General features: G+C 35.9%; 1 protein-coding gene across 1 annotated transcript in view; it reads right to left on the bottom strand.

The window, feature by feature from the left end:
- LOC113316893 (60S ribosomal protein L34-1-like) overlaps window positions 1-1,815 on the bottom strand; it is a 1,950-nt gene extending 135 nt beyond the window's left edge. The window contains exons 1-4 of the mRNA XM_026565051.1: window positions 1,665-1,815; window positions 1,449-1,528; window positions 349-458; window positions 1-222 (exon numbers count right to left, since the gene is read on the bottom strand). The exon at window positions 1-222 is cut by the window's left edge and continues 135 nt beyond it. Of these exons, the coding sequence (XP_026420836.1) occupies window positions 129-222; window positions 349-458; window positions 1,449-1,528; window positions 1,665-1,743 (363 nt within the window). The 5' untranslated portion in view covers window positions 1,744-1,815 and the 3' untranslated portion in view covers window positions 1-128. The remainder of the gene's footprint in view (window positions 223-348; window positions 459-1,448; window positions 1,529-1,664) is intronic.
- Between the last annotated feature and the right edge of the window lie 70,274 nt (window positions 1,816-72,089).

Genomic DNA, 72,089 nt, shown 5'->3' with positions numbered 1-72,089 from the left:
ACTCAAAGACGAGACTTTCCAAATTCGGAGACAGACTAAAAATACTTGTTCACCATAAGAAGTTTTCACAAAATCAAAATTTCTTCTGAGCCTACTCATCCAAACCCAAAAGCTTTGCTTCTCTTAATCTAGGCTTTTGTGGAGGTCTTCTCCTTGGCCTTCTGGATTTTCAGTACCTTCTTCACAATTTTCTGCTCTTCAACCAAGAAAGCACGGATGATCCTACAAACAAAAAGAAGCCAACACTCCAGTAAATACAACACACGACAGAACAACTAACACCCAGAGAAAAATCACAGAGCAACTCAAAATGGCTGTCATCAATCACATATGAAATCATGGATGTACCTCTCTCTGACAGCACTTCCAGATAATACTCCACCATAGGCACGGTTCACAGTTCTCCTGTTTCTAGATAATCTAGACCTCTTGTATTCAGCCGGTCTTAGATGAGGAATCTGCGCCAAAGGAAAACTTGATCAGCATACACCATAATAGCTACAAGGATCAAGTAAGGAATGAACCACTACAGAAATATTGTACTATAGGAATTCAACGCTGATCAGAAGACTTGTAAGAGGAAAAACTGGACCTAAGAGCTCAAAATTGAAAGAAACAGGTAGATATCACACATTAACTACCAGATCATGAACTGCACTAGATAAAAGCTGTCTCAATAAGGCTGTATAATTAACGCCGATTATCTAAAGCTGCAATACCAGGCTAGTAGGTACTGAAAGATGATCCCTGCTGCATTTCTAAGAGATTACCAACTAGGCAATTTAACACAGATTTAAATGCACTTATCTAATACATTTTAACTACGTGAAGGATGTCATAATAATATGAACACATTACAGAGGTAATGTCCACATTGGCAAAATAAAAGAAGAATATACTGTGGACTAAGATAGAAGAACAACACGTAAGCTATTTCTGTTAGAAAGCTAAAGCATCATATATCATATATATGTCATAATAGTATGATAAAATTACATTTATCTGAGAAATCCATTTCAGAGGCAATGTACGCAAGTCCAGAACACAAGAATAATATACTGCAAACTAAGATATAAGGACAACACAGAAGAGAAGAGGAAAAAGTAGATTGTAAACAATGAGATACAATTTGAAAACTATAGCAGTTATCTGCTTCCTAATCTCACATATTAAGTGTTTGATTACTACTTTATCACTAAGATTTCAAAATTAATTAAACCAGTAACAACTAGAATCAAAACACACAGACACCGGGCTTTTCAATTAGATACTGTAGACAAGCTACTTGCCTAAAACCTAACCTATCCATACATAAAGATAAAACCCTAGAAATATACATACCCTAACGCAGAATATAAGGGTAAAAACAAGATACAGAAATAAACCAACTAAAATCAAGGTAAAATAAGCAGATCAGATACACTATGTTGATAGTGAGAGAGGCTTACCCCTTGAATCCTCTTTCCAGTAACAGGGCAAACAGGTCCTTTAGCCTTCTTCTTGGTCCTCTGGAGTATGTTCTTTCCACCTTTAATACCAAAAAAACAAACACATATAAGTAAATACAGATACAAAGAATTGAAACCCAGAAAATAAACACTAGGGTTTGCATAGGATAAAAAGATGATGAAGATTTGACCAAAAGAAGAAGAAGATGAATATACCAGGGAGTTTGACAACCCTGTTCTGGTTGGACTTGGTGGCATAACTATGCCTGGAGCGGTAAATTAATCTTTGCACCATTTTCTCCCACCGCTGTTTCTTTCGCAGACTGGAAAACTCTTCTCCTTCTGTTTATACAACAAAAATAGGAGGAGGAAATAAACTTGTGAAGAGGCTAAAGGATTAGCTAGTATTAAAAACCCTAGCCATCCTACGGTTATTACTTACTCGGGTAATCTTAACGGCTTAGATAAGCCATAGGTTGAAAAAGGTTTATTTGCTTCGAGTGTCTCTAACGGATCTGAAATAAGCCCATTATCCTTGGGGATTTGTCGGTATGGGCTGTCTCTCGAACTAACATGTTATTTATTTATTTATTGAGCAAGCACCAAGTTGATCTTAGACAGTTGGCCATTCTTGACTACAATTATTTTTTTTTAATAATAAGTAAAGGCCTTCAAAAGGGTTAATGGTCTTCCTCAACAAAAGGCCTAAGCCAAACAGAAAAGACGGACCAGTACATAAACGACTTATTGTTTTTTGCTTAACTAGTTCATGAGCAACAGAATTACAAGTTCTTGGTTGAAAAGAGAAAATACAATCAATAAGAGAAGAAGCAAAAAGTTGAATGTCTTTAAAGATTACATCAATTCTAGGAGTTCTATCAAATCTTCCAGCAGAGAATTGGGAAACCAGGTCTTGAGCGACACTCTACACAATGATATGAGTAAGTTTTAATTCCACAACTTTCTTCAAAACATCCCAGATAGCTCTAGCTTAAGCGTCTTCAGCAGATTCCACATCAAAGAAAATAGAACCACAGAAGGAAGCCTTGCTGGAGAAATCTCTCATCACATAGCCTACACCATTATCCTCAGTAGTGTCATCATAAGCTCCACCAGTGTTACATTTAACCCATCCAAAAGTAGGGGGCATCCATTGGCCACTATAGGAAATGGTATGACAATGAGGGTTTTGAACTCTAATTTTCACAGTGAGGAGCATAGCCTTAGCTCTATGGATGACTGCAATATGATTCTCTTGAAGATTTCGATACACTAAATTGTTTTTACTGGTCCATAAAGACCAACATGCACTGTCTATCCATAGGGATTATAGTAATAGGGTCAACCAACCAAAAGTTTAATCAATCACTCATAGAACTTGAAAAAAAAAAGTATTAACACATAAAGCAGTTAGACTCCAAACATGACTAGCAAAGGGGCACATAACAAGAGCATGCATAATAGATTCACAAGGGTCAGAACATCTATTATAAGTGACAGAGTGCATAGGCATTCTAGTCTGAAGAATAATTTTAGCAGGCAAAACAATTCTAGCAGCTTTCCAAGTAAAAAATTGAATGTAGTGAGGAACATTAATTTTACAAATGCACTTCCAAAGTTTATTACTAGGGGAAGGTCCAGACACTCTACGTCCCACGTAGGCAGATTTAGAAGAAAAATCTACCATTCTTTGAAAGCTCCCAAGCCCTCATATCAGGAGTGCATAACTGGCTTAAGGGAATAGTGATGATATTCTGAACAGAAACATCATCAAAGTGAGTGTTTAATCTGTTTAAATTCCAAGATCTAGTAGTATCATCAATAAAGGTAAGAGACTTTTACACAAGGGTCAGGTGGGAACAAAGGATTAGGGGTAGCATATCCCATAATAGGGATCCATTTATCACACCAGGGATCACCATCACCAACAATCCATGAAATAAAAGGCTTAACCATATTTTTAATAGCGTGTAAGCATCTCCAAGTCCTGGAGCAATCACTAGGACAAGCAGCATTAAGAAAAATAGTCCTGGGGAAATAACGAGCTTTAAGCACCGTCCCCAAGAGGCATTCATGGTTTTCTATAATTTTCCAAGCATTTCTAGCTAGCATAGCCAAGTTATTAAGTTCTGATTTCCTAAAGCCAAGGCCACCTTCAGACTTAGAGGAACACATGGCATCCCATCCCAGAAAATGAAGTTTTATGTCTTTAAGGTCAAGAGTCTCTCCCCACCAGAATTGACAAAGGTGGGAATCCATCTTTCTATAAAGGTGCTTAGGGATAAGAAAAGTACCCATTTGGTATAAAGGAATAGCTTGCCCAACATGTTTAACCAAAGTAGTTCTAGCAGCTTGAGATAAAAGTCTATGGAGCCAAGAGGTAATCCTAACATCTACCGCTTGGAGGATACCCACACTAGTAGAAACACAGGATTATGAAGTCTGCTTGGGCCCTAGGAATAAGTCTTCCCATGGGCTTCCTTATATAACAGACTTTCAAAAGTAGTCCTTTTTACTATTAAAAATGCAAAAAATATAATCTGCTCCTAGTGGAAGATGTTTTATGAGGGGGTAATTTAGTAAATGAAATAGAGCTGTCAGGTGGATTTACATAACGACTGCGAGTGTTTGAGTTTTCTATGGAACAAATATCAAGGCAAGAATTATCACCCTTTCTTTTATGTGGATGAAATAACCCATGCCTTGTTTCTATCGAGTACCATTATCTTTTGGATGTTTCTCTCGCTCCTCATAACCTGCTCTCACTAAACCAAAAATATCTACAAACCCTATACTGAAACCATCAAAGAACAGATATGATTCTCTATTTCGTGATTAAATAACAGCAAATATAAACCCTTGTATCCACTACATCCCAGTAAACCAAATCAATTTATTCTCCTAACAGATCTATTCGAGGTCATCTTATATTTTATCATAGTATTTGATTTATGATTGCCACAACCATCTAATATTTTTAATTTTAATTTTGAGGGTTTTTTAGTGAACAATTTATCTTCAATGTGTCGGGTGGTGATGTTAATATTATTGGAGGTGACCGTAACAATAAAAAATGATTAAAGGTATAAACAGATGATTCTTAATCTGATTACGATTTCTCCAATTAGGTTTTTTTGTAAGGGTTTAGATATTTAGATTTTTTTTTTTTTTTTTATTGTCATTCAATTTTGGTATGGGTTATTCATTTTTTGTCTCGTTTTCAGTTATGGGTTTTATTGAGATAGGTCGGTTAGGATTTAGGGTGAAATAGCATGTTTGATATGACAAAAATTATATCTAAATGCTTTTTTTTTTTTTGGATTGGGTTGTAGATCATGAGTTAAACATCTTTAGAACATAGGAAGGAGTATGGAAGGTTGACGCTTCATTTGTTAAAAAATCTGGATTTATTGGTTGAATCCAACTTTGATTATGAGGTTAATTATTCAAAAAATGGAAGAATGCTATCCCAGATTGACCTTATATTTATAATCTGTGAAGCTTGTCTATTGAGAATATCTTCATGTGCTTAGATTTTTAATAGACTGCTTGTTAATTAATTGATTGGATGATTTTTGAGTGGCTTCTCTTAAGATTGGTTACAACACCATATCTAATCTAATAGCTTTAAAATTTGTACTACTACTTTGAGTTGATCATTGTATCCCATCTACTGTGAGAAGTTGAAACTATGCTAGTATGTTGTGTTGTTTATATTTCAGCAAAAATCTGCTTTGCTCTATTTGACGATGTATAGAGATGAGTCTTCCACATGATGGGCACAAACCTTCCTTCTTCCCTTTCATAAACCCCTTCTTGGTGAGTTTCCCCAAAAGTGTTTACCTTGTTGGGGAGACAAAAAATGAACCATGCCTAAAGGAAGGCTCATATTGAGTTAGTTAATTGATTTCTCAAATTGTTTGTTTTATTTTTTATGTTCCTTCGGATCAATGTTACATTGCTCAATTGTCCAAATTGTAGGTGGTTGATAAGAAGTTTGTTGAGGACTGAGGTAGAGGGAGCTTCAAGTTACAGTAGGAGGCGACGATCAATAACTCGTAATATTTTAAACCTTGGGTTCTTTTATTGTTTCCTTCATACTAATTAGTTTCCTTCATACTAATATTGTTTTTTGTTCTACTCCTACATGTCAATTTACCTTTCAGAGATTGATTGTTAGCTCTAATAAATAGTCACTCCAGCACTTCAAGAAACCCTGGGCTCATGAGCATGAGCCTGTTAAAGATCTTATAGATGTTGTCAAGGTGCCAATATCTTAGCTCACTCGCTCACCTCTCAATTTTCACTGTTTCAAATCACGAAGAATTTTTCATTTATTTTTTTTTGTACATTCTCACTTCTATAGGCAATCAAACCAACGATGTTGATTGGGTCTTTTGGATTAGGACAAACATTTACAAAAAAAAAAAAAAAAAGTTGAGGCTCTGACTTCCTTTAACGAGGTATATCTCTCTCGTACTTGCTCTCCCCATATTTTGTAATTGAGAAAAATGAAAATTTGATTCCAATTGTGCATGTCGAATAGATGCAGAAACCTATAATTCCTGCTCTATCCAACCCGACGTCACAATTCGAATGTATAGCTAAACAAGCTTATACTTGGTCGGGGAAAAAAATAGTGAAACCCATTTAATCAATTAAAATGTGTGTCACAAGGACACGGACACGGTGTCCGGGTTTTGTGTCCAAAATGTTACCTTGACACGGCAAGGTAAAAAACTATTAAATAGGGACACGACGTATACAAAATAGATAATTAGTTTCTCATAGATAGGAAGATACAAGCATACAAAACATATATAGATTAATACAAAAAACAGCATTGCAAAAAATAGACTACGTTGATATTTCTAGTTATGTTCATGCTATGATAGATTAGCATTGTAGGAATTACCTATAGGTACTAATATAGTGGTATTAGTTAGTGGCAGGTCCATCCATTAAATCCCAGTAATCGGAGGTCCACAATTAAAAGAAAACAGAAAAATGGACCAACTTTTTTTTATTGAAAGTCTTGTACACGTGCGGATTTTGGCATGTGAAATATAAAATACCAAAATTAACCTTTTCCTATTTAAGAGATCTATAAGCACGGGAAGAACATTTCACATCTCATATTCGTTTTCTTTTTCTCTTTCCTCTCACTGCTACTGCGATCGAATTTGGTCTTCTTCAATCTTTCTCGTTTCTACCAAATCAGATGAAGATTTCTCTGTTGCAATGTTTATATTAGAGTTTTCACGATCTAATCGTGGTTGTATTTGATTGCGTTCTTGATCTCCGTGTCTAATTTGTTGATTATTTTACTAGATCTAGATGAATAATCACATTGTTTGTTCATTTCGTTATTAGATTTGATTATACCGTTTCCATTTTTGTTGGTTTTAGATTTGTTTCGTTTTGTTTTTGTGTATGAACCAACGGTACGTATATCCCGTACTGACAGAAACCTAGTATACTTTGAAGAAGAAGAAGAAGATGCATCTTTATGATTTACGACGAGAATATTGTTTTGTGTTTCCAGGTATATTTTCTAATCATCTTGTTTGATTATTTTGTTCGGTTTTTCTTCTTTTGATTTGTTTTTTGATTGTATTATGATGTTCAAATCGATTTTCATGACGCTTTTATGTTTTTTAGGTTTATTATAGTTGTTTTTTGTGTATGAATTGACAGTACATATATGACGTACTGATATAAAAATTCTCCTGATTTTGTTTTATTCGAAGTTTTTCCACTTTTTTTTGGTTCGATCCATGAGTATGTATGTATAATACTGAAGTTTTGTCACCCTTTTTTAGTCTTATCCGTCAGTACATATACGAAATACTGTAACATCTGTTTCGATCCTCTTATTTTTCATAGATACGTTACGTATTTTTGTCATGCAGTTGATTTTTAGTTCATGAATCTTCAGTACATATATCGCATAATAATAGGAAGTGCTATTTGGCTGTGGTTTGTCTCCTTTTTTAGTCTTATCCGTCAGTACATATACGAAATACTGTAATATATGTTTCGATCCTCTTATTTTTCATAGATCCGTCATCTATTCTTGTCATGAAATTGAGTCTTGCCACTTTTTTGACATGCAGTTCAGTTTTTAGTTCATGAATCCGCAGTACGTATATGTCAAACTGATATAAACTTCTTCTGATTCTGTTTTATTTAGAGTTTTGCCACTTTTTTTGGTTTGATCCATGAGGGCGTATGTGAAATACTGAAATATGTGCTTTGATTCGGTTATATTCATGGATTCATCACTTCTTAACATGCAATTGAGTTTTTAGTTTATGGATCCGCAGTACGTATATGACGTACTTATAGAAACTTCTTTTGATTCTGTTTTATTCATAGTTTTGCCACCTTTTTTTTTTGGTTTGGTCAATGAGTACGTATGCGAAATGTTGAAATAGATGGTAGCTTTTTTGATGTGTTTTAATATTGTTATATTCTGGTCACATTTACAGGTTCACTATCTCCAACGGATACATACTCTATATGTATGCAGTGCTGCAGATATATACTCAGATTTGTAAGTGGTGTAGCATATATGTACTCAAAATTTTGTAAGTAGTGTAGCACATATGTACTCAAATTCGTAATCAGTGCAACACATATATACTCAAATTTGTAAACAGTGTAGCAGATATGTACTCAAATTTGTGGTCATTTCCATGTTTTAATTAAATTTGGACCTCCAGATAAAATAAAATCCCGATTTGGTATAAACAGTGTAGCAGATATGTACTCAAATTTGTGATCATTTCCATATTTTAATTAAATTTGGACCTCAAGATAAAATAAAATCCTGATTTGGTAGAAGTATGTTATTTCACACTATTTAAACAGTAGAGTATATTAGTCATTTCCATGTTTCAAAGACATATGGACCCTAGGATAAGGATAAAATTCGGCAGGACCCTACTATAAATAATCTTATGGGTTTAGGACCAGACAAGAAATTTTCCATTAGCATTAGTAGTGGGCCTATGTCTCAACTGTCATTACATGGTGGAGGGGTGCAAATAAGTATATTAAGGCCTGCATTAGCTAATTCTTGCTCTGTAGGTGCATCCAATCTAGTTTCATCCATAAGCACATCCCAATACTAAGTAGGCCCTTTGACATATCTATCTTCGTTTCTAGATAACAATTTAATGCTACTATGAATATATACTAGAGTCTCTGACCTCTTAGGATTAAGCTCGTTGCGCTTTGAATTTTGGATATTCAAATAAGTCGACCAATTTCTCTCGGCACTAGAAGCGGATCTTGGTTGGTTCATCAACCTATCTGCCAAGTTAGCTGGCAAAAGAGCAGTTACTCCATAATTATTCCACCATGATGCTGGATCATCTGTGTTTCTATCTCTTTGAGATTCCCAATTTGAGAAGCCTCATTTGCATCAAGAAAATGCACCATATTGTTCTTTTATAGTTGTTCCATCTCCCGGGCTTGTAAACAATCTTTCAAATCAGGCGTTTCTCCCATTTAACAACTCTTCGTTACGATGTGGAGGAACACGATTCAGCCCACCCTCAATCCATTCTTCACTATAAAATTTTGGATTCAAACAATGAGCCAGACAGATTCGTGGATTTTTTCTCTCGTTCCATCGCCACACAAGAACATTATGTACCTCATCATAAAAAAAACATGATCAATCTATCAGATTTGATTCCTCATGTTCAAATATCACCAGCCTCACCTTTTCAATCATACTATCCCACTTTATATACACCAAGTGCAATGCCGAACCTCAATAAATCAACTATTGGTGCAGTGAGATTGATTAAGTAAGCTACAATGTCCCACCAATTATCATAAACAATCATGTTCTTAACTTGTTGTGCCTTAGCAGCATCGTCCCCTTTATAATCTTTCCAATCTTGGTCCACCACCATAACCAACAAAGTAAATTTAACTTCAGTTGGACGAAATAACATGATCAGGTGAGTAGCAAACCTTGTCTCTCCATAACTCAATAACTTTAGAGTAAAATACTTCTTGTAAATTGATAATGCTTTTGAGTGATTGGCAACAAACATCTTAATCAATCTTGCTTGTGCAATCAGGTCTTGCATCCACTTAAACTCTTCAAATCTAGTTTGGTATTTGGCTGTTGGAATGCACTCACAAAGATATCTTAATTCCAAGTTGAGTCTAGGTGCTACACATGGAGTCCAAAAGATATGACTGAAAGTACGCTCCACTTGCATAGCAGCTGCCTTACACACCAAATGCATTGTCGGTAACTAGTTGTACAACATTCTTAACCCCAACTTCTTGAATAATATTCAAAAATAGACTTTCCAAGTAGCTTGCATCCTTATAATCCTCTGAAGTATCAATAGCCTTCAAAAACATATAACCACTACTAGAGGCTCCCATAAAATTTATTCGTGGTCTACTAGTATTGTCAGACCATCCACCACTCACAATTGAAACACCTGTTCTTTTCTATCCACTCTTGATAGGTGCTAACATTTTGTCTACATGATCTTTCTCTTCTTCAAGTAGTTTTGTGCTCAACCTATCTGCACTTAGAGGGACATAACCTGCAATATTGTTATTTGCTGCATATTGAATCATATATCTAAATAACGAAGAACGAATAACATGGAAAGGTATCCCACAACCATTGAAAAACCTTGCAATTGTATGATCCAATACATCCCGATACTTTCCATTGAATAACTGACCAAAAGCACTATCACCTTTTTTTAAAACATTTCTGAAATTGTCAGCACCAGGTAATGGAAGATTAGAAACCATTGATTTTCTAAGTTGGCTTCTCATATCAATATCATTTTGTAATTGCATTAAAGTTTTTAAACTTTCTGGATCAATACTTTCACATGGGCCAATACCTTTACCTTTTTCATAAAGAAGATGAGCTCTTACCCGAGCATATGAACCTTGATAAGTCTATTTATGAACATTATTCAAGAAGTTGGGGTCAAGAATGTTATACATCTAGTTACTAACGATGCACCAGTGTGTAAGGCAGCTGCTATGCAAGTGGAAGTGTACTTTCAGTCATATCTTTTGGACTCCATGTGTAGCACATACACTCAACTTGGCACTAAGAGATCTTTGTGAGTGCAAGCCAACAACCAAGTACCAAACTAGATTTTAAGAGTTTAAGTGGATGCAAGACCTGATTGCACAAGCAAGATTGATTAAGATGTTTGTTTCCAATCACTCAAAAGCATTATCAATTTACAAGAAGTATTTTACTCTAAAGTTATTGAGTTATGGAGATACAAGGTTTTCTACTAATCTGATCATGTTATTTCGTCCAACTGAAGTTAAATCTACTTTGTTGGTTATGGTGGTGGACCAAGATTGGAAAAATTATAAAGGGGACGATGCTGCTAAGGCACAACAAGTTAAGAACATGATTGTTGATGATAATTGGTGGGACATTGTAGCTTAATTAATCAATCTCACTGCACCAATAGTTGATTTATTGAGGTTCACCGATACTAACAAATCGACATTGCACTTGGTGTATATAAAGTGGGATAGTATGATTGAAAAGGTGAGGCTGGTGATATTTGAACATGAGGAATCAAATCTGATAGATTGATCATGTTTTTTTATGATGAAGTACATAATGTTCTTGTGCGGCGATGGAACGAGAGAAACAATCCACGAATCTGTCTGGGTCATTGTTTGAATCCAAAATTTTATAGTGAAGAATGGATTGAGGGTGGGCTGAATCGTGTTCCTCCACATCGTAACGAAGAGTTTTCAAATGGGAGAAACGCCTGCTTTGAAAGATTGTTTACAACCCCGGAAGATATAACAACTATAAAAAAACAATATGGTGCATTTTCTTGATGCAAATGAGGCTTCTCAAATTGGGAATCTCAAAGAGATATAAACACATATGATCCAGCATCATGGTGGAATAATTATGGAGTAGCTGCTCTTTTGCCAGCTAACTTGGCAGATAGGTTGATGAACCAACCAAGCTCCGCTTCTAGTGCCGAGAGAAACTAGTCGACTTATTCGAATATCCAAAATGCAAAGCGCAACAAGCTTCATCCTAAGAGAGCAGAGACTCTAGTCTATGTTCATAGTAGCATTAGATTGTTATCTATAAACGAAGATAGATATGTCAAAAGGCCTACTCAGTATTGGGATGTGCTTATGGATGATACTAGATTGGATGCACCTATAGACCAAGAATTAGTTAATTCAGGCCTTAATATACCTACTTGAACCCCTCCACCATGTAATGACAGTTGATCCATAGGCCTACTACTAATGCTAATCTATCAGACCATGAACATAACTAGAAATATCAATGTAGTATGTTTTTTGCAATGCTGTTTTTTGTATTAATCTATATATGTGTTGTATGTATCTTCCTATCCATAATAAACTAGTTATCTATTTTGTATATTCCGTGTTCCCGTTTTCTAGTTTTTTACCTTGTCGTGTCAAGGTAACGTTTTGGACACAAAACCCGGACACCTTGTCCTTGTCCTTGTAACACAGCTTTTGGGATGATTATTGATAAGTTCTCAAATACATTGATTTAGGTTTAATCTGATCTTACTGTTGCATGTTCTTTTGGAATTCCAAGACAAATTGTTACACCAGATCTGCTCACTTGCTTGCTTCCTTTATTTACGAGCTTATTGAATAACAACATAAGTAGTATTGTTTTGTATACCAGATTTGTATAGGTCATGTAATATATAACGAATGAATTGCACATTGTTTTCTATATCATCTTTGAATTGTCCATCCTTATCATGTTGAAGTTAGTTTGGAAACTAATGCCCAAGCTTATTGTTGCTGCAGGTTGCAATTCTGAGTTGTGCCGTTCAGTTCATCATCAGATAGTTTATCATGTTGTTGGTTTGCACTTATCTTTAAGAAAGCTTAGAACTTGTATTGGTGTTAATTCAGGTATTATTTAAATTTTTTTGGTGATTCTGAACCCAAGTGTCAACTGAAATCAACTATAATCAGTGCGTTGTACATACAATGAGCTCAAATTTTAATTAAATGGAGAATGTTTTCAATTTGAGAATTCAGGTTGAATTTGGATGTAAATTCAATTTTAGTTGGTTGTATGTTTTTGTTATATTTGATTATATTTTGGATTCAGCCGAATATGTTTTGGATTCAGCTGAATTAATTTCATTTTTTTTATAAAATATTATCCCAAAAAAGACTGTGTCTATCTGTATTTATAGTCTGCTGAAGATAGTAGTAATTTAGAAAATTCTAGTGCTCCCAGGCTCAGTCTTATTGGGAAATAAGACTCCAATACTAGGGATCCCGTAAGCAGTCGTTTTCTTCGATTTTGAGTGCATTTTTGGAAGACTTTTTTTTTGCATTTTCCACTAGTGCCATATAGGTCTGGATCTAAAGGCCTGAAAAACTATAGGGGTGCCAAGGTATTTTCCCCCTAAATCTCTGTTATGTATATCCAGAATATTAGATAAATGGTTCATAAGAGGGGTAGGCAATTTTTTATTAAGCAAAATACCAGATTTATCAAAGTTTATTTCTTGTCCAGAGGCAAACCAATACTTTTGGAGATAGTCTTTTATAGTTCTGTAGATGATGGATTTTCGACAAGGGCTAAAATCGTAAAACCATAATTATACATGCTCCTGATCCAGCAATCAGATGAGTATTGAGGCTCATGTCTCCCATCGAAGCATGAAAGCTCATGCCACAAGAATCTCTGACTGAGAATACTGTCTCTCAGAGTATATGTAGATGTGTAGTCTCCCAGCTGAGGCAACGACATATCTCATAAACACTGAGAAATTTCAGTAATTACTTTTATATAGAATCGAAAGATTGGACGGCTCCTAGAAAGCTTGCCTGCTAGTATAGAGCGATAACGTCTTCAGGATGTAACAATGTTTTCCGTGACTATATAAAGAAAATATGACGCTTCAACAAGCTCATATTACTCAATTCTCATATAATTAATACTCCTAGACAACATGCCTGCTAGCATAGAGCCATCAATTAATTATCTCCAATCCTTAAATTCATTAACTGAATATTCAGGAATTCTACATTCTTCATAATATTTCATTACTTCAATTCGTGGTTCTTCCCAGTAGAAATCCAGGGTTAGTGATAAATATTCAACGTACGGGCATTTGAGCTGCTATCGAGTAATCCCCGACCAAAATGGTGCAAGTGTACTTAGCAATAATGCACTAACGAGCACCTGAATGCACGAACGAGCATTCCAAAATACGAAGGAACGATGAACCTATGCAAAATAGGAAGAAAATAATAAATAATAAAATATTAGCTAGGGCACTAGGGGACTGGACCCACCGGCCAGCCGGTCTTGTCGTGGCCAATCCCAATCCCAATCCCAATCCCACTCCCAATTCTATATTTTATCATATTTTTATTATTTTTCTTGATCTCATGAAAATCCCTTCATTTGAACAAATATCCTTCATTTTAAGGAAACTCCTCAGCTTCATGGTGTTTCCTCCGTATCAAAAAAATAATAAAAAATTAGAAAAGGTATCGCGGGACCAAGCCTACTAGCCGGCCGATCATTCCCTAGTTGTGGCCGGTCCCACACCTTGCATTTCTTATTATTTTAATATTATTTCCTTCATCCCATGAAATTCCTTGATTTCATGATATTTCCTTCGCATCAAGGAAAAAATATAAAATTAGGGAAGACTCGCGGGACCGGGCCCTAGCCGACCGACCATGCCCTAGTCGTGGCCGGTCCCACACCCCTTATTTTATTATTATTATTTGCTTCCCTCATCTCATGGTAACTCCTTCACTTCAAGGAAACTCCTTGATTTCATGATATTTCCCTAAAATCATGAAAATAATAATGAATTAGGAAAAGTGCCATAGGACCGTGCTCATTGGCCTGCCGGCCATGCCTTGGCCATAGCCGATCCCACACTTCATGATTCCTTCATTTTATTATTATTATTTCTTTCATCTTATGAAGTTTCCTCAGTTTCATCAAAATCCTTGATTTCTCCATATTTTCTCAAAATGTTGCTCAAACGCACATCAGAAAATATCAAAATTCTCAGGACTGAGACACGAACACTTTGGAGATGTGAGCATGTTACCTTGACCGACCAAGGTTGGCTATTTGGCTTGCAAGGAGCCAGTCCCACGCATTTTCACAATTTGACCTAATTTGCGCAATTGCACGTATTAGGTCCAGAACTCTTCCAAACAGCTTGGAATTTCATCAAATGATCGTCAGTCGATCCCGTGACCAACCAGGTCCAGTTTCATGACCCCTTGGTCGGTCCTTCATCTCTTCATAATTTATTAGGTTTTATCACCTAAGGTTCAGACGAACATTATTTTAATGAAGGATTAAACCAGCATTTAATCATCTTTTCACCAATTGGTCTTCAAGAGACTTTGGTATTTTGCTCACTTGAGCATCTGGGCGTTACATGGTCGAATCATCATCCCATGTATCTGGTCCGTCCTTCATTACGTGGTTGATTTTCAATAAATCATAAATTGGTCAGCAATTAATCAAAATTAGGGTTTCAGATCCAAAGCTCTGCAAAACATAATCCCGAGCAGATTCAAACACCAATAATTTTACGTTGATCCCATGATCAACATTCTAATTAATTATACTCGGTTAAGTTACCAGAATTTTCAATTAATATTTTATTTTGGTCCTGCTACCAATAATTCATCAAACGAGCAATATTTGCTCAGACTAAGGAATATCGGTTCAACTATCAATATTCAACAATACATTGAGCAACATTTGCTCACCTTAACTATCAACAATTTATTCGGCAGTGATACCTCTGTCTCAACATACACGTTCAATTCATGAGTCCCGGAACATTTGTTCGACTCAACAATACAAGAACTCATAGTCCCATGAAGTCGGCAACTGAATAACTAAATACACGTCTGCCTTGCAGACTTCACAATAATGAGATATCAATCGTGTCACGTGGGGGGATATTAACAAGGGTTTTGGTCTGACGGTCTACGGCACGTGTGTTCATACACAGGATGAGAATGTGAGCAGGTCGTGCAATCAGTTGGAGGAGTTATCAAAGTAGTGGACGGAAAATCAACCAAGTCTCCGCACGATGAGAAACTGGTTTTAACACGATTTCCACTTCCTCAATCTTTGACTCCAGCAACTGTCACACTTCATGGGATCAAGGTGTTTACAATTATAGCAATATAAATAAGTATCTGAATCATGATTGAACAGACAACGTCTACAAGCCAATCTCTCGTCAAGAGATTAACAACTCAGCGTCTGAGCAATTACTCTCAACATAGAAAATTCAATCAATCAGAACTTATCTTATTTCTTCACGCAGAATGCACAACACACCTATAATCTTCGATCACCATTGATCTCGCACATTTTTCAGCTTCCCTCCTACAGATCTACCCATCCTCTCTTGTGACCGAATTGACTCTGAAACGGCCATTGTATTGGTTTAGGCTGGAGTCCTACAAATTGATCTCTCGAACTTAAAGCACCCCCTTCTTGCAGTGCATCTGTGTGAGATTAAGCATTTTCCTCGGTTCAAGGAGTCTCCTTCGCACGGTCGTCTCCTCAATTCCTTTAAAACCAGCAAATCGTTTTTCCCCATACACAGATTGGCGACCACAGTGGGAGACCATTCTCTCGGTTGCAACCTTAATTCTAACAAAGATGGTTGATCTTAGGTCAGGTTCAGTTACAAATCCTAACCCAAACAATGATAGCACTAGCAATACTGGTGGTGCTCCATAAACTGCTCCGGCTCCATAACAGGTTCAGTTACAAATCCTACAGAGCTCTACTGGAAAATCTCAGATTCCATACTTTCTTTGAACTTCATGAAGCGGCTAAAAGGTCAGCAACTACTGCACCTGCTTTACTGGAGAGAGTTAAAACTACAGAAGCTGAGGAGCCACGAGAAACTCGAGGTAGCAGACGTTTGATCAACAAACAATACAACCTCCAACCTTCCATAAATGTTGTTGAAGCAGGGAGAAAACGAAAAGCCGAGCCGCAGCGCAAGCATACTTATCCGACCCCTTCGAAAGCACAAAGGAAGGATAATCAAACTCGAGATGTACAAGCTCCTACCCAACACGTAGGGGATGGTCAAGAAGCACCTGATTTCCATTTTCCCATCGAAGAGGTGATTGAATTATTATATGTCTGGGTTCAAGACGGTGCAATCAAGTTCCATATGTCAAGAAAGAACCAACTGAAGAAGACATGGAAAATCCTCGTTACTGCCGTTTTCATAGATTCGTCAATCATCCCACAAAAGACTGCAGAATCTTGAAGCGCATATTCCAAGAAAAATTCGAATCAGGAGAACTCAACTTGGGGACTGAAGGAAGATTTTCTCCCCTCTGCATCTTTCAAGATTTGTAAAGCTGCCTTCTCTATATTCAACTCTTCAGTCAGCCTAGCAATCTTGTCTTCCTTCTCCATCACAGCATCATTGGGAAATGGTATGTTATTCTCGCATGAGTCCTTGATAACATCTATCTTCTTATGAAGTCACTTCACGTTGAATCCAAGTCTCTCAGAATTCTCCAAGTTGAACTCCCAATCAAAGAGTACATCTGGAGTAACAATATTTCTGTCCCTAGCGCATATATCACTTACAGTACGCAAGATAACACTCACTTGCATTGTTAAAGAATTAGCACGCTTGGTATCTCTGGTAACGATGATGTGACCAAATTTCCTCCATACCTTCCCGTACAAGCCGGCATGTCCAATAGGAACGCTGAATCCACCAACTAGTTCGTGGTATGGGAGTGATGCATCAAATGGAGTACAAAAGCAATCCCTGCACTCGAATATTCATGCACCACTATACGATTCTCAATTACCGGAGAAACTTCTACGGTCGTGGCAACAGTTTCTTATACTCGTGGTTCGGCTTCTTCCGCCACTGAAGCAACAACAATTGAAGTCTCAGTTTCCTTAATGGTTTCAGTAGCAATACCCTCATGTCCTTTAAGTGCAGAGGTGTTTGTCCCTTCATCAATAACCAAAGGGTTGTTCGAATCATTATTATTGGTTCCATTATTCTCAGCTTCGGCATTTAGTACCTAATACGAAGATTACATGAGATTAGAGCAATCTAAAAATGGAAACCAAATGGAATCATAAAGTACAGAATACAAGTGGTCTAACATCATCAAAGTTCATCATTATTCATTCAAGACACGAGCAAATAGTGTGAAAGTCATAAAAACACGTTTTACAACGAGCTCGTCTGAGAGGATTTTACGCTTCCCTGTAAAACACGACAAACTGGGAGCAATTGGTGAATAATCTAAGGTTGAGTTATATACCATTCTCTTTGTATGGATGTTATCTACAACATATAAAAATTTCATAGCATTTGGATGAACGAGTAAAAAGATGTGGTCAAAACATTGGACTACATGACAGCTGAAAATCTTCTGAAAGTCTCCTGGAAGTTTACTGTTTTGTCGATTTCGACCCCTAAACGTGCTCAAAACTAAAAAAGATTCTTTCAAAAAGCTTGGAAATTTTCTGGGCATGAATATACATGGGTAGATCGCAAAAATCCTACATCGGATGAAGATTTTATGGCGTTTTTGCTAAAGGGCTGAATTCTTCTTTACCATAACTAGTTCAAATGACTCAAAAGAACTAGTTAGAGAGTTGTTCAATTGCTTATATCTCATAGAAGTATACAAGAAACAATCGAAGCAAAAAAACTTTTGATTCACTCGAATTGATTCATGAACATTATAGCCACGGTTTGTAAAGATTGCATTCCTTAATTTATAAAATGTCTTAGTTTAAGAATTAAACTGTTTTTAGAAAATAACCCACTTAAGTACGCATACCGGTACGCATACTTAATTACCCGGACTGAACTTGTTTTTCAGTTCACAAACTCCAACAGAAATTCACGGGATGTGAACTTACGACAGTACGCCTATAGGTACGCGGACTTAGCTCTGGTTATCCTGATCAGCAAAGTACGCATACTTTGGTTCAAGGATTATGGATTTACACAAGTATGAATACACATACAATGTTTATATCCAAACATGGTTATATATTATAAACTCTCATTTCAATCATTGAAACATTTTTAGAGGATGTTATATGGTTGTTATTCACAAACTATTTTTCATCAAAGCGATTTTCAAGTAATTGAAATAAACATGACTTTCGTCACTAATAAAGATGAACTTGGACAAAGCGAAAGCTTACCAACACATATTTTGGGAAATAGATAAGAGAGATAAACTTGGCTTGAAATAGCAAACGTGTAAAATCGAAGTCTATATAGCACTACGACTTTTGTCTCAATATAGAAGATAGAGTAGATAGACTTTTGAGTGATAGATAAGTTCAAGTCTCCACATACATTTTTTCGACGAAGTTCCACCAGTTCCTTGAGTAGTTCTTCGTCTTTGCATGATGAACACCGTGGAGTCTAGAGCTCAATTACACTTTCTATCCTAGTACGAGACTTAGCTATAAGCAGACTAGAAATCAAGACTTATAGTTTTGGCAACTAAACTTGACAAACAAGCTTGAGATAACAACGCTTGCGAGTTCGAACGAGCAGTGCTCTAACAATCTCCCCCTTTGTCAATTTTAGTGACAAAACTATCAATACATATGAAATACAAGATAAATAAACTTGGAAGCTTCTCTTCCACATGTTTGATCTCCTTGGTTTTTCAACATTACTCGAAGTCTTCGTCACTTCCAAGTACTCCAATGATTCCAAAGATATTCAATGCATTATCATCGTTGTTGAAGATCTGTAGCCATAACAATGAGAAAAAAAAAGCTCTCAATCATTTTCACAATGTCATAGTATTATTACACATCATCAAAGTTCAATTGTATCACAAATTCGATAACAATACTATGGTGATATGTATCACTCCCCCTTAGTCAATACTTCATCTCACATGAAAACCACTCCCTCTTACATAATGATCCAAAAACCATATGTATTTCTAGTGTGCACCACACATTAATTCCCCCCCTTTTTGTCAATAAAATTAACAAAGGTACGAAAACTAGTGGGATCCTAATGAAATTTCCAAAGAGACACTTCATGACTAAAACAAAGTACATATCAACTTTTTTAGATGCAATCATATAGCCGAAGCTAAATGCATTCAAGGAGTTTATAATGATACAAGATAACCCCAATAATATTCCACAGTCGCACTCCCCACAAAGATTTGGCAATTAAGCACAAGTTCAATTAGGAACTCTCCCCCATAAAATGTCATTCCCGAAAGAACAACAAAGGCGACCTTACTTTCACAAGAAAAGAAGGATTACTTTGGACATTAAAAAATCACAAGAATATGAATTTGTATCCAAAAATCTCAATTAAACTAACCACAAGAGAACCCATGAATAATTCAACCGGAATTGCTCACATAAGAGAACTTGCGGAGCCGCACAGTATATACATAAAAATATGGGTCAGGGAAGATCAATACTGCGGAATAAACAAAGATTCATTCTATTTCTCATCATCATTCGTATAATGACATATAATAGACATAATCTTTGTTAACAAAATCTCATCCTATCTTCCATCAATATTTACGGGACAAGCATAGTTCACAGACGCAAACATACATATCCCATAACAAATTGCAATATATAAAACCATAAAGATTAATACCGCAAAATCATCTTCCAAACAACTTTAGGATTTAAATAAATAAATCTAAAAACATTGAAGATGAAATACGATGGACATGGCTATATGAAATCACAATAATGGCTATTCCAAACCCTAGTTATCCTTCTTAAAATCCAAGAATAAAATTCTCATAAGAAGTTTCCTTGACAAAATAAGAAAGACACAACTCATATGAATCATTTCACTTACTTTGAATACTCTTCTCATATTCCCTATATTCATCAATCTCGTATTCGATCATATCAATCCTGGTTTCAAGATTATCCATCTTTTCTTCAAGTCTTTTGGAAGATGATTCAAGTTCACTCTTCAGAGCACGTATTTGTTCCAAGACGAGATTCATGGTTAAAGAGAGCTTATCAAAATGAGAGACTGGGGGATTCCCATCAGAAGAGGAATCACGCTTGTTAGACCACATCTTGTTATCAGAAGTATCAAAACGAACCTTCTTAGAGGGAAAAAGAACAGTCCAGACATCACTTTCTTTGCTTGAAATACTTGATGAGGACATGATAGAAGAGAGAAAAAATTAAATGCTCACATCAAGGAGAAATCTTCATCTTAAGAAGGAATGAAGATAAGGGATAAAATTTCCAAAAATACCTTTGACCAAAACCCTAATAGAATTTGGTTATCCCCAAGAAAAACTCTTTTACAGGAAAAACCGTTTACATAATCAAACGGTTCTTGACTAAAAATGAAGAGCAACAACAAGAAACGGTATTAAACTTAAAGAATCAACAGAGAAAATTCATCACAAGCATCTCGAAGTTTATGATTATTGCCCAAGGGTGACAATAAGAATCATCTTAAATAAAATTACAAAATGTAATTCCTCCAATCCTCAACAGGATTGGGAGATTTCTTATGAGGGGATAAAGTATTTTTTATTCCCTAATTTTGTTTTGCCTTCATGAAAGAAGAGTTATACACATCATTCTTTCCTCCTTTTAGCACTGTTTTGAAAGCTTTGACTGTTGATTTTCGCAACCTATGAATGGATTTGCAAATCTCTTTTGAGGATTTCAAAGTATATTTCCTCTTCATTTTATGGAAACAAGGTTTAACAGCAGGAAAATATTCTTGACCTTTAGTGCTTACAAATTCAAGATGATCCTGATTTTTACACAGGGAGACCAAACAGTTTGGTAAGACCTTGTGAATATCCATTTCATTCTATTTAGTTTGATTTGAGACTAAAATTGACTCAGGAGAAATTTGCTGATGGTGCATAAAATAATCAATCGAAGAAGTTCGATGTTTCTTATTAAGATCACAACTACGAGCGATAGCAACCTCCTGTCTCAAATTAAATAGTTGACATTCCAGATCTTCAATCTTTTTAATCAAGTTTTCCTTTTCCAGTTTAAATACTTATGGAGAAGTAAGATTGTTCATCATGGAATAATCAAGACTATTCGGAGGACAAGTGTGATTATCAGCAAAGACATTAAGAGAACTTCTACATATATCACCCTCAGAAAAATAGTCAAGAGTAGCCATCCATGCTTTAGTTAAATCACTTAACTCCTTGTCAGACCTTATGGAAGAGTCATGGATACTTTTATGGCACTTGGAACAAGTTTTATTATCATAGATTTTCTGAAGTTTTCTATCCACTTTTCTGACTGACTGGGCTCTCTTTTGAGACTTTATTTTCTTCTGTCTAAGAGTTTTCTTAAGCTATTATAGAAACAGTGACAGAGTTGAATTAAAGCAATTCTCATTCCTTGTACCAATCAATTTAGGACGTCGAGACCTTCTATCAGATGTAGCAACATGGTTGCTTAACAAGTGACGTTTTTCTCTTTGACAAAGTTCAAGATCGAAAATTTTCATCTTTCCAACCAGAGTATACCTGGAAAGTGTATCAAGGTTATTTCCTTCAACGATGGCATCCTTCTTAGAATCGAATCTTGATGGCAGAGATCTGAGAATCTTCATCACAATGTCCTTTTCAAGAATAGTCTTACCCAATGCAAAAATGCATTAACAATTTCAGACACTTTGTGATTAAACTCATCAAATGATTCTTCATCTGCCACATGAAAGTTTTCCTAATCAGAATTTAGGTTTTGAAGCCTAGCTTCTTGTTCACACGTATTCCCTTCAAATACGGTTTTAAGATATCCCAGGCTTCTTTAGACTTTGTATACGTAGTTACATGATGCTGAAGATCTGGGGTAATGGCATGTATGATAGCATTTAAGCCGTCAGAATTTTGCTTTGCAACAAGGATTTCTTCTGGACTATATCTACCAATATCCTTGGGTATAAATACATCGCCTTTTGTATTAACCGGAGGATCATAGCCATTAACAACATGTACCCATGTTTGAAAATCACGATCTTGAAGAAAAGCACGCATATCGATTTTCCACCACAAATAGTTTGAGCCATCGAAGACTGGTGGTAGGTTTATGGAGATATAATTTCTTTCCATATAGTCATATTGCTACAAACACAAACTGATGAGGTCTTTAAACTTGTTTGCCTGCTCTGATACCAAACCAATTGAAAATGTGGGGGTCTAACAACCACACCCAATATTTCGCTTAGCAATCTGTATGGACTAACTCCAATATACTTTCAAGGGAATCAACTAGGCAATCAGACTCAATCTTAAGAAAAGTATATCAAAGAATTATATCTCAATCTCTTAATTCAACCCGCAATCAAATAAACAATAATTTGCGAGCCCGATTGAATATAAGAGAGATAACTTGAACGGTACCAATGACCAATGTTCAAGGATCAATCAATTTCAATCAAAAACCAAAGGTTGGATAATCTAATTGATTGATCTTAACGCACAACCTATGATACTTCACTTATATAACAAAATAAAATCGGAAAAAAAAAAATAACACAGACACCAAAAGTTTTGTTAACGAGGAAACCGCAAATGCAGAAAAACCCCGGGACCTAGTCCAGATTGAACACGCATTGTATTAAGCCGCTACAGACACTAGCCTACTACAAACTAACTTCAGTCTGGACTGTAGTTGAACCCCAATCAATCTCACACTGATCCAAGGTACAGTTGTGCTCCTTAAGTCTCTGATCCCAGCAGGATACTACACACTTGATTCCCTTAGATGATCTCACCCACAACTTAGAGTTGTTACGACCCAAAGTCGAAGACTTTAGTAAAAAAATCTGTATCACACAGAAAAGTATACACGAATAGATAAATCCATCTCCCAGAGAAATACCTACGAGTTTTGTTCCGTCTTTTGATAAATCAAGGTGAACAGGAACCAATTGATATACCAGACTTATATTCCCGAAGAATAGCCTAGAAATATCAATCACCTCACAATAATCTTGAAGGTCTGAAGATGATATCAACTCAGTTCGTAAAAAACTTGAAGGTCTTGGTACCAGTGAAGCCTCCGTACCTGAACTGACCTCTGTCTGAGAAGAGTTTTTGGGTTCTTTTTGAGTTGTTTATTAGTTCTTTTTGTCTAAGAAACTTCTTATGATAATATTTTATTCTTGTTTTTGTTTAGAAGGATTACCAGGGTTTGGAATAGCCATTATTGTGATTACACATAGTTAGTTCCAAACGTTTTCATCTTCAATGTTTTTAGATTTATTTATTTAAATTCTAAGTTATTTGGAAGATGATGTTTGCAATTTTTATCTTTATGGTTTTATATATTGCAAATTATTATGGGATATGTTGTTTACGTACGTGAACCTTGAATGTCCCATACTTGTTCAAAAGTTGTCTCTATTATATGTCGGTATGAAAAAATTGATAAAAGATATAATGAACTTTTGACAAACAAAAGTTATGTCTTCTATGTCATTATGCAAATATTGATGAAAGAAAGGATGAACTTTTCTTTACAAGAATTATCTATTTTATGTCATTGTGCAAATGGTGACGGAAAATATAATGATTTCTTGTTTATGCCTCAGTATTGATCTTCCCAGATCCACATCTTTTGTGTTTTTACTGTGTTGCTCCGTAAGTTCTCTTATGTTGAGCATGTGCAATTGAATTGATCATCTTGTGTGGTTGATTCAATTAATTCCTTTGGATACAAATTCATGTTTTCATGTGATTTGGTTATGTCCAAAGAAATCCTTATTTTCTTGTAAAAGTAAGGTCGCCTTTGTTGTTCTCTCGGGAATGACATTTTATGGGGGAGAGTTCGTTTATGAACTTGTGCTTAATCGCCATATCTTTGTGGGAGTGCGGCTATGGAATTTTATAGGGGTCATCTTGTATCTTTATAAACTCCTTGATGAATGCATTTAGCTTCGGCTTTATGATTGTATCAAAATTTGTTGGTATATTGTTCTCTTTTGGTCATGAAGAATCTCTTTGAAATTTCATGAGGATCCCACTAGTTTTCGTACCTTTGCCAATTTTTATTGACAAAAAGGGGGAGAATTAATGTGTGGTTTCATACTACAAAGACATATGGTTTACGGATCATTATGTAAGGGGGGTGGTTTTCATATTGAGATGATGTATTGACTAAGGGGGAGTAATACATATCACCGTAGCATTATTGTCAAAGTTGTGATGCAATTGAACTTTGATGCTGTATAATAATACTATGACACTGTATAACAATGATCGAGAGCATTTGTTTTCTCATTGTTATAGCTACGGATCTTCAACAACTATGATGCCGAACTTACAACCTTTAGGATCATGGAGTACTTGGAAGTGACGAAGTTTTCGAGTTGTGTTGAAGTTTCCAAGGAGATCAAGCATTTGGATGAGAAGTTACAAAGTGTTTATTTATTTTTTAATCCATATGTATTGATAGTTTTGTCATTAAAATTGACAAAGGGGAGATTGTTAGAGCATTGCTCAGTCGAACTCGCATGCGTTGCTATCTCAAGCATGTTTGTCAATGTTAGTGATCAAAACTATGAGTCTTGATTTCTAGCCTATTTAGATGTCTCGGACTAGGACATAGATTGTGTAGTTGATCTTTAGACTTCATGGTATTCATCTCTTGAAGACGAAGAACTACTAAGGGGAGCTTGTGGAACTTCATCGACAAAAGGTATGTGGAGACTGAAACTTATCTATCACTTGGAAAGTATATTTATACTCTATCTCCTATGTTGATACATAAGTCGTGTTACGATATAGTTTTCTATTATACACATTTGAGATTTCGATCTGAGCTTATCTCGCTTATATATTTCTCGGAGTATGTGTTGGCAAGCTTTCACTTTGTCCAAATTCATCTTACATTCGTTGTCGAAAGTCCGAGTAAGATTATATGAAAATTGCCGAGTTACATCTACATGGTTTGTGTGATACAATCATTTGGTGTTGCCATGGAATGTTTCATCATGATAATTTCAATAACTTGAAAATTGCTTTGACGAAAACTAGTTTGTGAACAACAACTATAACGTCCTCTAAGAAAGTTTCAATGATTGAAATAAAGAGTTTAGAATCATGTAACCATGTGTGGATATAAGCATAGTGTGTTAATCACATTAGTGTACAAATCCAAAACCGGGAACCTGAAGTATGCGTACCCGTACGCGTACTAGTGGTTACCGATGAGGGCAAGTATGCGTACCCGTATGCATGCTGGCGGAGAGCTCACTTCCGTGAATTTCTGCTGGAGTTTGGAATGTGTAGTAGTATGCGCACCCGTACGAGTACTGGCATAATCAAACTCAAGTCAGGCTACTCAAGTATGCGTACCCGTCTGCGTACTTGAGTCGATTACTTTCTAAAATCGGTTGTGTACATGAACTTAAACATTTATATAATAAGGAATGAAATCTTTGCAAACCATGGTTATAATGTTCATGAATTGATACAAGCGAATCAAACCGATTTTGTTTCGATTGTGTTCTTATATACTTCTATGAGAATATAACAATTGAACGACTCTTTAACTAGTTTCATTTGAGTCATTTGAACTAGTTTGGAATAAGATGAATATGGTTAATATGAGAGTTAATCATATGGCTAACTTTGGTTGACCATGTTGATCCAACATAGGTGTACACGTTTGGGTACGGTTACATAAACCTAAATGAGGGTACATTTCATTTGTGTGTAACAAGCTAAGTTCGATCTAACGATTGAAAGATATTAGCTTGGTTGAATCAGGCTTTTCATCTAACGGTGAATATTGAATGGTTTGTTACTAAGGTAACTTAGATCGCAAACCCTGATTTGAGAAACCATATAAAGAAGAACTCTAGCAACTGGGAAACCTAATCCCCACACATATGTGTGTTACTAGTTGCATAGCTAGAATCGATTTTCCTTTAACCTTAGGTTTTCCTAAACGTTGTTAGTTAACGACTTCAAAGACTTCATTGGGATTGTGAAGCCAGACCCAACTATTTTCTCTTGTAGTTGCGTGTTCTGATCTTGCCCGATTCTATCGTTTGAGTACTATCTTCTCTAAGATTTGATCGAGATTAATTTCTCTGATATGCAAGATAAAACGTGATCACAAACATCTTTGTCTCATCGTTTGTGATTCCACAATATCTAGTTTTGTCGTCATACGATTTAGATTATTGTGAGGTGATTGATAATACTGAGTTGTTCTTCGGGAATATAAGTCTGGTTTATCAATTTGTTCATGTTCACCTTGATTTATCAAAAGATGGAACAAAAACTCTTGGGTATTTATGTAGGAGACAGATTTATTCAATCCTATAGACTTTTCTGTGTGAGACAGATTTGTTTATAAAGACTTCGACTTTGGGTCGTAGCAACTCTTGGTTGTGGGTGAGATCAACTAAGGGAATCAAGTGCGTAGTATCCTGCTGGGATCAGAGACGTAAGGAGCGCAATCGTACCTTGAATCAGTGTGAGATTGATTAGGGTTCAACTACAGTCCAGTCCGAAGTTAATTGGTAGTAGGCTAGTGTCTTTAGCGGCTTAATACGACGTGGAGTTCAAACTGGACTAGGTCCAGGGGTTTTTCTGCATTTGCGGTTTCCTCGTTAATAAAATTCTGGTGTCTGTGTTATTTCTTTTCCTCATTATATTTTGTTATATAATTGAAATATCACAGGTTGTGCGTTAAGATCAATCAATTAGAATATCCAACCTTTGGTTTTTGATTTACATTGATTGACACTTGAACATTGGTCTTTGGTACCGTTCAAGTTAACTCCTCTTATATTCAATCGGGCTCACAGATTTCTATTTGCTGATTGCGGATTGAATTAAGAGTTAGAGATATTAAACTCTTTGATATACTTTTCTCTGGATTGAGTCTGACTGTCTAGTTGATTCTCTAGAAAGTATATTGGAATTAGTCCTCTCAGATTTCCAAAAAAATTGTTGGGTGTGGTTGTTAGACCCCCGCATTTTAAAAGTCTTCAAGTCGTTAACCTACAAGGTCTCGATAGAAACGTATCACACAGGAGGTGTGGGATTAGGTTTCCCAGTTGCTAGAGTTCTCCTTTATATAGTCTTCAAATCAGGGTTTGCAATCAATGCTACCTTGGTAACAGAGCATTTAATATTCACCGTTAAATGAAAACGTTATTAGATTCAAGCTAATATCTTTCAACCGTTAGATCGAACTTAGCTTGTTATACTGATAGACACATTTTTGTGTCTAATTTGTCCTCAATGTCCGTATTGTTGGAACTATATTTTTGTACTAATATTGTGTTTTTATGTATTTTTAGGAAATAAACATTTTTGGAAAATTCGGCTCAAAAAGTTGATTTTGGCACCCGGGGGACAAGTGTTATTCGGACTCTCGCTTTTGGATAAGGGGTAACCTAATTACTAAGGGTCATACCCCAAGGCAGCTGTTATTCGCACCCCTACTCTGGATAGGGGGCTACCAGTTTCTTCCCCATTTGAAACGATTTTGGCGGGAATATTGCATGCAGACGCTGCAGATTTTGGAGTTGAATTCTCGGGTTGTTTTAACGAGATTCAATCGCTGTAAATGATTGGTCTGGGCCTGAATACACTAGACCGGATTAGTATGGTCAATTTGATCGAACAAAATGGGCCAGCAAATCCGTGGGATGAAGATAAAGCTAAACAGGGAAGAGAAGATAATATCGATTCTGTTTGATTCTAACTTGGAATTTACGTGGCCAATTAGTTAGCGAATATCTTGTCTTTGATTGTTGCTCTATCTTAGGAAGTTTTACAACCAACAGACACGTGAAGAGCGAAATTTGGAAGAAATATATCCGAGAATATTTTCTTCATCAATGCCGAGTAATGGAGGACTATATGAAGTTATGGCGAGATATTTCGGTGCTGTTGGGTTATAAATAGTTGCTGAGGTATCCTAGCGAAGGTTGTCGAGAGTTTGGGGAAGCTTTGGAGGCTACAGAGTGAAGAAAAATCGAGTTGCAGAGCCACCATTTCTGCTGCTGCAACTCAAGAACACGAAGAACATTAGACAACCAGAGACAGTCGTTCATACTACAGTAACAACGACTGTCACTTGAGGGTCGTAGTATTTTGTATACTACAGCACTTTTCATTTATTGTTCTTTGTAACGGTGTTTGCAACAATTATAAACGTTGCAAACACCCGATTTTCATTATTATCTCCATTTCATCATTTGTACACCTCTTTTGAGCAATGAAAAATTCCTTTGAGCGTGTTTCCAATATGCGGAGTTAAACCCCAACACTGGGACGACGGAGGAGGCCGAGCTTCATACATGGGTAATTTTATTAATTCTTTTTAAGACTTTTGCATTAAAAATTAATCGAAATATGATTTGATTAAATTGGGTGTTATTTGATTAGATGGGTCATGCTTAGCTTAGGTGATTTGATGTTCCATGTTTAACATTTACAACCAATGTTTTGAGAATCTACTTTGGCAAGATAAGAGTCCATATATGTTTTGAGCGATTATTGTTGAGAATAAATCATTGAGCCCTATGTTATGAAAATTGGCCGAATCATTAGTCCCAGTACCTCTCACCATTGTTAATATTTTTATTGTATATATTTATCTTTTTTTATTAAGTCTAAAAAAAATCATCCTTCACAAGTCCGAGAGTTTGAACCTCACTACTACAACCCCCATTAAATTTTTAATCATTTTGGCGCCGCCGACGCGGATTTGTGCTTAGGTAGAATTTTTAGGTTTTTTTTTTTACTATTATTTGTTCCTTTTTACGTTTCTTTTTGCGTCTTTGATTTACAGGTTCGAAGTGGAATACTAAGGACTTGGGAACAAAAATCTTAAAGCTAAAATCTAAAGGAGAAGAAAAAAAAAAGACATAATTTTTTTTTAGGATTTAATTTTTATTATTATTATTTTTTTTTGTATATAGCTTTTATTTTTTATTTTTTTTAGAATTTGTAAATAGGCTTTATTTTTCATAATTTTTGTAATTTTTGGACTTTTATTCTGGACAATTGGACTTTATTCTTTTTTTTAACCCTACGGAAGGGTATTATTATTAAAAAAAAAAATTAAAAAAAAAATTATATAAACTGTGTGCAGGGAAGGACGACGATTACTATATCGTCTCGGCCCCTCGGGTTCGTACACGGCATAGGAGTCGTGGCCCGAGTCGACGACAACGGTTCATCCCCCGTCTGGTACGGGAGGTAAGTCCAATCGAAACACTCGCGAATCTCCTGTAAGTGAGTTACTGTATGCCTTAAGGTGATAATTGTTTGAGGACGAACCAGACTGTCTTTATTTTCCTAGTAAAGGGAAAGGTCTGGCCTAAACAAGATAAGGGTTCGGATTTCATCACCGTTCCCATCTTGCCCGTTTTAGGAAAACAAAACCTAACGCGAACCCAAGCTTTAAAATCTGATTAGAAAGAGACCTATAGGGTATCGAGCTTGTTAGGAAAAATTTTCGAAGGATATTGGTTACCTTTTAAGCAACTTCAAAGTTCATGGTGACTTCTGGGAGTTGAAACAAGCCGCCTTGTAACGCCGGTGAGGCCTTGGGTATCAAAGCTCCATTGAGCTTCCCTCGCCTCAGTTTCATCTCACATTAGCTCGGATTGATCCATAGGGGTTGCTCAAACTGTAACGAATTCCCCTTCGAGAGATAGAAGCTGGTCTAGAAACAATCTAAGTGGAGCCATCATGCTTTTTGTTTGCTATAAATCTTTAGGTTTGCTTTGGTGGAGTCGAGTCGGCCTTGTTTGTGATTGTATAGAACCCCTTTGTAGTTTGTGTTTCCTCGGTGATGAATCCTTTTCAGGAGACGCCACCTGAGATGACGTTACGAGAATATATGTATAGAAATTCTCGTTATCAAGAGACGTCTTCGGAAATGACTCTTGGTGAATATATGCGTGGGCAGCAATATATGGATACTCCAACTTTTATTGAGGAATCACCTCTAACGATTTATGAGAAATATTATAAACATAGACCATGTAGTTGGGAACAAAGCTTGAGAATTCGTGAATATCAAAAATTATATTGTGATGATGATGATGAGGAGGATGGTGATGATGATTATAATGATATTTCTAGTTCAAATCCAAATAATTTTAATAATTATTTACCTATTCAAAAGGACGAGGATTTGACTAGAAATACCCCCGTTTTAGACGATGATTACGAAACCGATGATGGATTAGAGGAACCAGTTTATCTTGAGAGTATTGTTTTCGAGTCAAACGATTTAGAAACAATAGTCTTAGATGAACTCGTAGAGATTAGCGGGGATGAACCTGACTTAGAAAAATCAATCGCCCACTTTCAGGAATCTGATGACCTAGAAATTAGGGAGATTATGACCAGTCTACCTAGAGACGCCGAAAACTCTAAGTTTGGGGGTGATTATCATTCTCCATGTTCTTTAAATCTTACAAAAATCCCTCACGTGGGACTTGACATCAATGCCTCAACCATCTTACAAGACTATCTTCGTACTCGTTTTCCCGAACTTAATAATATTCAACACGAGTCTCAACTGTTAGAAACCCATCCTCTGGTTGATGAGGTTAGCCCAGGAAATAATACCAAGATTGACTTTGTTTTCCCACCAAAAACTTTTCTACCAATTGTGGGAACATATAAATTTCAGATTTGTCAATTATTAAGTTTTGAGACTAAACCTAATTACTTTAGGAGATTAGGGTCGACACATATGTTTAAGGAAGACCACCACTCTCTTTGTGGTCAGCTGTGTAAGTCAAATCTGATTGACTTTAAGGATCCCCGGTTATTCAGGTTGTTATTATCTTTAATTGAGTTTTTCCAGACTTTTAAACCTGAACTATTGGATCTTAGCTATGAGGAAGTGCATCCAATGAAAATATTCTATCAAGATCCTTTCATAGAACCTGAACCTGAACCACAATGGGACATAGGTATCTTAATCAGGAAACTAGATAAGGGTATGCAGTACATGTTCGTTTTCTTGGCTTGTTGCAGATTCCTTTTACTTGTGGTATCTCTTTTTGGTTTCGATAACCCACAATTATTTCGGCTATTGCGATATGATTCGAGGTGATTAAACCTTTCTTAGTCTAGATGAAGACTATAAACTTAGCACTTCTTGGGAGGTAACCCAATCTCATGCAACCCGGTAATATCCTTCCTTAACTCTTTTTCTTCAAATAGTAACCGTTTCTCCTTGTTCATGCTTTTAATTTCATCTTTAGAACATTGAGGACAATGTTAGATTTAAGTTTGGGGGTATGGGAGAAACTTTTTAGTTGCAATAAATAAGCTACAGAGACTAGAAATTTATGCTTATTAAGGATTGCACTAACTAATCTAAGTGGATGGAAGCATCTTGGTTTTAGGAGTTGAGGAACCAATATGATTAGATGGAAACATCTATAGAGTCTATTCATAAAAGCACAGAGCTCAGGTGTTAGAAATAACATGATAGTTGCACCATATCTCGTTGAGTCCTTTTCATTTTTTTTATTTTTTTTTATTCATTTTAAACTATGTTTCTCTAAGTGATTAGGTGGGGCACACGATTCAAGTTGTTACCACTGCTAGGGTGAATTAGAGTGTCTGAGTTACTAAAAAAAAAAAGACCGGACCAATTATACCAATCGGAATAAGTATTAACACTTGGATAGCAATATGCGTGTGTTCTCCCTGTTTCCGTCTCTTAAGCAAGCGTGGAATGTAGGACCCGTGGGAACTATCGTGTAATCTGCTGACAAGAAGCATGCGTTTGGATCAAAAAGATTTATTCATGTCGTTAAGTTAAAAAAAAATGGTTATTGTTCTGTGTAGTCAACTTCTGGTTCCCTTGTATTTGCCAGTTTGTTGATCTAGATTTAGGTTATTGACCACTGGTTCCCTTGTATTTGCCAGTTGTGTTGATATTAGTCAGACCGGTATCTCAGTCCATTAGGATAGGTTCATTCTGGCAGTGGCCTTCAGACAGATATGTGAAACATCAATCATTTGGTTAACATCAAAACCATCTACATTTTTCTATTTCCATCTCCTTTTTCTATCCATATGATTAGTTTGACTCCGAATATGATGTCCATAGTGCAACTATATGAGTAGAGCTCTGTCACTTTATATGAATTTTAGTATGCTTGAGTGCAAACTCGTGTACAACAATTGGAATTTCGCATCAGGGTACTTCCTCCTATAGTCAATGATTGTATGCCAACCAAGGAGATTCTTTAGTGCCTTCCAAGGTTCTGCGTAGATATCTAGGGTCTGGAGTAATGGTTTTGTGGGCACACCTCTGGTAAACCCTCCCGAGATTAACTCGGTTTTTATTTTTTATTAGTTTTGCTCGAGGACTAGCAAATAATAAGTTTGGGGGTATTTGATAGACACATTTTTGTGTCTAATTTGTCCTCAATGTCCGTATTGTTGGAACTCTATTTTTGTACTAATATTGTGTTTTTATGTATTTTTAGGAAATAAACATTTTTGGAAAATTCGACTCGAAAAGTTGATTTTGGCACCCGGAGGACAAGTGTTATTCGGACTCTCACTTTTGGATAAGGGGTAACCTAATTGCTAAGGGTCACCCCCAAGGCAGCTGCTATTCGCACCCCTACTCTGGATAGGGGGATACCAGTTTCTTCCCCATTTGAAACGATTTTGGCGGGAATATTGCATGTAGACGCTGCAGATTTTGGAGTTGAATTCTCGGGCTGTTTTAACGAGATTCAATCGCTGTAAATGATTGGTCTGGGCCTGAATACACTAGACCGGATTAGTATGGTCAATTTTATCGAGCAAAATGGGCCAGCAAATCCGTGGGATGAAGATAAAGCTAAATAGGGAAGATAAGATAATATCGATTCTGTTTGATTCTAACTTGGAATTTACGTGGCCAATTAGTTAGAGAATATCTTGTCTTTGATTGTTGCTCTATCTTAGGAAGTTTTACAACCAACAGACACGTGAAGAGCGAAATTTGGAAGAAATATATCCGAGAATATTTTCTTCATCAATGCCGAGTAATGGAGGACTATATGAAGTTATGGCGAGATATTTCGGTGATGTTGGGTTATAAATAGTTGCTGAGGTATCCTAGCGAAGGTTGTCGAGAGTTTGGGGAAGCTTTGGAGGCTACAGAGTGAAGAAAAATCGAGTTGCAGAGCCACCATTTCTGCTGCTGCAACTCAAGAACACGAAGAACATTAGGCAACCAGAGACAGTCGTTCATACTACAGTAACAACGACTGTCACTTGAGGGTCGTAGTGTTCTGTATACTACAACACTTTTCATTTATCGTTCTTTGTAACGGTGTTTGCAACAATTATAAACGTTGCAAACACCCGATTTTCATTATTATCTCCATTTCATCATTTGTACACCTCTTTTGAGCAATGAAAAATTTCTTTGAGCGTGTTTCCAATATGCGGAGTTAAACCCCAACACTGGGACGACGGAGGAGGCCGAGCTTCATACATGGGTAATTTTATTAATTCTTTTTAAGACTTTTGCATTAAAAATTAATCGAAATATGATTTGATTAAATTGGGTGTTATTTGATTATATGGGTCATGCTTAGCTTAGGTGATTTGATGTTCCATGCTTAACATTTACAATCAATGTTTTGAGAATCTACTTTGGCAAAATAAGAGTCCATATATGTTTTGAGCGATTATTGTTGAGAATAAATCATTGAGCCCTATGTTATGAAAATTGGCCGAATCATTAGTCCCAGTACCTCTCACCATTGTTAATATTTTTATTGTATATATTTATCTTTTTTATTAAGTCTAAAAAAAATCATCCTTCACAAGTCCGAGAGTTTGAACCTCACTACTACAACCCCCATTAGAGTTCTGGTGTGGTTGTTAGACCCCCGCATTTTCAAAGTCTTCAAGTCGTTAACCTACAAGGTTTCGATAGAAACGTATCACACAGGAGGTGTGGGGATTAGGTTTCCCAGTTGCTAGAGTTCTCCTTTATATAGTCTTCAAATCAGGGTTTGCAATCAATGCTACCTTGGTAACAGAGCATTTAATATTCACCGTTAAATGAAAACCTTATTAGATTCAAGCTAATATCTTTCAACCGTTAGATCGAACTTAGCTTGTTATACACACATTAAATGCAACTTCATTTAGGTTTGAGTAACCGTACCTAAACGTGTACAAGTCGTTGGTTCAGCAGTAGTTAACCAATGGTTAGCCATATGAGCACTTTCATATGAACCTTATTATTCTTTACCATAACTAGTTCAGATGACTCAAAAGAACTAGTTAGAGAGTTGTTCAATTGCTTAGATCTCATAAAAGTATACAAGACACAATCGAAGCAAAAACAGTTTTGATTCACTCGAATCGATTCATGAACATTATAGACTTGGTTTGCAAAGATTGCATTCCTTAATTTATAAATGTCTTAGTTCACGAATTAAACTGTTTTTAGAAAATAACCCACTTAAGTACGCATACCGGTATGCATACTTAAGTACCCAGACTGAGCTTGTTTTTCAGTTCACAAACTCCAACAGAAATTCACGGGATGTGAACGTATGACAGTACACGGACTGAACTCCGGTTATCCTGATCAGCAAAGTACGCATAATTTAGTTCAAGGATTTTGGACTTACACAAGTATGAATACACATACAATGTTTATATCCAAACATGTTTATATATTCTAAACTCTCATTTCAAGCATTGAACATTGTTAGAGGATGTTATATAGTTGTTATTCACAAACTATTTTTCATCGGAGCGATTCTCAAGTAATTGAAATAAACTTTCGTCACTAATAAAGATGAACTTGGCCAAAGCAAAAGCTTACTAACACATATTTAGACAAATAGATAAGCGAGATAAACTCGGCTCGAAATAGCAAATGTGTATAATTGAAGTCTATATAGCACTACGACTTTTGTCTCAAGATAGGAGATAGAGTAGATAGACTTTTGAGTGATAGATAAGTTCAAATCTCCACATAACTTTTTGTCGATGAAGTTCCACCAGTCCTTGAGTAGTTCTTCGTCTTTGCATGATGAGCATCGTGGAGTCTAGAGCTCAACTACACTTTCTATCCTAGTCTGAGACTTAGCTATAAGTAGACTAGAAATCAAGACTTAAAGTTTTGATAACTAAATTTGACAAACAAGATTGAGATAGCAACGCTTGCGATTTCGACCAAGTAGTGCTCTAACAGAAGCATTAGCTATAATAATTCTTCATGTGGGGTCTCCCATCCACATGGACATGAAATGAAAAGGTTTAGGCATAAAATTAACTTCAAAATTAAAACCAATATGCATAGGGCAATGATTAGAATAGTCCTTAGAAAGATTATTAACACAAAATTTAGGGAATAACAACTACGCATACTGATCAGGACCTTGTTGCATATTAGACCAAGTGAATCTAGGACCAAAGAAACCAGGATCATGCAAGTAAAAAATATTACAAAAATTCCTAATATTAAAGAAATCAGTGTCATCAACTTCTAAACCCCCATTTTGATCCCCAAGGCCTAAGAGAGTATTAAAATCACCTACATGGAAACCTGGTTCATCTAAAGGTATAGGTGGAAAGAGGCATTGGTTTTCCCAAAAGGATTGTCTTAAGGAACTATTAGGTTCACCATACATGAAGAAAATTTCATTGGTTTTGGAATGAATGATATCCTTGGTAGTAACATAGATGCCCCTACTACTACTGGTAACAATATTAAGATCAATTTCCTTCTTCCATGCCAGCACAAGACCGCCACTTCTCCCAAACAACGCACATTAGCATTACAAGGGAAATTCATATTCCTCAATTTTCGAGCAGCAAAATATTTTTTCATTTTGGTTTCAGACAAGATTACAATATCACGGTTGACATTCCTAAGCAGGATGCTAAACTCCTTATTGGCAGATTTTTTCCCAAGACCACGCACATTCCAGCATATTAGGTTCACATTATTAACAAGAAATGAAGCAAGAGCAGCTTGAGAAGAAGAGGAAATAATATGGGTGGGAGAAGAGGTCCTGATTAGCAGAGTCCTGGTTTCCATTAGATTGAGAATTGGTATTTCCACCAACAGAATTAGTTCCTTGGGTAGCATCCAGGTTCAAATCAGCAGCCTCATGAGAGGAATTGTTGCAGATACCATTATCAGTTGAAGCAGTTTCAGTAGGTATAGTGAAGTTTCCAAAACCATCAGGAAGGGGATGGGTATTGAAGGTATATTGAGACAGACTGAAGGCAGAAATGTCAGCCAATTTAGTGATAGGAGGGCAAAGGATAGAATAATCTGGCTCAGAGCTGTCAACTTTAGGGGAATCAGTAATTGAATCAACCAGAAGGGAAGAGGTTGATCTAGTCCTATTTTAGAGATCAACACGAGGGTTGATTTTTCTTTTCAGAGTACAGAGGGCATCGTGTTCAGTTGCTAAAGATATATCTTGTTCTTTTGATATAGCATATTTTTGAGTAGGAGTATCAGCAATTTTGAATCTCCTAGCCGAGTTATTGGTGCAGATTGGTCATGAGTTGCTAGACTCGGGTATATGACTTAAAATAGAAGAACCTACATCTTGACTGGTTACTTTATTTAAAATGAGTGGTAGACCATTGACCAAGGGAATGAGATGTTGGATTTGATTTGTTTCTCCTTCATGAATCTTGAGAGTAGTAGATCTACTACCAAATGGGCCCATGTTGATCATGATTTTGAGAGGCTCCTAGTTAGTAGTAATTGAGCTATGAATAATAACAGCAGCTTTTCCTCTGTTCACATAACCATTAGGTTCCAATATTTGACTTTGTGTATCTGGAGCTACCTCAGCTTATGTCATTAAGGAGTCAACAGTTGAGTTGTTTTGAGCAAGTATAGGAAGATCATGTGCTTGAGTTGTTGACATCATGAGCTTAGACACTTTTGGATAAACATATTCTGAATCAGATGAGCTAGCTTCCTTGATAAGTTTTTGTTTTGCTAGCCAACTAGGGCAGATAACATCTCTATGGCCAATGATACGTCAAGAATGACAAAAGTTCCTTGGGACTTTAAAATACCTGCATTCGATGAGAAAGGGTTCTTATCTATCTCTAGTAAGAAGGGGAATACCAGTTGGAAGAGCTCGTTTGATACGGATTCTTACATAGACTTTAAAATTATTCTTGAGAGGATGATTACCATGAGGTTGTTTAGAGTCAAGCAGTTCTCCAAGATTAATTGTAAGCTTCCTTAGATATTCAAATTCAACACATTCTTTAGGAACATTGCATAAGATGAGCCACATTAGTTCTTCCTCAAAAGAAACTTGAAAGTTTGCAAGCCAACCAGTAGGTGGAACAACTCTTAGGACTATAAGGAACCCACAAGCGAACCAAGGGCATTGTTTGTTTAACCTGTTGAAATCACTCTGATAAGAACTTTGTTTCTCAATCCATTGAAGTTAGTAACAATAGGAGTTTGGTCTAGAATCCATAGAGAGCAGATGTAATATCTGATAGAAGAGGTAGGCACTAAAGTCTCACTACAAACATAACCCGCCATACACCATTTCCAATTAGAGCCATTCTCAGCTAGAACAACTTTTTTGTCAATAAACACTAGTTCGGAGAGGGAAACAAGGAGATATTTTAGTAAAGTAAGTTTTTCAGCCATTTGAGAAGAAAGGTTTTGAATAGTAGTAGTGGTATCAGACTGAGTATCACTTGAAGAATTAGAATCCTCCATATAAATAAGAGACAAGTGGGTATCTGTAAGTTTAGGATTGGATGTTGGGATAGTATATATTTGTATCTAGAGATGATAATGCCAAGAGATAGTGGGGATCAGAGGAGAATAAAGACAGGTCATGGAGATATCCAGAAATAAGGTTATATAAGTTTGTATAGGAGACTGAACCTTAAAAATGAAAACTCTGAGAGGGTGATTATAATTTATGTTGGAAAAGTGAGAATAAAATTGTGAAAGATTCAGGTTGGGTTCAGTAGCGGCGAATTTGGACAGTTGTTTTGGGTAAAAACTGATTCTGTTGGAAATGGTAAATTTGGGTGTGTCGTTGAGAAACGAATCTAAACCCTAAACAAATGCACTGCACGGAAGTACTTCAGATTCGAGAGATCAATCTGTACAATTCTGGCCTAAACCAAGAAATAGACTTTCCAGTCTTGCTTCGGTCACAAAATGAAGGGAAAGGGTTGATCAAGGAGGAAAGCGAAGAAGGTGCGGAGATCAGAATGGTTAACTCTGAAGGTGTGGTTGTTTTATGACTTGTATCATAATGTGGAACTTGCTTGCGGAATTCTTGGTGTTTTCTGCATACCTGTGTTAATGAACCGTTATCCCCCTTCTTGAAAAATAGGTTGAAAACCTATTTATACAAGTCATAGTTGAACGCACCCTGATATCATAGGAAGTGGAAGTAGTTGAGTGATGGAGAAGTGGGGATCTTGTAAAATGTTTAAAACCACGTCCCTTCTATGAGGGGAAGAGCGGTCGGTTACTCCCACTACTTCTCTGCTGCCACTAACTGTTCGTCTTTCCCGAAAATTTCTCATAATGGGTGTGTTGCACGCCGCACGTTATAAATCGCCAGAGCAATACCCTGATGAACATCCCCAGTTTATGACATGTTTGATGTCTCGAGTATTTGTAGAAAATATGCAGCACGCTGCTGAGTGGGTCTTACCTGCAAGACCTAATTATTCTGACCAATCATGCGCAAGCTAGGCGGCGGGCAGTTATATGTGACAAGTCAAATTGGGAGACTTGCCGTAATAAATATCATGTAATACTCTTAAGTTGAATAAATAAGTTATCCATGAAATCGATATTTATTAAACATCGCTTGTAATCGATGCATGTAAAGCATCGCTTTTATGAAAGCAGCTCAAAATAATAGATGCTCACGAAGCATCGTTGTATAGAGCCCGTCTTGGTTAGTCGCGGAACTTAATGTCTTAAAAGGAGCGCGGCCAGCCATCTTCGAGCAGCTGCCAGGAATCGCTTGGGTAAGCCGAGGGCCGGTCAATCGGCTCTCATGACAGGGTGGCCAGTGAGCACGACATCGCATTATTAGTCGCCCAGAATTAAATCTAAGCCGGTCAATTTGGCTAGCCAAGTTGGATGGCTGAGATGATTTGCAACAGTTGAATACTGCCGTTGATTCAATTCAAGGTTTTTAAAGCTACGTGACTGGCGCACTTTGGCTGATCGGTTTGTGGCATTGCTGGCTTATTTGAAGCAATGCGATTGGTCGGGGCTATTGTTGAGCCGCCCGTGAATATGGCCGCGCCTTGTGAGTTGCTTGAAACCAGATCTTGGACGGTCGATTCGGCTAGCGAAGTTGGATGGCCGAGATTGCTTTGCGGCAGTTATATACTGTCGTTGGTCGACTTTGACTTTTTGAAACCGTGTAGCCAACCTACTTTGAGCTAACGATTTTTGGTGTTAGTTGCGGGCTGGGATCAATTCGATTTTCCGGGGATAAAGACGAGCCGCTGGTGAGCATACCGGCACTTCATTGGTCGCCCGCAACGAAATCTAATCTATCCAACTAGGATGGCTAAGATGGACAGCCGCGATGAATTTGAAACTGCTATGGCCAGTCTCAACTCGTTAAACCCTTTGTTCAATATTGCAACTAGCCTACTTTTGGCCATCGATTAAGGCTATTGCTGGCGGGTTAGGAGAATTCCGATTGCTTTGAATAGTAGTTGGTCCGTCGGTGAATCCCATGGAGCTTGTTTGGTCACGCTGGGAGGAAGCCATGCTTGTTAAATTGGCCGTCCAAATCGTGCGGTCGTGATTGTTTTAAGACTGACATGGGCAGCCTATATTCGATTCCTTAAGGAATTAGGTGTGTCGACCAGCCAACTTCCAACTTTAATTAAAAGTGTAGGTTGTAAATTTAGAGGGATTTGATTGGTCGATGGGAAAGAGGGGTCGGCAGGCAGCAATATGGGAATGGCTGACCGATGGTACGACAACGCCAATTATGGCGAACTGGCCGGCAAAGTGGAGCAGCCGCGTCCCTTTTTCTGTTGCCTTTACCTGCCACAATTCCTCTTTATTTCTTGTTTTTCGACCTTTGGTAGGATTTTGCTCTTACTAGTCCATGGTGGATCAATCTACTAGCTTACCTAGGTTTGGTGTCGACCAATAGGGTTCGATATATTGCGCATGCCGCAAAAACCTAATTTTTGTAAATTGGTAAAATTAGGTTAAAAATTCGAATTTTGCGAGCAGTCACAAAATTAATCAAATTTGAGGATTTCTGTGCGTTGGCACAAAATCACTAATTTTATTCTCAGAGAGTAGCGCAGCGTGCTTCCGAATAAGTACTTTCATGCAGACCAGTACAATCATTGAAAGAAATCAAAAATTGATGTCTATTTTTCTAGATTAAGTAAAACAGCAAATAACTTAATCTCTATTAACCTTCAGATAGGTGTTTTCAAATATCATCTTCAATTTCCTCAAATTTTTAAGGATCTTCATCAACAACATCTCGACTGATATCTCGGATTCTGCACACAGTACCTTGGTTATGTTCACAGGCTAAAGCATTAACCTTTCGATTAATATTCCGAGCATACTCCCTATTACCGATTCCAAGTTTAATCAGTTTCCTTTGGGTACGGATAACAGTTCTTAGTAATGCTGCCTATCTATGATGAGTTTCGATGGTACTGAGGAGGACTTGTTGAAGATTCATAATATCAACCTTAGCACCCAAACTTTTTTGGACAAGGAGATGAGTCATATCTTCCTTTTCATTATCGATATTTTCACAACCAGATTTATTGAAGGTATTATCAAGATGAACACTTTCCTTAGAAGTCATTCCACTTAAGGATTTCAGAAGTTGTGCTTGAGATCTGGTTTGAGAATACATCCTTTTGTATAAGTTCTCAGACACGTTGAGTACAAATACTTGAAATACCTTTAACACATTCCAAACATAGATATCAGCCTTAAATAAATATTTCTGACAAGATTTGAAAAGATTTTCGCATCTATTATGTTACAGAAACACAATATTCTCCAAAGAGATTATCTCCAAAATCGGTATAAAGAGATACTTCAAAATAACCACTCAAATCCTCTTTACACAAGTTGCTATAAGACAACCTTTCTACACATAAGAATGATTTAATTATACTTAAGGTAGATTGTGTATTCTCTATATATTGAATAAGGGATGTTCGTAGGATTCTGATTTCCCAGGTATATGCGCTTCCTTATATCCGAGGATTGGGCAATATAAAGATGCACATTCTAATGCAATTAAGCATTAGGATGAGGAACTTCCTCATCAAAAACCTTAAAGGAGATTATTTATCCTTTTTCTTAGGAGCATTATCATGTTCCTTTTCTTGGGTTTTGATCCCATCCTCTTGGTTAGGAAAATTGCGAGATGCAATATCCTCAATTACATCTTGTGCCCAGGATGGTATGTTCTTTGAACTTGAACCCGTCTGATATAAATCTGCCAGTCGGCAGTATGCTAATATCTCATGTTCAAGACATTTTATACGTCCTCTTAAGGTATTCATTCCTTGTTGGAAGTCTTTTTCTAAACATTTGTTTAGATATACCTCTTGACATGTTACAGTAAGAAGTTTCTCAATAAGGAACTTATTCCTTATCTGTGAATTCTCCAGCGAATGAGTAAGAATTTCATACTCTGTAGTCTGATGATGAACTTCCTTGCACAAGGCCAGTTTTTGTTCCATATAATCTGCCAGATTATTTTGAAGACTGAGTGTTTCTCGCTCTCCTTCACATATTCTTACATTTAGTTGAACAATAAGTTCTGTGACATCATCTAGACTGTCAATGATTTTTCCCTTTTCTGAATATTTTTCAACATGTTTGAAAAATATTTCCAACATCTTCCGAAATTCGGAACTTGGGCAGACTAGTGAATCGAATCTCTTTCAGAAGATTTTTCACTAGGAATTGGAGTAGAATCCAAAACATTTTTCTTGAGTTTCGAACTCATTCTTTTCTGATCAGTAACCTGACTCCCAATCAAGTCATTAGTCAAAGACTTTTTCTTTGATTTATGAAAAGACTTTCGAGACCAATTTCCATTGGTTTTTCTTGAGATCTTATTCTCATTATCTTGGCATATGTTAACTGAAGTCGATTCATGTGAACTCGAGTTCATTCTTATAGGTTGGATCGCACCAAACACAGATTGTTAGATTTTTCGTGTTTGCCTGCTCTGATACCAATTGAAAAGGCGAGGGTACCCAAATATACCTCAAGCTAAAACTTTTCCTACCTATAAGTCCTTTCTCCGAAAGTGATTATCTATGGAAAGAGTCGAGACAATACAACTAATCGTTTCACACTTCGTGTGATCGTCAATGGATACGAGATCGAGACAATACAATAACGAAGTATGTTAATTGATAAAAAGGTTTGGACTTAACCAAACACAATAGGATTCACTTATCAAGTAAATATGAATTAACGTTTGTGTAATTTACTTTAATTGTAATAAAACAATTATAATACGGAAATATAAAGCAAATGACACAGAAAGATTTTGTTAACGAGGAAACCGCAAATGCAGAAAAATCCAAGGACCTTGTCCAGAATTGAGTACTCTCAGGATTAAGCCGCTAAACAAAATTACACCAACTTCGTATAGTTGAGACCAAGCAACTAAACCTACAGTTCACCTAGTTCCGTCTATATTCCCACACCTCCAACTTATAAATAAGTCACGTACTTGGATCAATTCCTTTGGTTCATATTCCAAACAGTAAAGGAACAACAAATCTATTTGGTATCAACTCTATTCAACCAAGTGATATGAGTTGTACAAAGGCTCTTGATGTATTTTCAAAAGTTGTTGTAGATAGTGGTAAAAGGGGTTCTTTTCGAACTTGTGAAGGGAATAATTTTTTTTAGATTTAAATAATTTAGAAATGTAGAAAATTCAATTAACAAGTGATATAAATTTTATGGAGAAAATAGGGGTGATGATTCCACCATTCAACAATATTTATGTAGTTTTATTTATTTTTTACTATGCAAATTTAATAATTGTTTTGATTCTAACTATTGCCAAAAGCAGATTCTCAAAATATCAAAGATTAATCGCAAGCATAATACATCAAGAGTATAAAACTAAGCATGTATTATCAAGAGAAAATATATTTGATTAATAAAAATCATTTAAATCATTTATTTTCAATGCAATTAATCATATATAAATATTGCAAAAATTAATCAAATAAAAATTACCACATAAATATTGCGAGAAAGGCTTCCTCCGTCACCTCTGGGATTGGGTTTAGCTACTCATGATGAAAAACCTCTCAAAATATTTCATTGATGCTCAAAAGTTGTTTACAATCAAGAGAAAATGGAGAAAAACGATTTACAACAGTGTTTGCGACGCATATAAAGCGTTCAAAAATAACGATACAACAGAAGTGATGTTGTTCCTAAGTCGCGAGAAAGGAATTGGAAACTGTCGCAGTTAAGCGACACTTTTCAACGACTTTCTCTTACTGTCTAATATTCTTCGTGTTCTTCCTTGCACCAGCAGGAAGCTTTTCGCTGTGTACTCTTGTATTGATTCTTCGCGACTCCTAAACTATCCCAAAGACTCTCCAAACTTGCTAAACTCTTTAGCCTTGTATTTACAGTGTTTTAGAAAAAAAAAATATCCGACCATAACACCGTATATCTCCCATTAATCCCGTCATTGCTCGCTGCCCATATTTAACAATAATTTCCATTTTTGGCTTCTACGCACGTAAACTTTGATCCTGCACGCTCTAGTTAACCTTCCCCACGCCTCCGAAGTCATCTAACTCCTCCAAAACACTCCATGCATGGCAAACACACAATCAAACTCGTGTTACAGGACACGTTGCTCTGTTTTGAGCTCGTGACTCAAACCAGGATTTCCAGCCAATTCCGATCGAATCTGATGCCCACAATGTGTTCCCTATCCCATATCACAACTTCCCACCAAATTTCAGCGATTGAATCGCACTAAAACACCTTCATTTTCTCGATCACAAATCTGCCAGTTTTGAATATATTTTCCCGCCAAAAAGCTGTTTTTGAATTTAAAGAGAAGATGGATGCCCCTTAACCAGAGCTTGGGTGCGAATAACAATTGGGTGGAAATAGTAATTTTTGGGTGGAAATAGTAATTTTTGTGGGTTCCTCCGGGACATTTCTGGGATGCTTCCGGTGCATTTCTGGGGTGCCTACGGTACATTTCTCCGGGGTGTAAAACACTGCTTTTTGAGCCCATTTCGCCGCAAGGGCTTGTTTCTCTAAAAATTCCTACAAAGACATAAAAGAACACAATAAATACAAAATTGAGCACTAACAATACATACAATAGAGACATATTAGACACATAAATGCGTCTATCAACACCCCCAAACTTATTATTTGCTAGTCCTTGAGCAAATTTATTCTAGAAAGGAAAATCATTTGAACCCCTAGGTGGCCCTAGTGGCGGAGTGTTGTCTCCGGAGGGTTTACCAGAGGTGTACCCACAAAACCTTTACTCCATACCCTAGCTATCTACGCAAAACCTTGGAAAGCACTAAAGAACCTCCTTGGTTGGCATACAATTATTGACTCTAAGAGGAAGAACCCTGATGCGAAATTCCAATTGTTGTACACGAGTTTGCACTCAAGCATACTAAAATTCATATAAGTGACAGAGCTCTACTAAGATAGTTTCACGATGGACATCATACTCGGAGTCAGATTAATCACATGAAAAGATTAAGAAGATGGAAAAAGAAAAATGCAGATGGTTGAAAAGCGAACGGTGTTTCCCATATCTGTCTGAAGGTCTCTGCCAAGATGAACCTAACCTAAATGATTGAGATACCGGTCTGACTAATATTAACACACTGGCATATACAAGGGAACCAGTGGTTAATAATCCTAACTCTAGGTCAACACAACTGGCATATACAAGGGTACCAGTGGTCGACTTTATTAAACACACATTTATTTAAGAACTAACAACATGATTGGACCTTGTGGACCGAAGCGCATGTTTCTTGTCAGCAGATTACATGGTGATTCCCGTGGATCCTGCATTCCAAGCTTGTTTAGGCGACGGAGACAGGGAGAACACACACATATTGCTATTCAAGTGTTAGTATTTATTCCGATTGGTCTACTGGTCTGGTCTAATTTTTTTTTTTTTTTTTTTGAAAAGGTAACTCAGTCACTCTATTTCATCCTAGCAAAGGTAACAACTTGAATCGTGTGCCCCACAAATCACTTGAAATAAAAGAAAACTAAAAATAGAAAGTGAAAAGGACTCGACGAGATATGGCGAAACTATCATGTTAATTCTAACACCTGAGATTTGTGCTTTTATGAATAGACTCTATACATGTATCCATCTAGTCAGATTGGTTCCTCAACTCCTAAAACAAAAATGTTTCCATCCACTTAGATTGGTTAGTGCTATCCTTAATAGGCGTAAATTTCTAGGCTCTGGAGTTTATTTATTGCAACTAAAAACTTTCTCCCATGCCCCCAAACTTAAAATTAACATTGTCCTCAATGTTCTAAAGATGAAATTAAAAGCATGAACAAGGAGAGACAGTTACTATTTGAAGCAAAAGAGTGAAGGAAGGATATTACCGGGTTGCATGAGATTGGGTTACCTCCCAAGAAGTGCTAAGTTTATAGTCTTCAGCCAGACTAAGAAAGGTTTGATCACCTCGAATCATATAGCAATAGCCGAAATAATTGTGGGTTATCGAAACCAAATAGAGCTATCACAAGTAAAAGGAATCTGCAACAAGCCAAGAAAATGAACATGTACTGCATACCCTTAGCTAGTTTCCTGATTAATATACCTATGTCCCATTGTGGTTCAGGTTCAGGTTCTATGAAAGGATCTTGATAGAATATTTTCATTGGATGCACTTCCTCATAGCTAAGATCCAACAGTTCAGGTTTAAAAGTCTGGAAAAACTCAATTAAAAATAATAACAACCTGAATAACTGGGGATCCTTAAAGTCAATCAGATTTGACTTACACAGCTGACCAAAAAGAGAGTGGTGGTCTTCCTTAAACAGATGTGTCGACCCTAATCTCCTAAAGTAATTAGGTTTAGTCTCAAAACTTAATAATTGACACATCTGAAATTTATATGTTCCCACAATTGGTAGAAAAGTTTTTGGTGGGAAAACAAAGTCAATCTTGGTATTATTGCTTGGGCTAACCTCATCAACCAGAGGATGGGTTTCTAACAGTTGAGACTCGTGTTGAATATTATTAAGTTCGGGAAAACGAGTACGAAGATAGTCTTGTAAGATGGTTGAGGCATTGATGTCAAGTCCCACGTGAGGGATTTTTGTAAGAGTTAAAGAACATGGAGAATGATAATCACCCCCAAACTTAGAGTTTTCGGCGTCTCTAGGTAGACTGGTCATAATCTCCCTAATTTCTAGGTCATCAGATTCCTGTAAGTGGGCGATTGATTTTTCTAAGTCAGGTTCATCCCCGCTAATCTCTACGAGTTCATCTAAGACTATTGTTTCTAAATCGTTTGACTCGAAAACAGTACTCTCAAGATAAACTGGTTCCTCTAAACCATCATCGGTTTCGTAATCATCGTCTAAAACGGGGGTATTTCTAGTCAAATCCTCGTCCTTTTGAATAGGTAAATAATTATTAAAATTATTTGGATTTGAAATAGAAATATCATTATAATCATCATCATCACCATCCTCCTCCTCATCATCATCACAATATAATTTTTGATATTCACGAATTCTCAAGCTTTGTTCCCAACTACATGGTCTATGTTTATAATATTTCTCATAGATCGTTAGAGGTGATTCCTCAATAAAAGTTGGAGTATCCATATATCGCTGCCCACGCATATGTTCACCAAGAGTCATTTCCGAAGACGTCTCTTGATAACGAGAATTTCTAGACATATATTCTCGTAACGTCATCTCAGGTGGCGTCTCCTGAAAAGGATTCATCACCGAGGAAACACAAACTACAGAGGAATTCTACACAATCACAAACAAGGCTTTTAAAGTTTCCATTTCTGGCACTACCAAAGGACTAGGAGAAATTTCTTCACAAAGACGCAGATTCTCAAAACTGAAGTTTCCAAAAACGGGGCTCTCTAAAGAAGAGTCTTCGAGCTCCTCGCCTCCACAAGAAGAACTACTAGGTTTATCACTAATCAGACGACCTAGAGTATCTCTTTTCCAAGCCCTATTAACAAAATCGGGCATACACTAAAAAAAATCAAAAAGAAATAAAAATCCTAACAGGAAGGTTCTAGCAATCACACAGCAGGCTGACTCGACTTTACCACAGCAAACCTAGAGATTTCTAGCAAACAACAAGCATGATGGCTCACTTAGATTGTTTCTAGACTAACTTCTATATCTCGAAAGGGAATTCGTTACAATTTAAGCAAACCCCTCTGGAATCAATCCGAGTCAAAGTAAGTTGAATCCAGGCGAGGGCCAAGGCCTCACCGCATTACAAGGCGGCGCAGTCATGCATTCAACTCACAGAAACCGTCATGAACTTCGAAGTATGCTAAAAGAATAACCAATATCCTTCGAAATTTTTTCCTAACAAGCTCGATACCCTATAGGTCTCTTTCTAATCAGATTTTAAAGCTTGGGTTCGCGTTAGGTTTTGTTCTCCTAAAGCGGGAAAGAAGGGAGCGGTGATGAAATCCGAACCCTTATCTTTTTTAGGCCAGGCCTTGCCCTTTACTAGGAAAATAAAGACAGTCCAAATTCGTCCTCAATCAATGATCACCTTAAGGAATACAGTAACTCGCTTACAGGAGATTCGTGAGTGTTTTGATTGGACTTACCTCCCGTACCAGACGGGGGATGAACCGTTGTCGTCGACTCGGGCCACGACTCCTATGCCGTGTGCGAACCCGAGGGGCCGAGGTGATATTGTAATCACCGTCCTTCCCTGCACACAGTTTGTATTTAACTACCCTTCCGTAGGGTTTAAAAAAAAAATAATAAAGTCCAAGAGTCCAGTCCAAAGTCCAAATAAAGTAAAGTGCAAAAGAAAAAGAAAAATAACCTAAAAAAATATATAAAAATCTCTCTTTTTTTTTCTCTCTTTTCTATATATAAAACAAAAAAAAAAATCCTCTTTCGCTCTTTAACTTTAAGCTTTTCCTTCCAAGGTCCTTAGTACTCCACTTCGAACCTGCAAATCAAAGACAAAAAGAAACGTAAAAAGGAAAAAAAAATAATAAACCTAAAAAAAAAATTCTACCTAAGCACAGGTCCGCGTCGGCGGCGCCAAAAATTTGATGTATTTTCAAAAGTTGTTGTAGATAGTGGTAAAAGGGGTTCTTTTCGAACTTGTGAAGGGAATAATTTTTTTTAGATATAAATAATTTAGAAATGTAGAAAATTCAATTAACAAGTGATATAAATTTTATGGAGAAAATAGGGGTGATGATTCCACCATTCAACAATATTTATGTAGTTTTATTTATTTTTTACTATGCAAATTTAATAATTATTTTGATTCTAACTATTGCCAAAAGCAGATTCTCAAAATATCAAAGATTAATCGCAAGCATAATACATCAAGAGTATAAAACTAAGCATGTATTATCAAGAGAAAATATATTTGATTAATAAAAATCATTTAAATCATTTATTTTCAATGCAATTAATCATATATAAATATTGCAAAAATTAATCAAATAAAAATTACCACGTAAATATTGCGAGAAAGGCTTCCTCCGTCACCCCTGGGATTGGGTTTAGCTACTCATGATGAAAAACCTCTCAAAATATTTCATTGATGCTCATAAGTTGTTTACAATCAAGAGAAAATGGAGAAAAACGATTTACAACAGTGTTTGCGACGCATATAAAGCGTTCAAAAAGAACGATACAACAGAAGTGTTGTTGTTCCTAAGTCGCGAGAAAGGAATTGGAAACTGTCGCACTTAAGCGACACTTTTCAACGACTTTCTCTTACTGTCTAATATTCTTCGTGTTCTTCCTTGCGCCAGTAGGAAGCTTTTCGCTGTGTACTCTTGTATTGATTCTTCGCGACTCCTAAACTATCCCAAAGACTCTCCAAACTTGCTAAACTCTTTAGCCTTGTATTTATTGTGTTTTAGAACAAAAATATCCGACCATAACACCGTATAATCTCCCATTAATCCCGTCATTGCTCGCTGCCCATATTTGACAATAATTTCCATTTTTGGCTTCTACACACGTAAACTTTGATCCTGCACGCTCTAGTTAACCTTCCCCACGCCTCCGAAGTCATCGAACTCCTTCAAAACACTCCATGCATGGCAAACACACAATAAAACTCGTGTTACAGGACACGTTGCTCTGTTTTGAGCTCGTGACTCAAACCAGGATTTCCAACCAATTCCGATCGAATCCGATGCCCACAATGTGTTCCCTATCCCATATCACAACTTCCCACCAAATTTCAGCGATTGAATCGCACTAAAACACCTTCATTTTCTCGATCACAAATCTGCGAGTTTTGAATATATTTTTCCCGCCAAAAAGCTGTTTTTGAATTTAAAGAGAAGATGGATGCCCCTTAACCAGAGCTTGGGTGCGAATAGCAATTGGGTGGAAATAGTAAATTTTGGGTGGAAATAGTAATTTTTATGGGTTCCTCCGGGACATTTCTGGGATGCTTCCGGTGCATTTATGGGGTGCCTACGATACATTTCTCCGGGGTGTAAAACACTGATTATTGAGCCCATTTCGCCGCAAGGGCTTATTTCTCTAAAAATTCCTACAAAGACATAAAAGAACACAATAAATACAAAATTGAGCACTAACAATACATACAATAGAGACATATTAGACACATAAATGCGTCTATCAGCTCTTCCGTTTATCTTAACATAAACTCCTTCGTCAGATCCTTAGATCTATCTTATGTTCAATTACCGAAGTAATCATTTAATATTAATCCAAAAACACTCTTAATCCAAAGAATTGTGTTGATGCCGATCTACTCAATTAATCAATCCAATCTACCACAAGGATAAATCGATTATTAATTGGATCCTCTTTTAACGAAACAAGTATTGTGCACACCAAAGATTATGAACTCCCAAATCAGAAATCTTCAATATCTTCTTCGTCTTCGAATCTTCTTAGATCTTCAATATAAACCTGCACACAATCATTTGAATCTCTTGTGATCAATCACGCTCAGAACAGAGTCTGTTAACAATTGATTATCACAAGATCGTCTTTAGAACTAACAACAGTCTAAAGATCCCCGTCGAAACTCTGAACTAGTTTGAGTGAATCTTATATCAGAAGAGAATATTCTCAAGAATAAACAAACTAGGTGCAATCAGATTTCAACCACCGTTAGTCAATCAAATCAATCGAAAACAAAGATAAACCGCAATTATCTAGTTTCCCACCAACGGGTCGTGCTAGAGCTTCTCAATCCCAAAGAAGAATTTAAAATGAGCGGCCGTAAGAGATTTCACCTAATTAGGTTACTCTCCTCTCCGATAGGCGGCTACACCAGTAACAAAGACAAAAGAGGAAGTCTGTTGTTACCAAGGATTAGTTTGCTAGAAAGGAAAACTTCATGTATTTATAGACAAGGAAGTTTGGACACCAAGGAATTTCCAAAATCGAAAATATTCTAAAGATATTCATTAAAGGACAAATTCGGCTTCCATAATTCCTGGAAATGCTCTGCCCAAAAATAACAATCGAAATCTCTCGAAAAATCTAATTAGTAAATGCACATTACTAATTCTGTAATTTCTCTACAAACTGAAATTAATAACCTTAATTAAAAGATTATTAACTTACTTATGTTTCGATCCTGGGATTCTCTTCCCTTAGCCGGTAAGGAATATCTTTGAACAATTGTAGAAATAAACATCCACATCACGTGTTCAAAGTTTGTCGACATCTTTACTTTGTAAGTTCTCTTTCATACTTACAACCTTGAAACTGATTTGCCACACTTCCAAACAAGTTTAGAATTGGTTCATCTGACTTTCAAGAACTATGTGATCGATCAAACAAACATTCAATCACAAGCATGGGTTTAACGGTTCTATCAAAACAAGTTTCGGTTCTACCTCCATGTGAGTATTGTGCATAGTCACACTAGCTTTCCAAAATTCGGTTGACTAGGTACTAGGATTAGTTCCCCACATATATATGGTATATAACTTATATGTGTTGCACATGTCCATAGGATTGGTTCCCCTTTGCCCAAAAACGTGTTGCACATGTTCATAGGATCGGTTCCCCTTTCTGCTATAAACCTTGCTGCACCCCATACATGGATCGGTTCCCCTTTGTGACGTACTGCACCTCTTACTAGGATCAGTTCCCCTTTCCCAAATTTGGTCAGACAAAACACAAACCCGATCATACAATCTCAGGTGATTACTCAAGATCGGTTTCACTAATAAAAGTCATACCAATACATAAGTTAGGCCTTTGTGAATAGTTTTACCAAGAATACAAACAAGTTGTGAGCGGTTATACTCAATCACACATCTTGGTTGTTCATAAGATAAGCAATGAATAACAAAGCCAATAACACCTGGAAATTTCCTTTTCGGTTCACAAACAAGTTTATGAACTTACTTCCTTATAACACATGTAAAACATTATTTCCTAGGATGAAATCCTCACCTCATACCAATACAAAATCATAATAGCATTCATATGATTATGGCGATGTCTTATTTACAAAGTTTAATGGTTAAGCAATAAACCTCGTATTGTATTACTTAATACTATGTCCATCTAGAGTTCAAATATGCTTCGCAGTTTTGTTTTCAATATGCACGACTTGAAAGATACGTTAGGGAATGGAACAGTTCAAGTCAAATATCACTAACCTCAAGTGGAAGGATGATTGTTGTCGTTGTAGCTCCTTGCTTCTTCACATATTCAAGACTTCGCAATACTTGTAATGTCTCATATCCTAATACTTTCTAGCTAACCCATACGAAGTTGACACTAGTACATAATCAAGCGACTCTTGACATGAGTTTTGATTCACTAAAATATGACAACTAAACTTGACATACCAACGCTTGGTGGGTTCAACCGAGCTATGCTCTAACAATCTACCCCTTTGTCAATTTTAGTGACAAAACTCTTACATCATATGGATAAACAAATTACAATAATTCATTACACATACGCTTGATTCCCGATTCAACAGCACAGTAAACTGCTTACATTCAATCCTTGAAAATGTCGTTGTTGACATTATAATAACAAAGCTAATACCCCCCCCCCCCCTAAGGAAGATAGGTAGATATTCAATTCGCACGTCTTTGTTATACCAATTCATATGACATGTTACTCCCCCTTAGTCTGTGCTTTCACTCTTTCGTTTAGATAAAACGTTTAAGCACAAATGTTCTTTTCTTTAGTGATACCAGTCAATATAAAATCAATGCCAGTATCACTTGTTTACTCCATATATTTCTCCCCCTTTTGTCACAAAATGACAAAGAAACGAGAAAAAAAAAGGACAACACAAAAAGAATCTTACAAATCTCAAAATAGACTTGCAAACCTGTAGAGTTAGGCACGAGGGTTCCACACGTCATGTTCTGATAACCAATATCAAAACCGAAACTACAAGTAGTTTTATTTTGATATGTTACCAAGTAAACAATTGTCCGAAAAAAATTTTACAATTTAGTTTAGCAAAACAAAAAATCAACTAAGCACCTTAGTCCCTTTGCTAAACCGATTGTTCAAAAACAACCGCTTAATTCGATAAGACCAAAATAAAGATAATTCTATTTTTCTCATCAGGTTCTAATTATACATAAACTTAGACCTTTCAATTTTAAACAAGACAAGTACTAGGTTAGTTAACTCGCATTTCTTGTTAAGGCATTCGATTAGACTTGAATAACTGAAACCTCACTTCGATAAGTCTAACTAAGATCTAAATTAACTTAGCTTCTCTTATCCAGAATCGAATTGGACTAAACAACTCATCCCGTAATCCATTTATTTCGTTAAGCCATAAATAATTCATACAAACCAACATAAATCAACTTTCATAACTATTCACCTCAACCGGAAGAAATTGCAACAACATAGACATTAAAAGCACCGCAATTGCACCGAAATTTCGTTAGCCTAAACAATTGATACCACACAATAAAGCAGGATAACAATAGTTTTTCTTAACCCCAACCAATTGAATCACACACATCCACACACACATCATGGAATAAACATCAATTGAACCGAAGTTTTCTTAAGCAAAAGCAATAAATATATATAATATAAACCCAGGCTTTTCTTAAACAGGAAAACAATTAACTAACAAGATTGTTACCTCAAATTTTGCATCCACTTATCCAATATGATTGCATCTTCGTCCAAGGAGAATTGATATCGAAATATCACCATGTTGTCATCCTTATGCAAAAACAAAAGAATAACAACAACCAACCTTTACCAGAGAAAGGTTGAAAATCGGTTTAACAATTGCAAGCAAAAGTTGAAAACCGTCGAAACACATATGCTTTTATGCTAAACCAAAATCGATTCAATATATTGTGACTTTTTCACATATTGTTTCTACCAGAACCCCTCATGATTCTTTGATAAAGCCTACCAACATGGGCTAGAACTTAATCCTTCTATACCAAAAAGTCACCCAAACCACAAGGGTTCACAATATATGAGATCGAATATTAAGGTAGTAAAACCGAAATCAAACATCCCATAAACATACATAGAAATAAGATAAAAGCATTCAAGCACAGGCTATGTAACCAAAAACTATCACAAGAAAAATTACCAATCAAATAATTTTATTTATAATAGTTTTATTCATAATAGACCAATACAATCATTGAAAGAAATAAAAAATTGATGTCTATTTTTTTAGATTAAGTAAAACAACAAATAACTTAATCTCTATTAACCTTCAGATAGGTGTTTTCAAAGATCATCTTCAATTTCCTCAAATTTTTCAGGTTCTTCATCAACAACCTCTCGAATGATATCTCGGATTTTGCACACAGTACCTTGGTTATGTTCACAGGCTAAAGCATTAAGCTTTCGATTAATATTCTGAGCATACTCCCTATTACCGATTCCAAGTTTAATCAGTTTCCTTTGGTTACGGATAACAGTTCTTAGTAATGCTGCCTGTCTATAATGAGTTTCGATGGTACTGAGGAGGAATTTTCGAAGATTGATAATATCAACCTTAGCATCCAAACTATTTTGGACAAGTAGATGAGTCATATCTTCCTTTTCATTATCGATATTTTCACAACCAGATTTATTGAAGGTATTATCAAGATGAACACTTTCCTTAGAAGTCATTCCACTCAAGGTTTTTAGAAGTTGTGCTTGAGATCTGGTTTTAGAATATATCCTTTTGTATAAGTTCTCAGACACGTTGAGTACAAATACTTGAAATACCTTTAACACATTCCAAACATAGATATCAGCCTTAAATAAATAATTCTGACAAGATTTGAAAAGATTTTCGCATCTAATGTGTTACAGAAACATAATATTCTCCAAAGAGATTATCTCCAAAATCGGTATCAAGAGATACTTCAAAATAACCACTCAAATCCTCTTTACACAAGTTGCTATAAGACAACCTTTCTACACATAAGAATGATTAGAGTATACTTAAGGTAGATTGTGTATTCTCTCTATATTGAATAAGAGATGTTCGTAGGATTCTGATCTCCCAGGTATATGTACTTCCTTATATTCGAGGATTGGGCAATATAAGGATGCACATTCTAATGCGATTAAGCATTAGGATGAGGAACTTCCTCATCAAAAACCCTTAAAAGAGATTCTTTATCCTTTTCCTTAGGAGCATTATCATGTTCCTTTTCTTGGGTTTTGATCCCATCCTCTTGGTTAGAGACAATCCGAAGATATTTCGCAGAAGATTTGAAGATGAAATAGCCAGTCCGAAGATATTTTCCAGAACCATGCGTGAAGGAAAACCAAGTGATGATGATGAAGAACTCCTGGAAGATGATAGTGATGAAGATGATGAAAGTGATAGTGATGAGAGTTCGTCATCAGATGACAGTCAGGCTTCTCCTGCATCATCCGGCAGTGATTATAATGTGCAATACGATGAGGAGAAGAACTAGAGCTACGATGAAGAGGACTATTAGAAGTCTTTTCTGGGGTATCAAAAGCATCCAAGTCTTCATAATTTGGAAAGGTTTTGAAGATGATTAACAAGTTTTTTATGAATTGGCTTTCTCGATACTTGCTCCTATCCTTCTTCTTGTTAATATGGATGATGGCTATGTTGGACTTCTTTTTCTTCTTTTTCTCCTAACGGTCAGCTTTGTGATTGGTTTTATTAGTAGTTTTTTGTTGATAGGAAGTGATCTTATCAGTAGTAATGATGGGGTGGTTATGTGCGATAGTCGTGAAAGTATTTTGTTTAAGTTGAGGGTTGTGAACCTCTAGAATTTCATTGATTTGTAAAAATTGGTGGTGTATGCTCTTGTTTTCTTGAACTTTACCAGTTATGGTGGCAGTAGTGTTAAAGCTTTGAATGGTGTTTGTTTGTTGATTTTGAGAGTAAGGGTATATGTTCTTCTTTTTACTGTTGGTTTCAGTGGTGATGAAAGTAGTCCTGTAAGTGCAGAATCTGATGACAATCTTGATGAAGTAACTTAGGAATCCAAGGATAGAAAGAAAATTGAAATATGTATAGCAGGGATTGCTTAGAGAATCTAGGAGTTGCATTAGAAATTTTCAAGACAAACACTGAGAAAAAATATCTTATCTACCGATGAGATTAATCCTTGGATGGATGAGATTGACCAATTTCATGTTCATGTACCAAAGAATTCTTATATTATCCTTGGGATCCTTTGAGTTTATTATACAAAGGCTGTAAAACAACTGATTTTTCTTGACTACAATCTTGAACGATTACTATGGTAGCAAAATTCCATAGACCATAGTAATTGACTAAGTCATGGTTGACGAAAACTACACATTCATATTGCTGATAGCCATAGCTTAGTTCGTGGAGACTAGTAGAAATTACCGCCATCGAGACTTGGTTTCCGCCTAGAGTTGATTGAACAATACATCATAACTACACGACTAAAACATGACAGGAAATAGACAATGTCACCAACCTTTCACTTGCATACACTGGAGTCGAATAAAGTGCATTACAATGTGTTGAGCTATTTTACCGCAGCAAGATATTGTTTATTATCTAGGTCGATGCGGATAAATCAATACTCAAAGCTATACCCATAGTTTTCCTTTTTGTAACTCAGTTTGTTTTGTATGTATCAAATACATTTTACTATCGGACTTAATTGTAGGACAGTTGCTAAACCCAATTTGTCTGAAAAAATAAAAATAATATGAAAGACAAGTGATGAAAAGAGTGCAAAGCTTTAATGATCTAGAAAAAAAGGAAAATAAAAGATTAAAAAAATAACGCAAGCGCCAAATGGTTGAATTTTGTAGCGGATTGGGAAGCGGTGACATGGTCATACACAATTGAAATGTTCAACGATTAATATGATTGTTTTTGCAATCGGTGAAACAAATAGGATTGGAAAGTTTTTTCGTATTTCCGTACAATACGGTTGGACCTGCACAATGAGAACTTCAACTTTGTTTAGGGAAACAGATTAAAAAACGCAAGACAATCAGGTGGCTAGCCTTGTAGAATCTGCTTACAAATGACTTAAACAACACGTTTTGTCCTTTATTTGATATTTTTAACAGATATATTCTTGGATTTTTGCTTATTTTTAGGAACTCTTATTTTTTCAACCATCAAGTTAGAAATTTCAGTTTAGACGAAAGCATCTAGGAGGATGAAACTAGTCGATCCCTTAGACAAAAAACTCTGAAAAATTATAAGCAATAATTATGGTGTACGTTACAGGTGAACGAAATCAGTTTTCCATAACAATTTCCCGTTAGGATGGCCTTGGGATCACTACAATCACATACTTATTAGGTTTTTTCGGTGTTTGTATTTTTTTGATATGAAATGACGATGGTACCAAGTGCTTTATAATTATTTTATATCAACCTACAATAGACACACATTGTTCAATATTACATAAACAATAACTTCCAAAAGATTGCTTCAACAAGATATTAACTTGGTATAGAGTATAAATTCGAAACCGAACTCAACTATGGCATTGATACCAAGTGGATTAACGTACGAGTGTATTTCCTTTGATTATAAAAATAAATAATATAATGTGGAATTAAAGTAATGAAAACAACATAAAAGATTTTGTTAGCGAAAAAAACTGCAAGGCAATGAAACCCTGGGTATTTAGTCCAGTTTTGAAACTCTCAAAATTAGGCTCCTATACAAATTGTTAGAGCATTGCTCGGTTGAACCCACCAAGTGTTGGTATGTCAAGTTTGGTTGTCATATTTTAGTGAATCAAAACTCATGTTAAGAGTCGCTTGAGTATGTACTAGAGTTAAACTTCGTATAGGTTAGCTTGAAAGCATTAGGATATGAGACATTACAAGTATTGCGAAGTCTTGAAGATGTGAAGAAGCAAGGAGATACAACGACAACAATCATCCTCTTAGTGATATTTGAACTTAAACTGTTTCATTCCCTAACGTATCTTTCAAGTCGTGCATATTGAAAACATAACTGCGAAGCATATATGAACTCTAGATAGACATAGTATTAAGGAATACAATACGAGGTTTATTGCTTAACCATTAAACTTTGTAGATAAGACATCGCCATAATCATTTGAATGCTATTGTGATTATGTATGGGTATGAGGTGAGGATTTCATCCTAGGGAACAATGTTTACATGTGTTCTAAGGAAGTAAGTTCATAAACTTGTTTATGAACCGAAAAGGGAACCAATTCTTGTAAGGGAAAGGGAACCGATCCTAGTAAGGGAAAGGGAACCGATCCTTGTAAAGGGTGTAGTATATCAAGGGGAACGATCCTTGTATAGGGTGCAACAAGGTTTATAGCAGAAAGGGGAACTGATCCTATGGACATGTGCAACATATATAAGTTAGATACCATATATATGGGGAACTGATCCTAGTACCTAGTCAACCGAATCTTTGGGAAGCTAGTGTGACTATGCGTAGTACTCACATGGAGGTAGAACCGAAACTTGTTTTGGTAGAACCGTAAACCCATGATTGTGTATGAACGTTGGTTTGATCAATCACATAGTTCTTGAATGTCAGATGAACCAATTCTAAAGTTGTTTGGAAGTGTGGCAAATCAGTTTCAAGGTTGTAAGTATGAAAGAGAACTTACAAAGTAAAGATGTCGAAAAACTTTGAACACGTGATGTGGATGTTTATTTCTACAATTGTTCAAAGATATTCCTTACCGGCTAAGGGAAGAGAATCCCAGGATCGAAACATAAGTAAGTTAATAATCTTTTAATTAAGGTTATTAATTTCAGTTTGTAGAGAAATTACAGAATTAGTAATGTGCATTTACTAATTAGATTTTTCGAGAGATTTCGATTGTTATTTTTGGGCAGAGCATTTCCAGGAATTATGGAAGCCGAATTTGTCCTTTAATGAATATCTTTAGAATATTTTCGATTTTGGAAATTCCTTGGTGTCCAAACTTCCTTGTCTATAAATACATGAAGTTTGCCTTTCTAGCAAACTAATCCTTGGTAACAACAGACTTCCTCTTTTGTCTTTGTTACTGGTGTAGCCGCCTATCGGAGAGGAGAGTAACCTAATTAGGTGAAATCTCTTACGGCCGCTCATTTTAAATTCTTCTTTGGGATTGAGAAGCTCTAGCACGACCCGTTGGTGGGAAACTAGATAATTGCGGTTTATCTTTGTTTTCGATTGATTTGATTGACTAACGGTGGTTGAAATCTGATTGCACCTAGTTTGTTTATTCTTGAGAATATTCTCTTCTGATATAAGATTCACTCAAACTAGTTCAGAGTTTCGATAGGGATCTTTAGACTGTTGTTAGTTCTAAAGACGATCTTGTGATAATCCATTGTTAACAGACTCTGTTCTGTGCGTGATTGATCACAAGAGATTCAAGTGATTGTGAGCATGTTTTTATTGAAGATTTAAGAATATTTGAAGAAAAATAAGATATTGAAGATCTGACTTGGGTTTTATAATCTTTGGTGTGCACAATACTTGTTTGGGTAAAAGAGGATCCAATTAATAATCGGTTTATCTTTGTGGTAGATTGGATTGGTTAATTTAGTAGATCGGAATCAACACGGTTCTTCGGATTAAAGGTGTTGTTGGCTTAATCTTAATCGATCACCTTTGGGTGATTGAACATAAGATAGATCTAGACCCGACGAAGGAGTTTATGTTAAGATAAAGGGAAGAGCCTTTGTCCGACTCATATCACTTGGTTGAATAGAATTGATACCAAACAGATTTCTTGTTCTTTTACTGTTTGGAATACGAACCAAAGGGATTGTTCCAAGTACGTGACTTATACATAAGTCGGAGGCGTGGGAATACAGACGGAACTAGGTGAACTATAGGGTTAGTTACTTGGTCTCAACTATACGAAGTTAAGTGTAATTTTGTGTAGCGGCTTAATCCTGAGAGTATTCAATTCTGGACTAGGTCCCGGGGTTTTTCTGCATTTTTGGTTTCCTCGTTAACAAAATCTTGCTGTGTCATTTACTTTTATTTTTCGCATTATAATTGTTTTATTATAATTAAAGTAAATTACACAAACGTTAATTCATATTTACTTGATAAGCAATCCTATTGTGTTTGGTTAAGTCCGAACCTTTATATCAAGTAAACATACTTCGTTGTTGTATTGTCTCGATCTCGTATCCATAGAATATCACACGAAGTGTGAACCGATTAGTTGTATTGTCTTGACTCTGTCCATAGACAATCACTTTCGGAGAAAGGACTTATAGGTAGGAAAAGTTTTAGCTTGAGGTATATTTGGGTACCCTCGCCTTTTCAATTGGTATCAGAGCAGGCAAACACGAAAAGATCCAACAATCCGTGTTTGGTGCGATCCAACCTATAAGAATTGAATCTAATGTATGATTCAGTTAACGTTATGCAAGAGTTTGAATGCTCAAAAGTTAAAGATGTTTATACTTCGTTGACTCATGATCCAGGAGTAATGAAAACATCTATGTCTTTTTTTGAGGAAAAAGAAGATGCTGATAAAGAGTTGGTAAAACTCCTAAAGCCAATACAATCTTTGTCTTCTAAAGTGTTTATTTTAAAGACATAGTCGAATCTTCTTAAGCAGGAGATCAGAGAAAAAGACATTCAACTGAACTGTCTAGCCAAAGAGAAAATGGATCTCGCTGTCAAACTAGAAGCTCATGGTAAATCTCTTATAGATAAAGAGACACATCCTATGATTCTGACTAATGATGTTGTTGTGATTTCTTCTGATGAGGAAACTAAAAGTCTTTGCTCGACTTTTATTGATTGTGACAAAACTGGTTAATCACATCTGAAATAAATAAGGTTGACGGTAGTTTTCCTAACTACATCAAGTTAGAAGAGGATGAGAAACCAGCTTCTAGATCTACTGATGATCAAACGAAATCTTGTCCAAAAGAAACTTTGAACCGATTCCGTGTTGACTCTAAGGAATACAACTTTCAGTCACTTGACAGGAAACTTATACTTCTTCAACATACGGTGGTAAAATTTTTGAAAGAAGTTTCTTGTCTTAAAAAACTGAAAGATTATTCCTCAGTAGAAAGACAAATTATACTACATCCCAATAAGATCAACTCAAAGGAGTCAGAGGAAAGAGTTGATAATCGCTTTTGGAAAAAGGTTCCTCCGTACACATATCGAAACGGTTCTGGTTTTGATGAGGAACGGTTCTGGAAAAAGGTTACTCCGATACAACTTAGTTATACCATATGTTGTGCTTTCTCATCTTTTCGTGCTCATAATCTTTGATGGGAAAGGCACAATAAAACAGGAGCACAATTGGTTGTGTAGTTGATTATCAGAAAATCTTCTGTGAAAGTATATGAGTTGCTGCGAATCCATGGTAGTTGAAAATATTCATGTTTAACATGATTTTCCAAAATAGGTGATTTCCATTGAATTTTCGGATATGTTTAATAAACCTTCCAGCTTAGAAATCTCGGACTAAGGAAAGGTAATATATTGTCTTATATTTTCGGATTTTCCAGAGGTCTTTTGGTCCAAAAGTTGTCTCTTTTAATAGGAGAAACTTTTTCTTATCTGTATTCGAAACCCTGAGGAATCCTTTATATTCGATTATAACCGATCATGCCTCCAGTAACTCGCAGTGTCTCAAAGACTAATAGGAGAAGCTCAAAAGGTTAAGGATTGTCAAGGAATCAATACAGAGAGAAAGAAGAAAGGAATTATGTCTGGTTTTGACTCCGATAGTTCTGTTGGATCACAAGATGAGTCATGTATGTTTGCTTACAACCTTCAAGATCCAACCAAAACCAAGTGGATTCGTTCTGATAGTATGATTGACTATATCCAAGGTTTTGAGGAACTGAGAACCAATCTCATTACAACTGTTCGAAATCAAGATTGGCTCAAGGAAAAGATTGATGAAACAAAAGCTGATATAGATGATATGAAGATTCAAGTTAAAAGACTTGAAAAGAAAGAAGTGGTTGCGGACAAGTCCCTTGAGACATGCTTTAAGAGTTTGAACACTGAAGAGACCTCGGTGAATAACAGGATCACCACTGAAGATTAAGTGATGTGTTGTATTACTTAATCTAGTATAATATACATCAGTTTTTGATCTCTTTCATTGATTGTATTGGTCTATTATGAATAAAATTATTTGATTAGTAATTTTTCTTGTGATAGTTTTTGGTTTACATAGCTTGTGCTTAATTGCGTTTATCTTATTGCTATGTATGTTTATGGAATGTTTGATTTCGGTTTTACTACCTTAATATTCGATCTCATATATTATGAACCCTCATGGTTTGAGTGATTTTTGATTTAGCAGGATTAAGTTCTAGCCCTAGTAGGTAGGCTTTATCAAAGGATTATGAGGGGTTCTAATAGAAACAATATGTGAAAAAGTCACAATATGTTGAATCGGTTTTGGTTTAGCATAACAACATATATGTTTCAACGGTGTTCAACTTTTGCTTGCAATTGTTAAAACCGGTTTTCAAACTTTCTCTGGTAAAGGTTGAGGTGTGTTCTTATTATTTTGTTTATGCATAAGGATGACAACGTGGTGATATTTCGATATCAACTCTCCCTGGACGAAGATGCTATCATATTGGAGAACTGGATGCGAAATTTGAGGTAACAATCTTGTTAGTTAATTGTTTTCCTGTTTAAGAAAATCCTGAGTTTATATTATATATATATATATATATATATAGTTGTTGCTTTTGCTTAAAAAAAATTAGGTCCAATTGATATTTATTCCATGATGTGTGTGTGGATGTGTGTTTCAATTGGTTCCTGTTAAGAAAAACTATTTTTATCTTGCTTTATTGTGTGGTATCAATTGTTTAGGCTTACGAAATTTCGGCACAATTGATGTGTGTGTGATTCAATTGGTTTCGGTTAAGAAAAACAATTGTTGTCTTGCTTTTGTATAGTTTCAATGGTTTAGGCTTACAAAATTACGGTGCAATTGCGGCGCTTTTAATGTCTATGTTGTTTCAATTGCTTCCGGTTGAGGTGAATAATTATGCAAGTTGATTTATGTTGGTTTGTATGAATTATTTATGGATTAACGAAATAATATGTATACGGGATGAGTTGTTTAGTCTAATTCGATTCCGGATAAGAAACTAAGTTAATTCTGATGTTAGTTTGTCTTATCGAAGTGGGGTTTCAGTTATTCAAGTCTAATTGAATGCCTAAACAAGGAAATGCTAGTTAACTAACCTAGTACTTGGTTTGTTTAAAATTGAAAGGTCTAAGTTTATGGATAATTAGAACCTGGTGAGAAAAATGGAGTCTATCTTTATTTTGGTCTTATCGATTTAAGCGGTTGTTTTTGAACAATCGGTTTAGCAAAGGAACTAATGTGATTAGTTGTTTTTGGTTTGCTAAACTAAATGGAAAAAATTATTTCGGGAAATTGTTTCCTTGGTAACATATCAAAATAAGACTACTTGTAGTTTCGGTTTTGATATTGGTTATCAGAACATGATGTGTGGAACCCTCGCGCCTAACTCTACAGGTTTGCAAGTCTATTCTGAGATTTGTAAGATTCTTTTCGTGCGGTCCTTTATTTTTTTCGTTTCTTTTTCATTTTTGTGACAAAAAGGGGGAGAAATATCTGGAGAAAACAAGTGATACTGACATTGATTTTATATTAATTGGTATCACTAAGGAAAAGAACATTGGTACTTGAATGTTTTATCTAAAGAAAGAGTGAAAGCACAGACTAGGGCGGAGTAACATGTCATATTGATTGGTATAACAAAGAGGTGTGGATTGAATATCTACCTATCTTCCTTAGGGGGAGTATTAGCATTGTTATTATAATATCAACAACGGCATTTTCAAGGATTGAATGTAAGCAGTTTTACTGTGTTGTTGAATCGGGAATCAAGCGGAGTGTAATGAATTCTTGTAATTTGTTTATCCATATGATGTAAGAGTTTTGTCACTAAATTGACAAAGGGGGAGATTGTTAGAGCATTGCTCGGTTGAACCCACCAAGCGTTGGTATGTCAAGTTTGGTTGTCATATTTTAGTGAATCAAAACTTATATTAAGAGTCGCTTGATTATGTACTAGAGTTAAACTTCGTATAGGTTAGCTTGAAAGCATTAGGATATGAGACATTATAAGTATTGCGAAGTATTGAAGATGTGAAGAAGCAAGGAGCTACAACGGCAACAATCATCCTCCCACTTGAGGTTAGTGATATTTGACTTAAACTGTTTCATTCCTAACGTATCTTTCAAGTCGTGCATATTGAAAACATAACTGCGAAGCATATGCGAACTCTAGATAGACATAGTATTAAGGAATACAATACGAGGTTTATTGCTTAACCATTAGACTTTGTAGATAAGACATCACCATAATCATTTGAATGCTATTGTGATTATGTACGGGTATAAGGTGAGGATTTCATCTTAGGGAACAAATTTTACATGTGTTCTAAGGAAGTAAGTTCATAAACTTGTTTGTGAACCGAAAAGGGAACCGATCCTTGTAAGGGAAAGGGAACCGATCCCAGTAAGGGAAAGGGAACCGATCCTTGTAAGGGGTACAGTACATCACGGGGAACCGATCCGTGTATGGGGTGAAGCAAGTTTATAGAAGAAAGGGAAACCGATCCTATGGACATGTGCAACACATATAAGTTAGATACCATATATATGTGGGGAACCGATCCTAGTACCTAGTCAACCGAATCTTTGGGAAGCTAGTGTGACTATGCGTAGTACTCACATGGAGGTAGAACCGAAACTTGTTTTGGTAGAACCGTAAACCCATGATTGTGATTGAATGTTGGTTTGATCAATCACATAGTTCTTGAAAGTCAGATGAACCAATTTTAAACTTGTTTGGAAGTGTGGCAAATCGGTTTCAAGGTTGTAAGTATGAAAGAACTTACAAAGTAAAGATGTCGACAAACTTTGAACACGTGTTGTGAATGTTTATTTCTATAATTGTTCAAAGATATTCCTTACCGGCTAAGGGAAGAGAATCCCAGGATCGAAACATAAGTAAGTTAATAATCTTTTAATTAAGGTTATTAATTTCAGTTTGTAGGGAAATTACAGAATTAGTAATGTGCATTTACTAATTAGATTTTCCGATAGATTTCGGTTGTTATTTTTGGACAGAGCATTTCCAGGAATTATGAAAACCGAATTTGTGCTTTAATGAATATCTTGAGAATATTTTTGGTTTTGGAAATTCCTTGGTGTCCAAACTTCCTTGTCTATAAATACACGAAGTTTGCCTTTCTAGCAAACTAATCCTTCGTAACAACAAACTTCCTCTTTTGTCTTTGTTACTGGTGTAGCCGCCTATCGGAGAGGAGAGTAATCTAATAAGGTGAAATTTCTTACGGCCGCTCGTTTTAAAGTCTTCTTTGGGATTGAGAAGCTCTAGCACGACCTGTTGGTGTGAAACTAGATAATTGCGGTTTATCTTTGTTTTCGATTGATTTGATTGACTAATGGTGGTTGAAATCTGATTGCACCTAGTTTGTTTATTCTTGAAAATCTTCTCTTCTGATATAAGATTCACTCAAACTAGTTCAGAGTTTCGACATGTATCTAACTGTTGCTAGTTCTAAAGACGATCTTGTGATAATCTATTGTTAACAGACTCCGTTCTGTGCGTGATTGATCACAAGAGATTGAAGTGATTTTGTGCAGGTTTTTATTGAAGATTAAGAAGATTTGAAGACAAAGAAGATATTGAAGATCTGACTTGGGTTTTATAATCTTTGATGTGCAAAATACTTGTTTGGATAAAAGAGGATCCAATTAATAATCGGTTTATCCTTGTGGTAGATTGGATTGATTAATTGAGTAGATCGACATCAACATGGTTCTTCGGATTAAAGGTGTTGTTGGCTTAATCTTAATCGATCACCTTTGGGTGATTGAACATAAGATAGATTTAGACCCAACGAAGGAGTTTATGTTAAGATAAACGGAAGAGCCTTTGTCCGACTCATATCACTTGGTTGAAAAGAGTTGATACCAAACAGATTTCTTGTTCCTTTACTGTTTGGAATACGAACCAAATAGATTGTTCCAAGTACGTGACTTATTCATAAGTCGGAGGCGTGGGAATACAGACGGAACTAGGTGAACTATAGGGTTAGTTACTTGGTCTCAACTATACGAAGTTAAGTGTAATTTTGTCTAGCGGCTTAATCCTGAGAGTATTCAATTCTGGACTAGGTCCCGGGGTTTTTCTGCATTTGCAGTTTCCTCGTTAACGAAATCTTGCTGTGTCATTTACTTTTATTTTCCGCATTATAATTGTTTTATTATAATTAAAGTAAATTACACAAACGTTAATTCCTATTTATTTGTTAAGCAATACTAGTGTGTTTGGTTAAGTCCGAACCTTTATATCAAGTAAACATACTTCGTTGTTGTATTGTCTCGATCTCGTATCCATAGACGATCACACGAAGTGTGAACCAATTAGTTGTATTATCTCGACTCAGTCCATAGACAATCACTCTCGGAGAAAGGACTTATAGGTAGGAAAAGTTTTAGCTTGAGGTATATTTGGGTACCCTCGCCTTTTCACAAATTAACTACCGCAATTTCATATAGGTGAGACTCGGTAGACTACTCCTAGATGCTTAGTTCCTTCAGTATCCCTAAGTCTACAACGAATCATATCTACGCATGTGAATCCAAAGATAGAGTGCACTATCTTAAGTTGCTTCACCTGCTGTGAAGACTTTTGCTCTCAACTCCTTTGGATCATATCCCAAAACAGTAAAGGACTAACGTATTCCAGTTACCACCTCACTCTATACCTCCCAAACCCGACAATAGTTAGAGATAAGTTGAGTATGAAGAATCTTTCGTTTATTCAATACAAACTCCTTTGGTCAGAGATCAAACCAAGACAAACAGTATTGAAACAATCAATCTCAGTGTACAAGCTCTATCCGAGTAATTCTACAAGAGGAAGCAACTAGATAGTTTGTTTGATCTTTTCATAACTCTAATCTCTACTATAATTGCTTGTTTAGATCCCAGATAATCAAGTGTGCACGAAGTATCACAAAGATCAGAAACCAAAAAAGAAAAAGTCTTCCATTATTCAACCTTACCGCTGCACAAACAACTTGGATCCTACTAATAATCAACACATACATAAATGAAGTTTGTTAATGTTGGATGATCACTAGTAATATCTTCAGATTTTGAATCACTAGATGAAATAGTCAATCCTCAAATAAATTTGACTGGCCTTATATCATAGAGAACGACCATGGAATAATCAAGTTCAATCAAATCAATAATCGAAAACTAAAATAAAAATACAATTTAGTTTCCCACCTATTTAGATTACCCTCTTTATCCCAAAAAAAAACTAAAAACTTCTTCATCCCAGAAAACAAGCTTCTTCATCCCCGAAAAAACTATAAATGAACGAAACCAAAATATTTCACCTAATTAGATTACTCTCTTTATCAACTAGTTGGCTACCCACACAAATCGGTAGGCAATGTGTCAAAGGATGAGTTTGCAAAAATACAAGCTCCACTATTTATAGTGTTGTTTATGACCAAGGATTGTTTGGAAAAGGAGGTATTTCCTTTTCCGAAATTCACAAAATATATTAAAAAATATTATTTTTTGAATAGAATACCAACTATATTCCAAACATAAATTGAATTCATTTTTAGTTGACAACTAATAATAGCCAGCATACTTTCATATATTTTACTAATATAGTAACTAGACATGCGCAAACCTCTGGGATATGGTAAGCATATATTTTCGAATATCTTAAAATATATTTGAAATTCGATTGTAGGATTTCGCCTTGAGAATTAAGGAAAATACTTGAACATTAAGTAATAAGAGTTTAGTTTATGTTCAAGTTATTACGTCAACATTTTGTGAACATTCCAAGTTCAACCCGAATACATCTCGATGTTTCTACAAACCCAAAGATCACCAAACATATCGAAAATGCAAAACTCATATTAAACTTCAAACGAGATTGTTCAGGGATTGGTCATGTATTTGGGATAGCTCGTTGCCACAAGGGATCGGTACTGAACTCTCTTTCAACTATAAAACAGAATTTCACAAGTCTACTTCTTTAAAGTATGTTTATGATATATCTTTATATATAATCTCAAGGTTTGAATTCATTTTGAAATCCCAAACACGTTAAATAATAACAATTTACCAATTAGTGTAGCATCGCTTCACAAAGCCTATAGATAAACTATATACTTGGTAACTCCATATACCAAAGTTATATAATATTATGTATTTCCTTTATACTTTGATCATAGTATAATGATCAAATCATTGTATCAGGAACAAGTAAACTAATTGTACTTTGAATATTACTAGGGTATCACCCCAATGCAATTGATTCCCCTAGATGACGTCTTTTACAAGCTTATTAGTTTCTTTTGCTTCAACCTAAGTGAAGAATTTTAACTATTCTCCCTCTAACAAATAGCCTATTAATTTCCTTCAGAAATATATTCACTCAAGGTAATGAACACCTGTTTACTTATGAGGGATCTTCAAGGAAACGAAGATATCAATCAAACCTCGACAATTATAATAGCTTACCCTCTTCAAAATTTTGATAGAGGCCTAATTAATTTTACCTCACAAGAACAATCTAAACAAAACAAAGAAGTGTTTTAGATGTTTATATCTTGTGGAATCACAAAGTCTGACACGAAGAGTACTCTGTGATTTCTACATATCTTGTTCTTGATCCATAGTTCGAGAATCAACAATCAATAATATCAAATCTGGATAACAAATAACTATCAGGTAAAAGATAGTCTAACGGGACTTCATGAATCCCTCGGTGAATACTTTAAAATTCGTAACCTAATACAGTTTTTCAGAGGAAACCTAAATCTTTTGAGGACGCCACTAGCCGCAACTAAGACACATAAGTGCCAGGACTGGAATTTTAGTGTGCAGGGAGTCCTATATTTATATTAATGAACATGGCTTGGCAGCTCACAAACAAATTTGAGTTCGTGAGCTTGTTTCCATGTTTACGGATTACTTTGTTACTAAGCAATCTTAACTTCTCCATACATATTGATCATGTAAGCATGTGAGAATTTTCCTTGAATCACAAACAATGCATGTGCAACCATATAATAGTCGACATACGCGTTTTGCACAAAGTTGTCAACCCAATAACATTGGTTAAGGTGTTCGGGAACCAACATGTTGAGGTATACATATTCATAAGACTAAAACAGTTCGTGAATTGTCCAAAATAGTTCGTGAATATTTTGTCGCCTCGGAACTCAGGATCCTTTTGTATTGATAGCTTCGCGAACTGTCCAAATCAGTTCGCCTACTCAATTACAAAAAGTCTACGGATAAGTCTTAAAATTAACCAGTTCAAGAACTGTATAAATCAGTTTGTGTACTATAAAAATAAAAAGTACCTAGAGAAGTCTCAAAACCAACCAATTTGCGAACCAAGCAAATCATTTCGTAAACACTATTTAATTAGAGAAAATACATTAAGTCTTTGGTGTTTATAAATTTAAGTTCGTGAACTAAGAAAATCAGTCCGTGAACATAAAAACTAACTTGACGACTCCTTATGAACTCAATATGAATTTGTTTGAACAATAAATTGCTCTCAACCTATTATCTAATATGTTATATGAAAACGCGGGGATACCAAAATACACCACCAACTTTTTCTTAGGAAATCTGTATGGACAAACTCAACACAGTTCTTAGAATTCAACTCAGTCAAGGAATAATATCTAAATCTCTCTCTCTCTCTCTCTCTATCTCTTGCAATTAGAACGTTTACAGAACCAAGTCCGTGAACCTAATTACAAAGAGATTACTTGGATGGTACCAAAGACCAATGTCCAAGAATCAATCAAGCCGTATCTAACAAACAAGATCGGATGTATCTACTATGATTGATTAACGCACAACCTGTGATATTTGAAAAAGCGGGGGTCTAACAACCACACCCAATATTTTGCTTAGCAATCTGTATGGACAAACTCCAATATACTTTCTAGAGAATCAACTAGATAGTCAGACTCAATCTAGAGAAAAGTATATCAAAGAGTTTATATCTCAATCTCTCGATTTGATCTTTACCCGAGTAAATAGAAATCTGCGAGTCTTTATCAAAGAGAGATAACTTGGATGGTACCAAAGACCAATATCCAAGTATCAATCAATTTAAATCAACAACCCAAAAGGTCGGATATTCTAATTGATTGATTCTAATGCACAACCTGTGATATTTCAATTATAAAGATAAACAATATAATGCGGAATAAAAATAACACAAACACCAGAATTTTGTAAACGAGGAAACCGCAAATGCAGAAAATTCCCGGGACCTAGTCCAGATTGAACACACACTGTATTAAGCCGTTACAGACACTAGCCTACTCCAATCTAACTTCAGATTGGACTGTAGTTGAACCCCAATCAATCTCCCACTGATCCAAGGTACAGTTATGCTCCTACGCCTCTGATCCCAGCAGGACACTGCGCACTTGATTCCCTTAGCTGATCTCACCCACAACTAAGAGTTGCTACGACCCAAAATACTATGGTGATATGTATCACTCCCCCTTATTCAATACTCCATCTCACATGGAAACCACTCCCCCTTACACAATGATCCGAAAACCATATGTATTTGTAGTGTGAACTACATATTAATTCTCTCCCTTTTTATCAATAAAATTGGCAAAGGTACAAGAACGGGATCATAATGAAATGCCCGTAAGAGACATTTCATGACTAAAAGAAAATACATACCATCTAATTTAGATGCAATCATATAGACGAAGCTAATAGCATTCATCAAGGAGTTTAAATATACAAGATAACCCCTCTAATATTCCACAGCCGCACACCCCTCAAGATATTACCATTAAGCACAAGTTCAAAAGAACTTTCCCCCATAAAATGTCATTCCCGAAAGAACAACAAGAGCGACCTTAATTTCAAAAGAAAAGAAGGATTTCTTTGGACATGACAAATCACATACAAATATGAATTTGAATCCAAAATACTCAATTAAATTAACCACAAGAGAACCCATGGTTTATTTAATCGGAATACACAATCAAACTAATCACAAGAGTAATCAATTTAATTGATCATGCTCGACATAAGAAAACTTATGGAGACTCAAAATTACTCAATTAGATTAATCACAAGAGAACTCATAAATAATCTAATCGGCATACATAACCAAATTAACCACAAAAATTAATCAATTCAGTTGTAATGCTCTACATAGGAGAATTTATGGAGCAATTACTAAGTTAATCATAAGAAATAATCAACTCAGTCAATAGTGCTCAACATAAGAAACTTACGGAGCCATAAATAAATAACCAAACAAGATGATTAATTTAGTTGAAACTTCTCGACGTAAAGTACCTCACGGAACAATAACTTAGTCGATAAAGCTCAACATAAGACACTTTATGGAACAACACAGTATATACACAAAAAATTGTGGATCATAGATCGACCTAATACCGTGGAATAATCAAGGACTCATTCTATTTTCCATCACTATTTGCACAACGACATTCAATAGACATAATCCCTGAACACAAAAGATTTTAACCTATCTTCCATCAATAATTGACATAATAGGCTTAACTTTTGTATTTGTCAAAAGTCCATTCATTCTTTTATCAATACGTGAATATCGACTTACGAAATACTTTACTTTTGGAAAGGTATGGGATAATCATAGTTCACAGACGCAAACACACATATCCCATAAAAAATTGCAATATAAGAAACCATAAAAATTAATACTGCAATAATCATCTTTCAAACATTTTTTTAGAATTTAAATAAATAAACCTA

The sequence above is a fragment of the Papaver somniferum genome, chromosome 10 (assembly GCF_003573695.1).
Source record: "Papaver somniferum cultivar HN1 chromosome 10, ASM357369v1, whole genome shotgun sequence".
Classification (NCBI taxonomy): Eukaryota; Viridiplantae; Streptophyta; class Magnoliopsida; order Ranunculales; family Papaveraceae; genus Papaver; species Papaver somniferum.
The sequence above is the reverse complement of the archived record's forward strand: the minus strand, read 5'-3'. Positions and strand labels throughout refer to the sequence as shown.